Source organism: Aulonocara stuartgranti (genome assembly GCF_965226115.1).
Source record: "Aulonocara stuartgranti genome assembly, chromosome: 17".
Taxonomy (NCBI): domain Eukaryota; kingdom Metazoa; phylum Chordata; class Actinopteri; order Cichliformes; family Cichlidae; genus Aulonocara; species Aulonocara stuartgranti.
This window is the reverse complement of record NC_138953.1, coordinates 39,203,503-39,272,500: the sequence shown is the minus strand read 5'-3', so window position 1 is coordinate 39,272,500 and position 68,998 is coordinate 39,203,503. Positions and strand designations below refer to the sequence as shown.

The 68,998-nt window shown below is 41.2% G+C and overlaps 3 protein-coding genes across 3 annotated transcripts; 1 reads left to right on the top strand and 2 right to left on the bottom strand.

Moving 5' to 3' along the window:
• Window positions 1-5,604: 5,604 nt before the first annotated feature.
• pdcb (phosducin b) lies at window positions 5,605-9,964 on the bottom strand. Its single transcript, XM_082510171.1, has 5 exons — window positions 9,690-9,964; window positions 8,726-8,798; window positions 8,506-8,567; window positions 7,162-7,310; window positions 5,605-6,978 (listed from the first exon to the last, which is right to left on the bottom strand). The coding sequence occupies exons 3-5, from the start codon at window positions 8,549-8,551 to the stop codon at window positions 6,463-6,465; spliced, it is 711 nt and encodes a 236-aa protein (XP_082366297.1). The 5' UTR covers window positions 8,552-8,567; window positions 8,726-8,798; window positions 9,690-9,964; the 3' UTR covers window positions 5,605-6,462.
• A 28,324-nt stretch (window positions 9,965-38,288) lies between these two features.
• ptgs2b (prostaglandin-endoperoxide synthase 2b) lies at window positions 38,289-42,778 on the bottom strand. Its single transcript, XM_082510648.1, has 10 exons — window positions 42,620-42,778; window positions 42,304-42,420; window positions 42,068-42,211; window positions 41,786-41,929; window positions 41,333-41,514; window positions 41,163-41,246; window positions 40,821-41,067; window positions 40,193-40,479; window positions 39,943-40,090; window positions 38,289-39,360 (listed from the first exon to the last, which is right to left on the bottom strand). The coding sequence occupies exons 1-10, from the start codon at window positions 42,714-42,716 to the stop codon at window positions 38,948-38,950; spliced, it is 1,863 nt and encodes a 620-aa protein (XP_082366774.1). The 5' UTR covers window positions 42,717-42,778; the 3' UTR covers window positions 38,289-38,947.
• Window positions 42,779-43,907: 1,129 nt separating this feature from the next.
• pla2g4ab (phospholipase A2, group IVAb (cytosolic, calcium-dependent)) lies at window positions 43,908-66,027 on the top strand. Its single transcript, XM_082511075.1, has 19 exons — window positions 43,908-44,087; window positions 45,964-46,077; window positions 47,253-47,334; window positions 47,513-47,661; window positions 48,199-48,312; window positions 49,172-49,209; window positions 49,712-49,844; window positions 53,344-53,480; window positions 53,840-54,062; window positions 54,333-54,447; window positions 56,491-56,628; window positions 56,860-56,949; window positions 58,774-58,836; window positions 59,981-60,111; window positions 60,235-60,343; window positions 60,743-60,927; window positions 61,000-61,189; window positions 61,732-61,889; window positions 63,271-66,027. The coding sequence occupies exons 2-19, from the start codon at window positions 46,054-46,056 to the stop codon at window positions 63,427-63,429; spliced, it is 2,238 nt and encodes a 745-aa protein (XP_082367201.1). The 5' UTR covers window positions 43,908-44,087; window positions 45,964-46,053; the 3' UTR covers window positions 63,430-66,027.
• Window positions 66,028-68,998: the final 2,971 nt, after the last annotated feature.

Below are 68,998 nucleotides of genomic sequence, written 5' to 3'. Positions count from 1 at the left end.
TGAAACATATGAAATCATAGGTTTATTTATTCAAATAATTAATCATTAAGGATGTTGTGTTAGGTGGAAACTGAATGTGTACAGATTATATTTGAATAGATTAAATTTAAAGTCATTTCACTCATATAACAAAATTACATTGAAATTGTACATGTGATGTGTGTATCTGTCGATCTAGCTAGCTGCCTATTATGATGCACATGCAAGTTTTGCTTTGTGTCCTTATGGATTTACAGTAATAACTTGAATATCTTTATAAATGTGATTCCTCTGCTCCGTACAGGAGCAACAGAGCTAATCTTATCTTTGAGCTACACCCTTCATAACTTCATGCTCCGTATTACACAGCACATTTAATTACTTGTAGAAGGTTGAAGTGTGAATGTTTTCTTTTTATGTGTGCAGCTGTGTGTGTTTTTTCCTTTCTTTTGTTACACAGCCACTTGCACTTTCACTTGGTGCTCTTGGGTGGAATTTCTTCAGAAGTCTCAGTTTCAGACATTTTACTGTGTCCCTTTGTGACATAAACCTTGTTGGTATTCAGAAACTGTTGAGACTAGTTGGACAAATACCTCAGTGGCTTGTTGGTTCATAATGAAAATGAGACTTCCATGAGACAAAAGCGTGAACACGAGAGGTTTTAAGGCAAACATTTGCTGCAGGCAGCGGAGCTATTTTCTGACAGTCTGCCGTCACGCCTGGATACCAACGTGTACAGTAAGCTGCAGCAACATTACAGTGAAAACCTCTTAATCTGAGTCAACCATACCAACAGTTGTCAGGACTTGTCATCAGCATTAAAGGCAGGAGCATGGACACTCCAGCCTGTGGTGTTTGAATTTAAACAGATGTGATTCATGGTTATGGGGACATTTACTTAAATCCAGCAAAGATGAGAGTACTTCAAAAGAACTTTGCAGGAAGTTAATCCTTTGGAAATCTAGCCACTCATCTCTTACACCATCCTTGACATTTTTTCAAGTTTCGGTCCTTTCATTCAGTAAAGTGAGCCTAGCGTGTGAAACATCAATAGGACCAACCCAAAAGTAGGAGGTGGGAGCCTGCTGTGCACCATAATTTATTTTTCTGCAGCCGTTCCAGCTGTGTTACTCATTCTCATCCTCCACTGAGTCCTCCATCCTCTATCTTCCCCATTTCTTTGAAAAGTTTGCTCCCCCCACCTTTGTTTTGGTAACAACAATCACGTTCTGTGAGGCCGTGTTGCTGTGGCGGTTGCATTGCGTTGGACTTTATTCCACGCGTTCAAAAAGTTGCCCCTTGTTTGTACTGAAAGCTCACCAGGCCCAACACTCACATCATCACTTCATCGCTGACCTTCATGAGTCACGAGGATCTTAACAACATATATAAACAACTTTACTTAAAATAGGTTTTCTTACAGGCAGTTAAGTCATCTCCCAAACATCCGGTGTCCATATTTGGTCTAGCGTGCTTCCAACCGGGTGTCCTGCTGTGTCATGACATCACCTCAGTTAAACTGTTTTTTATGTGGGTGAACTAGAGCGTGACAGATGGGCTTTCCAAGACTCCAAACATAAAAAAAGCACAAAAAAGTGTTCCAATTAGCGAAGGAGTATAAACAAAAGGGGGACCAAAATGTCAGGATGGGGGTGGAATCAGGTGGTCGGAGCATGGGTAAACAGTGAGATAAACATTTGTTTGAGTGGAGCAGTGAGTCAGGTCATGTATGGGGTCTTTTCCAAGAGGAAAGACTTACTGTATCTGTGTAAATGTTTTTCTGGACTTCACTCTGCAGTTATTCAGGAAACTCGGCTCATGTGAGGCCGACCCTTCAGATAAGCATCGAGGTAAAATATACCCTCATTTCTTTTTTTTTCTTTTTTTTTTATTTTTATATTCTTTATTTCTACAATATTACCTCATAAAGATGATTACAGGCATTAATTAACACAGTTTACAAGAGAAAAACGAAACAAAACGAGAAGAAAGAAAGACAGATAGAAAGAAAGAGAAAGAAAAAAAAGGAAAAAAAATTATATATATATAAAATAAAAGGAGAAAGCTCTGTCGGGAGTAAATAATTAACTAAATTGGTGGTTTCAAGCTTTAAAGAGAAAATTCGGTTTATAGGTATTAACGTATTGGACCCACTTATCCCAGCACAGATGGAACCAGGCCATCCTGTCATTAACATGAGCTGTTACTTCCTCCATCCTATATATCTCTAACGTAATTTCCCACCATAATGACAAAGTCGGTATGTCTTGCGAGGACCATTTCTTTGTTATACATTTCTTACTTGCAACCAATAAAGCTCTTAACAGACATATGTCATTTTTGGACCAGTTCTGCGGTATACAGCCAAAAAAAATTGTCTTCATATCCTGAGGGAATGTACAGTTAAAAATGCCTTGTAATATACCATGAATGTCTTTCCAGTAAGTCCGTAGCACAGGACAGTCCCACATAATATGGGTGTGATGGGCTCCTTGGTATCCACAGTTTCGCCAGCACACGGGAGGATTCCCATCATAGTGAGCCTTTTGACATGGAGTGATAAAGAACCTTATCAGAGTTTTCCATCCGAACTCCCTCCAGCTTTTGGAGGAAGTACTCCTCCATTGCCATTCCCACATCTGAGTCCATTCTTCCCTAGAAATACACATCCCTCCCTCCTTTTCCCATAGCATCTTCACATAATCAGTTGAGTGTGGAAGCTTATTCATAAAAAAATTGTACCAAAAAAAAATGAGTCTTGTGTCAACATCCCCACTGTACGCCTGTCTAAATAAAGTTACCAATTCCACGTTAGTATTTGACATCTGACCGATTGTTGTCTTTATATAGTGTCTTATTTGCAAGTATCGAAAAAAATCCTGTTTTTCTAGATTGTGTCTCTGTTTCAGCGTGTCAAAACTAACCCTCATTTCTTAATGGCGTTAAAAAGATCTTTCCTCAGCTCTTCCAAGATGACTCACTGTGTCTTCTGCCTCACTCACTTGTGGCCAAAAGCCAGGAATAGATGGTTGTAGATTGACTAAAGTGTGACTTAAACATTGCACCATATTATTAGGAAGTCGATGGCTGTCCTGTTTGCAAACAGTGCTGTAGTAGTCGAGACTTGACGTGTTTGGGCACCCTGAACCACTTTCTGCTCCGATGGCTTCTGTGGAAAGTATCCAAAAGATTTTGATAGAGACGCTATGGTGTAAAAATGATGCAATAAAAGCTAGAGGCTATGCAAGTCATGCGAGATGCGCTACTGTGGAATGGCAAACACACGTAGATCCTTAGAGGAATATTTATAAGAGTGTAACAGTTTGGCAGCTCTGGCTTCAATATTCATTAGAAATCCTTCTTACAGGCAATTACTGTATATAAGAGACTAATGTAATTTCCCCCCCAAGGAAGCCACAACCCCCCCTCACCTGAGAAAGTTTGAAATAAGCTTGGACGTTCTTTTCCAAATTTCTAAATCACTAAAGCTACAAAACCTACAACAAATAAAGTGACCCCCTATTAGTCAAATTTAACCCTTTTCTTTGCCTTACAGCAGGGCTGGGCAACTCCAGGCCTCGAGGGCCGGTGTCCTGCAGCTTTTAGATGTCCTTGAACCAACACAGCTGATTTAAACGGCTAAATTACCTCATCAACACGTCTTGAAGTTGCAATCATGTCATTCAGGTGTGTCGACCCAGGATGAGATCTAAAACTTGCAGGACACCGGCCCACGAGGCCTGGAGGTGCCCAGCCCTGCCTTACAGCATGAAACCTGCCAGTTCAATTAACCTGATACGTCCATGATACGTTAGGTTGTGGGACCATCTTTACCAGCAAGAAGTCTGGAGTCTGAAATGGTCATCACTGCTGTGCTCGTGGTCATTTGTCCTGTCACGTGATCCAGTTTCAGCTAAATTTTGTATCTGAAATTGGACATGAAATTGGATTTCATACATGATTCAGTGACTCCAAGGAGCCCAAGTCCTGTGGCTGTAAATCAAACCCAACTCATCACCCCTGCGCCGCCATGCTTCACAGTCAGCAGGAAGTGTTTTTGCAGATATGCTGTGTCTATTTTGTTTGTTAGATGTCACACATCTATTCACACAGAATAAAAGGTGTTTGCTGTTAAACCATTTTAGTGTTTGAGTTCATTCACGACAATTTGGTGCGATACTCCAGTAACTGGGACCGGTGGTGGCACTTGGTGAGCATATTAGAGCTTCATAGTCCAAAGGTAAACTGTGCCTCTGAGTCAGTGCACAACTCTGACGACCTGGGTAAGTCCTCCAGGGGACCTCTTCAACTTTTTCTCAAACTGTTATGGAGTCGAAGCATCGCATTAAATGAGAACACACGGATGAACTTTCCCGGAAACACATAAAACTGCAGCCTTTTCAGATACACGCGTGCCCGTCACTGAGCAATAATGTCCGACACTCCTGCTTTTCAGTCAAGCTGAAGATTGTCGAATCATTGGTGGACAGAAGATTAAAAAACAAGTCTGATAAATGAAAACGATAAATGTAGTAAGAAAAGCAGTAAACTAAGGACGGCCTTTTGAGAAGAAGGAAGCATGAACGGTAAATGTGTCTTATTTCTATAAAGCTTCTCTATTTTCTCAAGTGTTGTTCCCAAAATGTGGTTTTAATGATTTGATTATAAGTTAAACAAAGTAAGTATGATAATATAGTTCTGATAAATTTACGACGAGATGGGGGAAACCTGTCTGGAGGCTGTCTGAGCTTTAAGAGGCGAACTGCGTCTCGAAAATACACACATAATAACACAAAAACACTTACCTTCCATAAGAATTTATATGATCCTATTATCTACTTCATGACAAACCTTGTTTCCTACAGGCTGTTTGATTTAGCTCACTGCAAATTAAATTGTGGGTTATTGCAAGTCATCACTGAAAAGGAAAACAAAAAATTAAGTTGTGGTTTCAGCATGCCAGGAGTTCAGGGGGTCACGGGTGAGTCAAGTCTGTGCTTCGATACAGATGAAGTTATCATACACGCGACAGCATCCGTCTGCACACTATTTTTCTTCCGTAACCTTATGCAAACTTTTGAAAACTTTCTTTTTCTGATCCCTTTTTGAAAATTTTACTTCATTTCAAGATGAGTTACTAAACTCGAGAGTATTTACACCAGGCCTTTTAATCTACGCAAAGTACACACACTTAAACTAAAGGGTTTAAGTGTGTGGAGTGTAGACAGAGGTGGTGGGAGTGAAGGAAAAAGTCGTCAGATGACAGAGTAAAATTCTTGGCTTCATCTCCTGGCAAATTCTGAAGTGATCCTCTGCTGTGTGAAATTTCACTGTATTTTAGTTTTACTAAGTATGAATGGAAAATGGAGAAAAGCCTCGCTCTGTCCGAAGGCTTAAACACATTTGAAATCCTAATTTTACTTCCTCTTTGAGCCGCAAATGAAACGTGCAATTTCTACAATTCGAAAAAGCCCAAACTCACTACTTTATAACCACCTGAACAGGAACTACTAATGCAAGATGTTGTGGACTCCATCAGCGACTTCCTGGCCACAGTGGTGAGCATTCTCACCCTGCCTTTAAAACCCCCAAATCTATATCGTGTATGAATGAAATGCAATGGCAAACATTCGATTTTTTATTATTATTGTTATTATGACTGACAGGAGTATGTTTACTTAAATACTAATACAAAGGTTAAAGGGAAACCTGGCGTGAGCAACTTTAAATGCAATGATGTTGACACTGTGCTGAGTCATGACTTGTGGGGTAAGATTACACACAGGAACCCCAACATTAACCATTTCCTTTTTTGTGACTTCCTCCATTTGTTTCCAATTCCCAGTATGACCTGTGCAGACATGAATGAACCCGTCTATGATCACAGTGATGAAAATGAAGCTGCGAAACGTTGATCTTTTTCTTACTTCCTCTGTTTTTAAATGCTGTCAGAGCACCCGGGATACATCAAACATACACGTGTAACACATTTGGGGATGTCTGTTTGTACAAACCCTGATTTTTTACAAGCAGCCTGTGTAAATCTCAATTGAATCGAATATAAAAACTACAAAAAAACCCTGTTAATCATTATTTTTACAAGTAGATACAGCGTTGGAGTCAGTGTTACAGTTTTGGCTTGTATCGGGGTAGTGGTGAGGGGAGTTGTGCTCTCTCTCTCTTGCTCTCTCTCTCTAAATATATATATTTATATATATTGTATTAATAGAAGCTGCTCTCCTCACATTACTGTAACTGTCTCGCCCATATTCTGAAGCACCCATATCTGGGTCACTGATGTTTCGTCATCAACTGGATGTCAATCTTTTCCTTTAGACAACAATCCCAAAACACTAGAGCGCTGGTGGAGATGTTACGCTTGCCTATTTATTGAAACCCAGCTCAATATTTTCATATTTTAATGTAACTGTCTTTCTTAGATCTTTCTTCCTTTGGTTCTTCATCAGCAGCCAAACTCTTCATTTACTCTATGTTGTTCTCTTCATCGTCTTCCATCTGAGGCTGCTCTTTCTCTGGCAACAGGCCGTAGCTGTTGAGGAAACCCTCCACGTCAGTAGCAAAGAATTCCTCATTTAGATGCTGTGTGCAGGACAGGAAGTTTCCCAGTAGCTCTCCAGCTTTGTACACGAGCAGCGTGGGTAAATATTCATCCGAGAAGCGCTCGGCGGCACCGGAGGCGACGGCGTCAATCTTGCAGAACTTTACGGTGGGATACTCAGTGGCCAGGCAGTCAAGGCAGCTGTTGAGTGCCTCGCAGCCTTTAATCCCATTCTTGTAGATGTGCACAACCACAACCGTGCTGTGATGCTCCTTTTCAATAACTTCTAGGAAAGCCTCTCCACTGTCCAGGTCATACACGCCTTCAAACCTTGGCCCAAAGCTGAGCTTGTCATGCATCTCTTGCATGCACCGCTTTCTGTAGCTCTTTAGACATCCTTCATCCTCCTCCTTAAGCAGTTCATACTCTTGGACACTCATCTGAAGGAAGTGTATTAAAACAGTAGTTACATTTTTGGGTTGATATTTATGTGCAGCATTTGGAATGGCAAACATTTGCTGCTCGAGGCCAAAGTTTTCTAAATTAACTGAGAATTTCTACAATTTCCTGCACATTGGAGTTAAGAACTGGTTTAGCGCTGTGGGAACTGGGTTGTGTCATACCTTGCGGTTAAGGTTTCCTCTGGAGGTATCTTTTGCTTTGCTGGGGGATGACATTTGTCTCAGCAGTTCCCTTTTTGCAGGATTCAAGTTTTCTTGCTCCATGCTTTCCAACTTAAACCTCCTCCAGTCATTGATCACCCCTTTGGGGCCTACGGAGAAAGCAGATAGTTGTTTGTGTTCAGGGAAATTACTAATGTCTGTGCTAAACTATTTATGAACGCAGAGTGGCGAGAACGAAACAGGAGTGGGAAGGCAGATGCTTCAAGAGACAGGATTTAATTCATGTCTGTCAGTCCTGCGTGTGGGAGCTGTGCTTTTATAAAGCAGCAGTCATACAAGTCTTGGTTTTAACAGTGATGTCGTATATATTTATGTTTGAAACCACTGGTCACGCTTATGGATAAGGAAGTGTACCAGTTACCTCCGTGTTGCATAATAAAAAGAAGATTAGCATCTGTTAACGTCTTACAATCCTCCAGGTCACTGATGTACGGTGGCTCTGAGAGGCCAAACGGTCTGCAACTTAAGAAAACACCAGCAATAAAAAAAAATGCTGCAAAAGCACACAAAACACAACGGAAACAGGAAAAAAGAAAACAGAAATAGAAAAAACAAAAACGGAAATAGGAAAAAACAGATTTCCAAAAGCACAAGGGAAGTGTTTGTGGGGAGACAATAACTCGACGGACCAGTTGCAGTTTTTTCCTATTTTTGTTTTCTTTTTTCCTAAATCCGTTGTGTTTTGTGTGCTTTTGCAGCGTTTTTCTTATTGCTGGTGTGTTCTTAAGTTCCAGTCCGTTTGGCCTCTCAGGGCCACCGTACTGATGGCTTGTTTAAAGCTTTGATTTTCAAACAATAAAAAACATCCACAGAGAATTTTATTTAAAAAGATGTGCAAGAGTGTCAGCAAACTCTTCTTCTATTTCTACACTTCAGTTTAACACACACGGCCCAGTTTTATAGAATCGTCCGTGTGGTAGATTGGAAATGTTTATGACCGGAGAACTGTGATGCCAAAATTCATGCTTGAGATTTAATTTGAACAGTAGCTTGTCCTAATTTCTTAAGATATGCTTGTTTACCATGTGACTCAGACACATCCTAACCCATGTCAGGTTGCGTTAGGTTGTGTTTGAGCCACAGCCTGGCCCTAATCTTTGTCAGGTTGCTGATGAAGTGGTGGACGTGAGGTTGAAGTGCCCAGACTCTGCAGATTTACACTTCGCTCTGCTTTTTTACTCTAAAAACGATTTTCTTGATGAACAATCTCATAGTGTTTGTGAAAACACCATAAACACAAAGTGTCAGTTCCTGTGTGAGGTTTTAAACGCCATGTCGCCTCACCTGTTTGGGTCGCGGTCTCTTCCAAGTCAATCAGTCGCTCAGACATTTTCCTGGTTGGTTAGCTGGAGGACGAAAATCGAGAAAATGCCGACATGGCGCCATTAATGATTTAGATAATGTTTGGGTTGTCACTGCAACAGATTTAGAGTCACTGCTACTGGATATCCGGTGACTTCCACGATTTTTAATTAAATTAATGCAGTCTAAGAGGATTACTGACCTGCGGCAGACTTGCGTGCTTGCTGTAAGTCCTTAAAGCTACTGCTTGAAGAATGAGCTGATGAATGTGGTCACTAAAATCATGAAACGCAATCATAAACACAAGATTACAAAATCACAGTGATGCTGCAAATTTAGTGATTAAAACAGATGTGTGAATGCAACAGAAACTACACATTTAGATGCATTAGCATATTCTTATTGCAAATATATTCTTAGTGCAAATACTGGTAAAATTACCATCTTGCTAAACTTTTGACCTTCGCACTGCTTCCTAATGTCTCTGTGATGCTGCTGTTTGCACAGGTAGGTTGGCCTACATCCACCTCTATGCTGTAGCCAATATCTGATTGCATTAAATGATCTGTCCCCAGGGTTCCAGGTACTGCAGTCCTGCTTCCTGTATGCAGTCACAATGCTCATCTGGGGTAATGATCTTTATGACGGCAGGTCTAAGTTCCTCTAAGGTCACAGTTTGCAAGATGTAATTTTCTGTGATTAGCTCTAGCATTAGCAAATGGAGCTAGGTAAACAGCCTATACTTGTTATTATTATTACTATTATTATTGTTATTATTATTATTATTGTAGGTCTGTTTCTCTGTGTGTTGGTGAGAAATTGACGTCTCGTAACCATCTGACTTCCAATTAGTCACAGACCCGTGACTAAACTCAGCACTGTCAGAATGAACTCTTTGTTTGTGTTCTGCGCAGAAGCTTTTACTTTAAGTCATCAAAGAAACGAAATGAGAATAAACAAAAACAGCCCCTTGGATACATAACGTGGCAACATAATGTAAATTATACACATGAAACATAAAAAAGGCCCCAAAGTCTGTGTATGTAAGCAAAACACACTGACCAAATAACTCGTATACTTTAAATGATTTCGTTCAAAACTCAACTTCACATTTCTAAACCCGCCTGTGTGACTTTTTACTGCATTATTAACAAAGGTTGTCTTACCTCCCACGGTCACAGTGAGGTCCTCCCTTTGTAGCAGCAGATAACCTTGCACTGATCTCCACTCAGTCACTTCACTGAGCTATCTGTTGCTGGACGGTGTGTGTTTTTGCGTGCTTGTGTGTGTCTATTCCAGCCAATGAAATTGGTCTAATGGAGATTTCAAAAGCAACCCGGTACGCCGAACAGAAATAGAGCGCAGATCCTAAGAGGATTTCACTTCAGCAATTAGAAGACTCGACTTGATAAAGGCCTGACTACACTCGACGAAGAAAGAGAGAGAATGACAAAAAACTGAAAGAAAAACGTTTCTTTTTTAAAAAGCTTCTTTTCTTTTTTCTCCCATATCGCACATTTAATGCATCACTTGATCAGGCAGCTGATAAAAGCCATCCCTATTCAAGAGCAGTACACAAGAGCCACTGTGTTGCATTTTTTATGAGCAGCGCATTAAGAGTTAACTCGAGGAAAAGCACCATATCCCCAAGATGAACTTTCAAATAAAGTGATCCTGTCTGGAATTCAAAGTTCTTCCAGGCATAGAGCTTCACACGAAACACATGACGGGAATCTTTCAAAACACAAAACACCGCTAGCTAAGGGTGGGGAATATCTAGTGATATGCTTTGTCATGTGCTTCCCGACTGTTTTCCACACAAAAATCCCACTCATTCATTTCTAAAACCTAGATTTCCCTCACAGGTAGATTGGTCGTTACGTTTCAGAATTATGTAAAATTTTATTTTGAGGTTAAAAAAAAACAAACAAAAACAAAACAATGTCAACATGTGATCCTGTTTTATTCACTGGTTATAACCAAGTAAGAAATACTGAGAATATTAAGAAACACAAGTAGTAAGAACAAAGCAGAGACAACTGTGAAAGTTGTGTGTGGTTAGGTAATTAAGTTCTTCAAGTTAGGACAGAGTTCAGCACGAGCTTATAAAACCTAAATTCTTGTTATAGTTTTGTCATGTAATGCGTGTTGTCTCCTTGCATGTCTCCACAGCTCAAGAATTTCCGCTTTTAAGCGACAAAAGAGGAAGACGTGATTTCCTTTGGTTTAAGAATGTATGCATCTGTTCCTCAATATTAAAATATAACTAACTAATATTACTAATCAGGAGGACGTTTATATGGATAACAAAGCAAATTTTATCCCTTCCTGTTTTTATATTTTCCCAAATACGAGTGCTTGTTACTGATCCTTAAACAACAACATTACGCAGTAAACTGGTGGCACACAGTGACGTAAAAATGGTAAACACTTTAAGTGGAAAAAGTATTTTAGTAAACACATTTACTTTCCATTGCAGTTGAACTTTGCTCATCTGCCCAAAGCATCTGAATATCATTATCTTCACAGCAGGTATTTGTTTCCCTTCAGAGCAACATAAATGCAGGAACTGCACCTTTCAAGTTTTACAATTTCGTAAGTTTACGTGCGAGAAGGAATCCCCTCTTTGCACTCGTTGCCTTCATGCATCACTGCAAGCTTTCCGTTCCCTGAGTGCTGAATCACTGCAGCGCATTTAGGAAGGGCAAATGCTCGCCACACCCACACGATATTTTCTGCTACCGTGTTTGGCTTTTGCCCTTCATCTCTGCGTCTGTGTCCTGTCTTTATTGGCTTAAGGGATTACTGGACTTTTTTATTTAGGCACACAGAGCATGCATGTCAGGTGGGGTTCCATTATTCTCAGTCACTCGTAAAGCCCGGGTTGCTTACAGTGGAATTCGGCTGAATATTTTGCACCTTTTGTGCTAAAACTGTCTGTCAGCAGCAGCTATCTATCTGTCTGAAGGTTCTAAAAAAAGAGCAGCGACTATTATTAACGTCAACAACTGTTTTTAATGTGTTGTTTTAGTAACTTTTGTGAGAAAATGTGCTTTCAGTTGAATTCTTGTAATGAGCACAAGGTCAAACAGCCCACTGCAAACCTTATATGTATTAGTGTTTTTTCTCATTTTAATAATGAAAAATACAAGTGACCCAAATGGATCTTCTCATTGTGTAATGGCTAACATAATAGCATACTGCCAGTGTACTGCTAGCTCTGCGTCCAAGCCTGGATAATTGTGGAGGGTTTTGTCATCTGGTGGAAAATCTTTGCCAACTACGACATGGAAGATTAGGATTTCCATACTGGATCGGCTGGGGAAGAGTTAACAATGACTGCATCTGATGTTGTTGGCCCACATTAGAAGGTGTAAACTGTGTTACTGTTGGCCGAAGACAAAATAAGAGTAATGGAAGAAGATTCAGAGACAGAGAGGGAAAGAAAAGCGGGAGTGTGGAGGTTAGACTAGAGGCTTTAAATGTAGGGACTATGAGTGGTAAAGGAGAGCGTTGGCTGATATGATGGAGAAATGGAAGGTAGATAAGGTGTGTGTGCAGGAGACCAGGTGGAAGAGGAGCAAGGGTGCGAGCTCTGGAGGTGGAGTCAACTTGTTCATCATGGCATAGATGAAGAATTGGAGTAGGGGTAACGTTAAAGGAACGGTACATGAATAAAGTCGTGTAACTGAAGAGTGTTGGGCTGGATCATGGTTGACTGGTAGATTGGATCAGAAGATGAATGTGTAGGTGAAGGGAACAGGGGTGATTAGGGGCTGTTGGGTATGTATGGTGCTGGGGAGAGAAATGGTGGTCGTGGATTTTGTGAAAACCAAAGCAATAGCTGAGATCGGGTGACAGAGGAGTGTCGGGAGGTGCACACCGGGGGGACTACAACTTAGGCAGAAGGTGCAAACTGAAAGCGACAGGAGAGAGCAGGTTGCCTTCCTCGGTCAGGTTTAGGGATTAGAGATGTGATCAAGCTTATCATATTAAAATTTGGGACACATCGTCAGTAGTGGACCTTGGATTCATCGGATGTTTCGGCCATTATCACCTGACACCCTCATCCAAGGAGGCCCTGCCAGGGTTGGTCAGGCCCCACAGTGTGTCACTGGTTTGTGTTAAAATTGTTATTTCTCTTCTTCTTTCTTCTGTTTAGTTTTCTAAAGTTTATTTTCTTCTATCTATTCACTGCAGCTGAGAAGTAATACTTACCTCTTTAATATTTATGGAGCCTCACTTCTTCAAAGGGATAGAAAAGGAAGTAGATACGATCACTGAGCAGGAAGCTATGATGTATTCTTTCATCGTGCTTGTACCACTGAAATCTCCTCCACTGTCATCAGATCCCTTAATTGGGATCTGAAGTCATGGTCTAAATATGAAATTAAAATATGAAATACTGAAATACTAATAAAAAAAATTCACTTATCAAATGGGAGGTTAAAAGAGCAGGCGATTGAACACTACCAGGGATGTAACTGTGCACGTGGCTCTGTTATATCATCGGTAATTCGATCGCTTCCCTTGGCTGTAAAAGGTCAAGACAAGTCGAGACAGCCCTTGAACACTAGAGGTCAGCCTTCATCCTAATTCATTTGACTTTCAAAGCCTGTAAGGATGGAGACAGTTTCTCTCATTAGCTTTTTCTCCAGCTGAATTCCTCACAGCATTTCTTACTTACGACCAACAGAAAGAGTATTTCTGTTTCTGTCGATATTTGAAATGTGTATTTAACACACAGGCAAATCATTAAGCACAGCTGGTTCCCCTTCACCATGTAGTCTTAGAAGAGTAAATAACGAGAACTAAAAATAAGGTTTTAGATTCCATAGGTTGCATATACAGCTGCACATAAAGTTGCATATGCACCCACTTACTTAACAAAGATTTTCTTTGCCTAGTACCCTTACATTTCTTTTGCATTTAATGCAGAATAACATTTTATCGACTTATTTTTGCCCAGTCCTCTCGCATTTTGTATTTTGTGATATTGCGGTTTGGTAAAATAACAATGAAAATGTTGAAAAATTTAACAAAAAACCCAACTGTCACGGTCCTGGGTCTTATGACACATGAACACATACAGTCTGCCCCAGCCAGACTGTGACACCAACCTCTTCACAGTTCAACTCCAGAAACATCCTGGCTCCTTATTTCTTGATGACGCGCCAAAGCCGCCATGCTTTTGTTTGGTTTATAAATACGCATTTACATCTACCAGCATGCCAGGCGCCGGGTCATTTAAAAGGTACATCAAATTGATGTTTTTAGGTTTCAGTGGCAGGTGGGGAAATAATAAAATAGAGACCAGGAGTAAACAAAACGATCGTATGCGTCATCTTGCCTCTCCCACCGCAGTATGGTTTCAGCTAATGCTTTACATACCTCTGTGCTGCGGTTTCCCAGTAACGTGGTCTTTACGTATCACTGAGGCATGAAGAGCAACATGAAGGTGTGGAGTGTTGCTGGTTTTATGTAATAGATGAAAGAGATCTCTCTTGTGTCCGGTGCTGTGGGATAAAGGAGTCCCTCTACCTGCATATTACTCAGGTTACTCAGTCATGTTTGCATTCCTGCGATAGGAAGGAAGCAACGGCTTTTCCCGAGGCTACCGGCCATTTATATGTTAAAAGCAAAAATGATGTTTTCATCAGCTGGAGAGGCGACAATGACAGATTTGTTCTTGAAAGAGAAGTTTGCTTTACTCTGCTGTTTTTAGCTCTTGACATAAGTGTAAGTCAAGTGCCAAGTGCCTGCTGCCATTTCTAACAACTTTCATAACCTAAAACATTTTAGCTCATGACAAATGTTTATATTATGTTGGGTGGCTGTGAGCAGAGCAGGTCAGCCACTAATCAGAAGGTCGGTAGTTTGATCCCAGGCTACATGCCAAATATCCTTGGGCAAGATACTAACCCCATGTTTGCCTACTGGTGGTGGTCAGAGGGCCTGGTGGTGCCTGGTGGCGCCAGTGTCCAGCAGCCTCGCCTCTGTCAGTGCGCCCCAGGGCAGCTGTGGCTACAATGTAGCTGCCATTGCCAGTGTGTGAATGACTGAGTAAAGCGCTATACAAATGCAGGCCATTTACCATGAATTAAAAGTAATCTATTAAAAAGTATATATTTTACTGAGCTCCACTATAGCAAACCTTTGGGTGTTTTATTGCTCGGTCTTTTGGTCTGTAAAAACAGGAAAACATTTGTGGTTCTGTAAGTTTCCCCTGACCGCGATTAGACCTAGTTTGTGTTCTTGGTGTGAAGCGGTCATTCCTAGCAGTGTTCCAATATTATGACAACTGTGGGCTATTACGTGCTTAGGAGAAAGTCTGAAAGTCCAGCCTTGCTTTACTCGAGGCACAAAAAAAATCCAAACCGCTGACTCAGGAACTTTCATTTCCAGTTGAAGAGTTATCACAAACTGGCTGTTACCGGCTGTCTCATCCGGCTCCATGATGGTGAGTAAAAAAAACAAAAAAGATGAGACACTGAACATGCGTCAGGCGATTCTAAACTAGGTGTTGTTTGCTCATAGTCTAGAGGTTTTTCCCCCATTTTCCAAACCGAGGTCAGACGCTTAGCTTTGCTGTGAATGATGATCTGCTTTTCACAAACTGCTCCGACCTAATTTCCCAAAGTGGAGTCCAGCCTTGTGCAGCCTCTTGGTATGCAGGTGTGAAAATAAACAGAGATCCACACTTTTTCCCTTATTTCCACGTTGGTCTGCTCATTTCTCTGTTAAATATTTTTCTTCGCTTCATTCTCTTCTTCACTGCAGGCTTTGACAAATAAATAGCTTCTTTGATTAAATCCAATAAATATTTGTATTAAATATTTTTTTTATTTGTAAAGAACTAATGCTGCTTTCTGCCTGTCTAATTAGTTGAACCTTACAGGACATATAGTTGTAACTATGTATAGCTATACATCCATCCATCTTATTCAGCTTATCTGGGGCCGGGTTGCGGGGGCAGCAGCCTAGGCAGAGAAGAAGCCCAGACCTCCCTCTCCCCAGGCCCCTCCTCCAGCTTGTCTGGGGGAACACCAAGGTGTTCCCAGGCCAGCTGAGAGATGTAATGTCCTGGGTCCGCCCCGGGCCTCCTTCCAGTGGGACTGTTATGGCCCTGGGCCTTGGAGGGAGTGAGACTGCCCTTTTGTGTTCATGCAAATCCATGTGTGCCATGACTTGTGGGTGATTGGTTACTGGGAGACCCGTGCCAGCCCACTTTTATGCAGAATGAAGTGTGCCAGACCACACGGACGATTGGCTGCCCGGGGATCCCGTGATGCTCCAAGAGGCAATCAGTGGCTGATCGTGCCCACCTGTGGCTACAAAAGGCTGGAGGTCCTTCACTCAGTGGCGGCTGCTTAGGACTGAACGTGAAGTTTGCCCTTCGTGCCTCCCTCTTCGATCTTTGTTGAACTTGTTTGTAATGCTGAACTTTGTCAAACCTTGGTGCATGCTTGAACTTAGCCTGAGTTTTGAGCTGCTAGCTTGCTTTAGTTATCCCTTAGCTTTTACGTTTACTTGTGTTTTGCTTTACGTGTGTTAGTTGGTTTCCCGGTGGCCTGCTGAACAGCCCTGCCGGTTTTCTGTTTAAAGTTTGAAATAAAACCTTTTATTTTACTCAGTTTTTGTGTGGGGGCTTGTGTATGTTACTCCTCCCCTGTCGCCTAGCAGAGGGGGTCGTAACAGGCACATGCCCAGAACACGTCACCCAGGAGGCATCCTTGTCAGATGCCCAAACCACTTCAATTGGCTCCTTTCGGTGCAGAGGAATAGCAGCTCTACTCTGAGCCCCTCCCAGATGGGTGAACTCCTCACCCTATCTCTAAGGGAGAGGCCAGCCACCCTTCAGAGGAAACCCCTTTCCTGCCGCTTGTATCCGCGATCTCGTTCTTTCGGTCACTACTCACAGGCGAGGCGAGGTGAGGTAGGGACCGGTAAATTTAGAGCTCTCACACTCAGCTTCACCACGACGGCCCGGTACAGCGTCCACATCCCTGCAGCCGCAGCACCAATCCGTCTGTCGATCTGCCTTCTACTGTCACTACTGAACAAGACCCCGAGATAACTCCTCCACTTGGGTCAGGAACTCGTGCCATTATATAGTTAAATAAGACTCTCTCCTACCCCATAAACCAAAGTAATATAAAAAACTCCAAATCATTTACTGTAACAAACATAAGGAATCTTACATCCAAATGAATTTGGGCGTAGTTTTGATTCAAAGACCTGCTGAATTGCAAAACCTTGACAAGAGTAACTGATCAATAAATTATAAACTGAGGGAGGCTGTTATAATAAAATAAAATATCTGACAAACATTATATCAGTTCGTCAGTGAAGATTATCCAAGGTAACTACAATACAAATCCATTCATCCTCTTCTCCTTATCCTCGCCAGGGTCACGGGAAGATGGAGCCTATCCCAGCTCCATAGGGCAAAAGACAGGATACAGCCTAGACAGGTTGTTAGTCTGTCGAATGGTAAACACATAGAGACAGCCAACCATTCGCACTCACATTCACACTGATGGGCAGTTTAGAATCTGCAATTAACTGTGGGAGGAAGCTGGAGTAGAAGCCACACAAACACAGGGAGAGCAAACTCCACACACAAAGGCCTCTGATGGCTCACAGAGTCAAATCAGGACCTTGCTGTGAGGCAACAGTGCTAACCACCACGCCACTGCGCTGCCTCTGGTAAACTGACTCCTTACACTTAAAAAAAATATATATATAATTTGACTGAGCACACATGGTATTGCTATCAGCTCAGTTGCACAGAGATGCTGGGAAATAGCTCTGAAAATTAGAGTTATTATGTCTCCTCCCTACGGGGGAAAATAGAAAATCTGCTTTGAACGAACCCCTTAAAGCTCGAATGAACTGGATGAACCCGACGTCTTCTTACCACACTTGTTTCCACTGCTCTCACTTACAGTAAGTTACACCAAATTATTACTTAATACACCGAGTCTACGTTAAAGAGGGACGGAAAGTCTGATCAAGTCCAGAAAGACTTTGGTTAGAAGGTTATGCCTGAATGAGTCCCCCACAGTCTGCATGTGAGCGCAGGGAATCTCACTGGGAATGTGGGAGTCAGTCGGTTGATCTTACGGAGAAAGTTTGAAAATAAGCTTAGTTGAGTCAGTGATTCATTGTGAGCAAAATGTTTTTCTGTGTGTGAAATTTAAGAATGATCATGGCACACATGACAAAACAACCACAACACAAATGTCTATTCAAAAAAATGAAACTGCTGCTCGGTGTCCTGGGCACGCTGGCTTTCAGTGTGCGAGCACAGTCTCAGTCACTTTGTTTTATTTGAGGATTTTTACTGTATTTTTACTGTTAGTTTGTTAGTTAGCGTATATTTTGTATAGCCTGTGCAGAGCTTTGGTCACTAAGGTTATTCAAATCGTGCTGTAGAAATAAACTTTTCCTTGGCTTGAAACCAAAGAGGACATATTTCCTTTTTTCTTTTAAAAATGCACTGGGTCTTTTACATCAACAATTAATTTAACCAAAAATGTTCATTCAAATTGTTTGTTTGTGTCAAATATAAACAGTATTTATATAAAATGATTTGATCTCACCTGTGGTCATGAGCTGTGAGTAGTGACCGAAAGAACGAGATCGCGGATACAAGCGGCAGAAATGGGTTTCCTCCGAAGGTTGGCTGGGCTCTCCCTTAGAGATAGGGTGAGGAGTTCGGCCATCTGGGAGGGGCTCGGAGTAGAGCTGCTATTCCTCTGGATCGAAAGGAGCCAGCTGAGTTGAAGCGGTTTGAGCATCTGACAAGGATGCCTCCTGGGTGAGGTGTTCTGGGCATGTCCCACCAGGAGGAGGTCGCGGTATTCGATGGCAGATCGTAGAGTTGCAGAAAAAGGAGGACAAAAAGTGAAGAACTCTAATGATGAAGGACAGTGGATTTATTTACAGTGAACAAAGAAGTACAGTGCAAGTGTCCGTGAATGTGAAAAAGTCACAACTCCAGAAACACGCTCTGCTCACAGATTCCTGGCAACACACACACAGCAGGATCATCCACAATAGCGAGGGTTTCTTCATACAAAGTCCACAGCTGTACTAACGAGTGAGACTCAAGGATCCAGCGCTGACCAGAGCGGCAGGTGTGGCTGCCTCCAGCGCAGGATCCCGAGTTTGTAAGTAAAAATTAGTTCACAAAGCTTTCCAGACTCTTGTGTGTAATTTTTTCATAGACAAATAAATTAATAATGTTGACAATGATGCACCAAGCGGGAGTTTTCTAGTCTATTCTATTCTATTCTATTCTATTCTATTCTAATGAATAATAAAGATAATAATGTGCTGTCATAACCACCAGGTGAATACAGTGTCGCTGGAGAATCAAAAGCCTTGTTTGTTTCAGACCATTCAACGCCCTTAAACAAATCCATATGATGTCAGATATGATCTCTGCGTAGCTTTGACACTTTCTAGCCAACTCAGCTTTTCAAGGGTGAGTGAGTACTCGGGTGAAACCTTTCTCTGTAACATGAAATCCAGGGTAAGAAACCTTCACACCCGATCCTGAGAGTGGAAATTGGCTTTGCAGGAGCCAATGTTTGCCTTTGTGTTAATCTAAGCTCAGACTGTGGAAGTGGACAGTATTTTCCCACATTTTAGTTTTTATATTCACTTTCATTGTCAGTGTTATACCTGAAAAAAGGGCAAAGTATTATAGCACACGAAGCTTTGTTTTTAATCTGCTGGATTGACTGAAGCCCCCTGATTCACGTGCATGCAGAGTGTGTGTTGAAGTATTGTGAAATCGTTTGCGTAAGAGAGGAAGAAAGGGAGTGACTCTTGTGTCTATCGCTGTTGCTACTACTACATTCATAACTACTACACACCTACTCATCACAAAGCTATGCTGTTTTCATCCGATTAGCTGCGCTTCGCTTGTTCGACTTCAGTGGGAAAAAGTGACACACATTTTAAAACCACTGAGCAGCGTTAAGTGTGTTTTAACCTGCTGCCGGGAGGAGCTCACAGAGCACACGGAAAAGAAAGACTTGAAATGCCAGTGTTGGCCAGTTTTTTTTAATTTATCTTTGAAATGGCCAAAATTTACCATAATGATGCAGGCATCATATATATATATATATATATATATATATATATATATATATATATATATATATATATATATATATATATATGATGCAGGCATCATATATCTGCATAGGCCTGAACCCCCTCAGTGAGATCATTAACAAGACTGGCTACGGATACCGACTACAGAACGGAGCAGTTGTCAGCCACCTCCTGTACATGGATGACATCAAGCTGTATGCCAAGAGTGAACGAGACATCGATTCACTGATCCACACTACCAGGCTATACAGCAATGACATTGGAATGTCGTTCGGACTGGAGAAGTGTAGTCGGATGGTAACAAAGAGAGGGAAGGTAGTCAGAACTGAGGGGATTGAACTACCAGAAGGCAACATTGCAGACATAGAGGACAGTTACAAGTACCTGGGGATCCCGCAGGCAAATGGGAACCATGAAGAGGCCGCTAGAAAGGCTGCAACCACCAAGTACCTGCAGAGGGTCAGGCAAGTCCTGAGGAGTCAGCTGAATGGTAAGAACAAGATCCGGGCCATCAACACGTACGCCCTGCCCGTGATCAGGTACCCTGCTGGGGTAATAGGCTGGCCAAAGGAGGAGATAGAAGCCACTGACATAAAGACAAGAAAGCTCCTTACCATGCATGGAGGGTTTCACCCCAAATCCAGCACCCTGAGGCTGTACGCTAAGCGGAAGGAAGGGGGCCGGGGACTGGTGAGTGTCAGCACCACAGTCCAGGATGAGACAACGAACATCCAAGAATACATTGGGAAGATGGCCCCAACTGACCGAGTGCTCAGTGAATACCTCAGGCAGCAGAAACCCAAGAAAGAGGAGGGAGACGAGGAACCATCATGGAAGGACAGGCCCCTGCACGGTATGTACCACCGGCAGATAGAGGAGGTGGCTGATATCCAGAAATCCTACCAGTGGCTGGACAAAGCTGGACTGAAAGACAGCACAGAGGCACTAATCATGGCAGCACAAGAACAAGCTCTGAGCACAAGATCCATAGAGGCTGGGGTCTATCACACCAGGCAAGACCCCAGGTGCAGGCTGTGTAAAGATGCCCCAGAGACAATCCAGCACATAACAGCAGGGTGCAAGATGCTAGCAGGCAAGGCATACATGGAACGCCATAACCAAGTGGCCGGCATAGTGTACAGGAACATCTGTGCCGAGTATAACCTGGAAGTCCCGAGGTCAAAATGGGAGATGCCCCCAAGGGTGGTGGAGAATGACCGAGCTAAGATCCTGTGGGACTTCCAGATACAGACGGACAAAATGGTGGTGGCTAACCAACCGGACATAGTGGTGGTAGACAAACAGAAGAAGACGGCCGTAGTGATCGATGTAGCGGTTCCGAATGACAGCAATATCAGGAAGAAGGAACACGAGAAGCTAGAGAAATACCAAGGGCTCAGAGAAGAGCTCGAGAGGATGTGGAGGGTGAAGGTAACGGTGGTCCCCGTGGTAATCGGAGCACTAGGTGCGGTGACTCCCAAGCTAGGCGAGTGGCTCCAGCAGATCCCGGGAATAACATCGGAGATCTCTGTCCAGAAGAGCGCAGTCCTGGGAACAGCTAAGATACTGCGCAGGACCCTCAAGCTCCCAGGCCTCTGGTAGAGGACCCGAGCTTGAAGGATAAACTGCCCACAGGGGCGTGCTGGGTGGTTTTTTTTTTGTATATAAATATATTAGGGGTGCAATGATACACAAAATTCGCGGTTCGGTTCGATACTTTGGTGTCACGGTTCGATATTTTTTCGATACAAAAAAAATTTTCATGCCTTTTTAATTTGTCATTTATTAAAATTATAAATATATATTTTAACTCAAAAGTACAGTTTTTAAATTTAATGTTGCTGAAACAACAAAATACAAGAAAAAAATAAATCTGATTGAGGAATCCCTCATCTTTGGAAAAGAGAGTTTATTACAGAGAAATGTCTCTTTCCAAAATAAAAGCTCTACTATACACTTCTTCTGGGCTATATTCTCAGCAGCATATTAAACATATCAGGTCCCCATAAGGAGAATCATGTGCTAACGGCTGTCTAAATGACTCGGGTAAAGTTTGTAGCATGCGTGCTTGTTGTTTTTGTCTGCTTCCACTTGTCTTTGCACTAGGATGATGTCGGAGTAAATGTGCAACCCGTTCTCACTCCCAAAGCGTAACATTTTACGCTAGGTGACAAATCGTCACCATATTACGTTTTCGGCTACCCACCACGTTCCTAAATGACGACCTCGGAAAAAGAGGAAATATGAGAACCGTCTGGACTGAACCTACACATGTTCGCTCTTTTTCTTCAAATCGCTTAGAAACACGCTATTTAACATCATTAAAGTCCTGGTTAAGGTCAGGAATAAGGTTATGGTCAGGGCTAGGGATAAGGTTAGGTTTAGGGCTGGAATACAGGGCTGGAACGTCTACTACCGCGGGAGCGTCATTGCACTGGATTCCAGCAATAACCCGCCGCGTACCATAAGAACGCCGAAGGTCTCCTTTCGCGTTCCTCAGGAACGCCGCGGGACGTGACAAAACGTCGACATGTTACGCCTCGGGAGTGAGAACGCTCTGAAATGTGCAGTCATATTCGTTGTGTTCCCACTAGTGCTGTCAGTGTTAATCTCGTTAAAATGACATTAACGCCATAACGTGGCAAATCTCCGTTAACAAGTTACCGCGGGATCATCCCGTGCGTGGGGCTGGACGGCGTCAACACGTTAACAAGCTAACTGCGCTAACGCACTAGTTCCCACAAATTGAGCATTGCGTGGCACATTCAACATACTGTTTTACTTTTGTCCATGAAGCGCTTACCTTCAGGGTCATACGTCACATGAAAACCAAAATAGTTCCAAAGGCCAGATCTGAATGAGGGTGGGGGAGGTTCAATTTGCCATGTTACAAAGAGCTTAACTTCTGTCTTGCTAGCTTGCGCTGCGCTCAGTGGATCTGCGCTCGACAGTGCAGCCTAGGTGGAGTAGTCGAACGCAGATCCACTGAGCGCTCAACACAGTCAGAAGAAAAGGTGATAAAATAAATAAAAAATGTTGTATTGTTCGATACATATGCGTACCGAACCGAAAGCACTGTATGAACGGTTCAATATCGATACGAGTATCGTTGCACCCATAATATATATATATATGTATGTGTGTATATATATATGTTGGATAAAACGAAATAACCATACAGGGTCAGAACCAATTTAAAAAAATTTGTCATTGAATTACAGACTTACTGGCTGTAATCAGCCAATCACAAGACATCAGCTCAGTTCATTTCATTTCAGCAGGTAAACACCGCCAAGGCAATCTGCTAAAGTTCAAACGTTTTTTTTGAAGATGACAATAAGTTTACACCTTTGAGATACAGTGACACAGGAATATTCTTGTCATGGATGTACAGCTGCAGCAATTATGCGATGTTATCATATGACTATGGACCAGAACCTCTGAGGAATGGAGATCCAGCCCAGTACTAGCAAGTGTCCAGCAAGTATACGGCACATCCACAGAAGTGTTTAAATTTTTATAGAGGCTACTTGGTGAAGATGGGATAAGTATAAGCATATTCTTGTCTGACTTTGGAAGCGAAAAGTTGGATGAAATTCAGTCCTGAAAGGAAAAGCTGAACGATATTTAACCTGCATAGCATTAGCATGAAAGCAAAAGTAATTTGATTTCCATAATTAGATAAAAACAAGAACAAAAAACATAAAAAAGCAAATGTCAATACTTGAAACAATGGCATGTGCTATGATGAAGGCAATGTGTTACAATGGATAAACAAATACATGTTAGAGTATTAGCTCTAAGTGCGTTCATGGTTTTGAAACGTGCCAATCACAGACAACAAAGGCCGCTCCTCAGCCACAACCCTTTTGTGTGACGCACAACTCCAATAATAAGAATCTCAGAAACCACTGCAAAAAATTCCCAGAGTAGATTATCTGCATACAATCTCTATACCATTATTAGCCACATACAAGAGAGAAGTTTGCTTAGACGCTCGGTTTTAAAGCTTAATAAAAGCTTTAAATTTAGCTGAATTCTTCATAACCCTCACTCGTCTTCTCTGTTCTTTCTCAGCTTTTCCTAGTTTTGATTTGATTCTTAAATGGAATTGCTGAAAGTTGTCATGATACAGGAAGACATATAATAAAGATACGTAAAGCAAACGGAGGCAAATGACCAGGAACGGTCGTTTTCGATTTGAGCAACGTTTGTTTATATATGCAGCAAGGAAACAACAACAGACTGTGGACGTTTGCTGAGGAGTACAAGCCTCCTCTTTCACTGTTTACGAGAAAGAAGGTTAACCGTGAGTCTGATTTAGAATCTGTGCCAATAAAAGAACAGGAGCGACAGGATATCCCAGCACTATTTATAACTGTAGTATAGTATTGCACTTTTCTTTTTGTAACTGCAGATCTCTGTGTTACAAGAGAGTCGTTATCCCCAGGAGACAATTAAAGTCTGGCACAAGAGGCATTTACTGTCAGTAAAACATGCAGGAAAAGACAGGTATTAAATCAGAAAATGATGAATACTATTCAAATTAATTCATTAATTAATCCATTCATAATCATGCATTTGCTCAAGTGCTTTGGAAAATTTGTATCTGGAAATGATTCAGCATGTGACAACTTGCACGGTGAAATCATGAAACTTAAAACTTCAACTGAAAGATTTCTACTTAAAAGTGATGATTTATAAACCTTCAAATGTCATTTGAGCCAAAGAATGAAAAAAGCTAATATAGTGAATATTTATATAGTAATATTGCAGTTTGTAGGTAATAAGTCAGTAGTTTCCTGGAATAAAGGCTTTTGTTATTTTCCAGGTACATCTCCCAGGTAGATTTCGTGCACGCGCACACATCGATATCTCCACCCTTCCTGTTGTCTCATGCTTCTTCGGTAGTATTTACGTGTAATCTCTGACCGACAGTGATTCATCCACTATAAATACACAAATTACCTGCTCTAGGTTGCTTTCGTAAGCACATACACCAAAACTGCCGTGGTCCTGTAACTGTATACCCAAGCCCACATAATTAGGGTTGCAGGGATCAGCTGAAAGTTGTAAAGGTGAAGTTTTAAATTACTGGCGCTACAATGTTGTTTTTTTTTGTTTACTCAACAGGAGTTTGTGTGTTTTTTGAAGGTAGAGGTACATGTAACTGAAGCTAGAATGGCATCATTAACCTCACATGTGTATTTTAATTAGATAAACATGAACATTTGAATTGTGAAAACTGCAGACAAAAGCTGAGAAAACTCAAAAAGCTACTGAGTCAGTTGCCTCGATTAAAAAAAAACATATTAATAGTAATATTATTTTGGACTTTAATAACACTATTTAAGAGCTGCACCCACCCTATGACACCATCTGGGATAGGCTCCAGCCCCACCACAACCCTGAATTGGATAAGTGGAAGAAAATTGATGGATAGATGAATGGATGGAGTTAATGAATTGACAAAGCCTATGACACCATCTGGGATAGGCCACAGCACAATCCTGAGATGAATGAGTGGAAACAGAACTTTCACAGTTTAATAAGCTCATTATGTTATAATTAGTTTTTGTATGAAGGGTGATCAAATTCACAGTGGAAAAATAAATAAATAATCTTATTTTACCTACTGTCAACAAATTACATGAAGGAAACAAACCAATAATGAACAAATAATCATTTAGCCTAGTTAAGAAAAATCACTGCACAGTCCACAAATATTTCATTAGGAAATCCTTCACGTGAATGTTAAATGAACCTGGAATGCTGGCGTACTGGAGTCAACGCAACCCTTATTGGCAGTGTGACTGAAAAGTCAGACTTCATTAAAGACCTAATATGTGATGATGAAAGAAACAGAAGCTTTAGGATGATAACCTGATGTGGTTCAGGCTCAGGTGGGCTCAGAGTTGAAATTGAAATGATTCAATTCAACTCAATTCAAGTTTTATTGATGTAGTGCTACAATAATAGATCAAAACCCCAACAATCATATGACCCCCTATGAGCAAGTACTTTGGTGACAGTGGGAAGGAAAAACTCCCTTTTAACAGGAAAAAACCTCCAGCAGAACCAGGCTCAGGGAGGGGCGGGGCCATCTGCTGTGATTGGTTGGGTGTGAGGGAATGAAGACAGGACAAAGGCACGCTGTGGAAGAGAGACAGAGATGAATAATAACTAATGATTAAGTGGAGTAAAACAAACAGGGAATGAGCAGAGATGAAATGCTGAGTGCATGATGGGAAATGTGGTTATTATTCCTCCGGTGTCACTACACTCTGCCCAATTGTCATGGCTGTGTGCAGGCAGGCAGAGAGGAAGGACCCAAAATGCAGGACTCGCGGAAGCGAAAGTGAGTTCAGAATAAACAGCTTTATTGCAGGGGTGACTGAACAGAAAACTAACTATACTGGAAAATAACTAAACTGGCAAACAGAACACACAGGGAGGTATGGGTGAACAGACGTTAGCGACGCTACACTGACACAAAGACACACTGGGCTTAAATACACTGAGGGAGGACTGAGAAACAGGAGGGAGACACAGCTGAGAGGGTTTGGGCTAACGAGACGCGCGGCGCAAAGCTAGACACACTGACATGAGGCACAACCTTTCACAATAAAACAGGAAACAAGAAACAGACACAGACTTGACACTGAACTGAACCTATACTAAACACGAGACACAACCCAAGAACTAACCCCCCACAAAGAACATAGAATAACACTAATAAACAAAAGGAATGTAAGAACTGAAAATGCTGGGTCAAAATGACCCGGGACCGTGACACCAATCTTGATCTTTAGCGAAAGCTGGCTGAGAGGTCAACCGTGGGCCAAAAAGAAAACCTATGTTTGATGTTGAAAGGCACTGTTTCCTTTGAAAGTGGCCTCAGCAAAGTTTGACGCATTCCCTCCATTTAACACTTGTGACTCTGAGAAAATAATGACTGTTTTTTGTTTGCTTCCTTCCACTGTGTGCTACATTCAAAATGTCAAAAAATTGTATGATATTACATCTTCTTTGTACTGCAAACCAAAACCACTGTTCTCTTTTTGAAGTAATGACCTGCTTTGAGCAGAGCGTTCTCTACTTTGTTACCTGTCAACTAACGTGTTGTGACAACAGTACAGATTACATGTCATGGAAACTTCTAGAAGACCTTTTGTTTGTATGCACCTATTGTTTCCGAAATCGGCGGCAGGGTTGCTGTGACTGCCACAATCCATTTTTTTTGCAGTAAGTTGCTTTTACCTGCTGTGATACGGTGTTTAAAAAACCCTCTCCTGACCAGAAGTCCTTCGAGAATATTTCAAACTAGTTGTGTGAACATTTCCACTGAAAGTATCTGAGGACGCAACACCTTCATCCATGACTAGTGTTGGTCAAGTCACTGGAAAATAGTAATTAGTTCCTAATTACTGATTACTTGTCCAAGAAAGTAATCCAGTTACTTTACTGATGACATATTTTTGAAAGTAATTAGTTACTTTATTACTTAGTTACTTTAAAAAAACGTGATACACAACCTGAATAGGTAATAAAACAATAGAACTTTCAGCCCAATTCTATTTTTCTGCATATTTTATAATGTAGAATTGAATCAAATGAAAAAAATGTCTCTTTTTAAAACTTTTTATTAGTTTTAATTTTTTTTTAAACTTTATGCGTCAAGCAAAAATGTAATTATATGCAACAGTCTCTGACTGGAAGAAATGTGTTTAACATTTAAACCTATTTTCTCCATATTCCAGCATATATATATGTGTAAAACACAGTAAAAATGAATAAAATCACAGATTCAGCAGCACTGAGTCCTGTCGCTCTTAAGTCTATTGTCACCTGTGTAGCAGGAGTGGGGCAGGTGGAGGTTTGTCCACAGCGGTCATGTCAGTGGGAGGATCCAGGGTTTCTCTGTGAATGTCACATTCCCGTGGCAGCGTGCTCGCTGTTCGCTCAGAGCTTAAGTTTAATTTTTCGCTGTAGAAAGAAGTTTTCTTCCCACGCAGAGTGAACAGTGGACGCTAATGTTTTTGTCACTTTTTACAGAATCAGACTCAGAGTAATGTGAGTACTGCCAAGCTTTAAACGCTGCATCACGCCATATTATCCATTGTTGATCCGAGCACGTCTGTTGCTGCCACGGACGTCGCACGTGGTTACGTCACTGTCACAAGACGCTCTCAAAAAGAATCATGGTTTAGTAACACAGTAATGCAGCGTGCTTACAGGAAAGTAACAGTAATCTAATTACTTTTTTGCAACAATTATCCCTCACTTTACTTGTTACTTGAAAAAAGTAATCGTATTACAGTAACTTTTAACGTGTTACTGCGAATCTCTGGTTATGACTAGACTGCTTTTGAGCAATATCTTAGAAGGGCACCATGTAAATTCTGAATTTCTCAGCAGACACACACTTGAAATCTGTCTGTAATGTCCTGTACAACTAACTCAAGATTTAATTTAAATTCTCATTCATTTTTTTGTTGCCTTTTTATCAGAGCAGAAACACCAGAAAGCAGGTAGTTGAAGGAAATACAGCAGAAATACAACAAGCAGAGCAATTATTTACAATAATTAGATTATTAAAAGCTTCTGGAATTTTCCTGAACTCACTTTTAGTTTGATGTAGAGGTGGCATCTTAATTAACACACACACACACACACACACACACACACACACACACACACACACACACACACACACACACACACACACACACACACATTCATCTGAGTTGGAATCTGGACACTAATTAGGGATTGAGTTGCTGAATATGCTTCCAAATAAACTCTGGGTGTTCTGCAAATGTCCTGCCAAATCTTGAATCCCTGTGACGTCTTTTCATTGAGCTTTCCAACAAAGACAAAAAGATAATTTCATTTAGACGACCAGAGCGAGATTAAATGAGATACTTTGCATTTGTTAATGTGAAAATGTACTGATTGGCCTTCTAACCAGAGAAAATCTTGCGGTTTTCTTATTTCTATAACTTAATGCTTCCTCATTTGGTTCATTGTCGTCATTTTTGTCAGCTGCCATCTCACTTAAAGTTTATTTAGTGTAACAGCTTTTTTTCTTTGCTTGAAATTAGAGTAATGTTTACATAAGCAAATTACTATATCCTGTATAGATGGAAGAGTCCATGAAAGGGCAGAACACGTAGATGTGACAGATTCAAGGCGTGTCACCGACTTCCAGACGTCAATTACTAACATGGAAAACACAGCATGTCACATAACTGACATTCTACAACTTTAGACCCTTAGTCATTACAGATGATGTCTGAGAAAGAGACTGAGAACAGGTGACGGTGACAAAACAGCGAATGACACAGTGCGGCAGCAGTAATTCCTTTTGTAGTTGAACATGGGAAAAGCATAATGATGGCATCATCTTCATATTTCATACAGAAACACCTTTAAGGGTTCAAGGTTCTTTATTTGTCACATGCATAGTTATACAAGTATAACACACAGTGAAATGTAACCAAATTATTATTTTTTTTATACTATAAAACTAGAGGATTTTGGAACGTAAACCAGAGCAAAAAATAAGTAAAAAAGGAGAAAAGTGGATAGTCGGAGCGGTCAGGAATTCTATTGCACAATACTGTGTCACTTTCTATAGAAAGTGACACAGTATTGTGTCAGTATTGTGTCACTTAACTATCAGTCACTTAACTATCAGTCACTTAACTGATAGTCACTTAACTGATAGTCACTTAACTATCAGTGCAGGCGATTCTATAGAATCGCCTGCACTGATAGTTAAGTTATTTATTCACCAGGATATAGTTATATATATTACTTCGTTAGAGTTATCCGATACTATGTCTTGCACTATCCTACTGTATATTACTGTACACTACTATTCTTATTGTATATATTGTATATCGTATATCTTATTCATCTGTTCCTCTGTCTCTCCTGCTGCTTTGAGCATGTACATGACAAAAGAATTTCCCTCGGGATAAATAAAGTTATTCTTATTCTTTTTTTATTGAACAGCTTTCCTAGCTCAAAATGTTCACCACCATAAAAAAGCATTGCCAACAAACCTACATGTTACACAACCAACATGTGTAACATGATTTCCTTTTAAGAGTCTGAGGTGGTTCCTCGTTTTCTAGCCTTTATTCTATATCTTGAGGTTTCCTGCCTCCCAACGACATTCTTCCGAGCCACAATTACTCATGTACTACATATAGAAGTGTACAAGTCATACATTATGTCACAATTCCCTGTTAGCTGTTATGTTTAAATGTTGTGTTAGTCCATACCTGCCTCCTTCCTGAGATAACTTCATGTTAACTTAGTTAAGCGTATTTGCTAAATAGTTACATTTTAGTGAAGTGCAAAAACAAAGTGTTACCGCTTCAAATACAGGCCACAATCTACAGTCAAAATGGTAACAAATAGACTCCCTACCAGCCATCACTTCCTCATTGTTCACAGGGTCAAACATTAGCTAAACATTTTGAGAAATATAGCATTATACTTCCTTGCTCGAAGTTATGAGAAGATGATAGATAGAAGAAAAACGAAGCAAATAAGCTATTTGCTGGTTAAAAAGTAACTACATTTGCTCATTTTAAATGAAGCCATTTCACCAGAATATTTATTAAAAGCAACAAGGAAGTAAAAGTAGGAAGCTTCTTTGTAGCACGATCAGGGTCGGGGGGGTGACTGGCTGATCAACAGAGAATGTAGTGCTACTATTTAAAGCTCACCAAACATAAGAACCTTACCTTCATGTCTGTGTAGGTGTCTCTAACATGCCCTTTATATAAAAGATGAATGAGGCTTCTGGGTCTAGAACATGTAGCAGTTGCAAAAGTGACTCTCACACCAATGGCCTCATTTTTGTGAATAAACAGACAAACTGAAACAAAAGAATGACAAATAAACCAATGGGTGATGTCACTGTGGTTATCTTTTATATACAGGCTGTGGAGCACTAGCCCTGCTGTTTGCCACAGTATACATCGCTATTTAGTTATACTTCAGTGCCATGTTATACATAATATAAGTGTTATTTTTATGTATTTTGCCAGTTTTGTACTGAGGAAGCCAATTTTGACACCGATGTCTAAAAGACGTAAAATGATTCTGTTGTGTTGTGGAACAAATAATGGCCGCTGATTGACCCATATCCTTTTTACATACAAGGCCAACCTGCAGTGTTTTAATGCACATCAATAAGATTACGTTAGTGTCTGTGTCTGAGTGCGTATCCTCTCAGAAAACCATGCCCAGGCTTGCATAAACATACCTGAAATTCTTGTGTTTCGGGTTTCACAGAGTGATTCTTATCAGTGCAAAATCTGTTAGTGGAACTTTATAAACAGCGATCATCTCCTGGGGGTGATGTCATGCACTGCATTTCCTCAGATGATTTTACATACAAGCAATGAATGTCTCATAGATGAGTAAGGAAGGTGAAACCAGTGAGTATGCACTGATGACATGATATGACTGCACATCTGTGTGATATAAAGTGTACTAACAGCTGTTTTGTGTTTTATTTTGGTGTTTTCTCCTCCTGTAGCATACTGTCGTGTTGTCGATGAGAAGCCTTAAAAGGCTGTTATACGCAGTGGGGAGTTTCTGTGTAAGAGACACTCCTGTAACGTACACATCCACTGATACTCTAAGTTTGATCGGAAATGGAAACAGTCAGATACCGTGCATTCCTCCACGCTGAGAGTCACTGCGACAAACAGAGCATTTGCCAGCAGGGAAACAACAGCAAACACAAATATTAAAGTAATCCAGTGGCCTCTTTCTCATTAAGAGTAGCAGCAGCGGAGCGGCATGGATGGCCTCTGTGTAAACAGTGACAGCTTTAAGCTTAATTATTAAGGTGTATTTTCATGATTTACCACAGTTGAAATAACCTTTATCTTATCTCTCAGGAACGTCACAGTGAGTAATCCAGATGCAAATTGGTATACACACACATACAGTCAACTGATGAAGATGAGTCATCAGGGCTGTCCTTCCTGTCTGCCTCTTACCTGCATCATCTTTCATTATATGCAGATTTGGGTGAAACCTCATATTGTCCTTCCTTCCTTTTAATCCTGTACAGTTATAGGTTGACCCTGCACTACCACAGGGTCTCACAATCTGTCCAAGGATTTCATCCCAATACCTAATGGCAGATAGGGTGCCGTTGCCTAGTCTCTAGAGTTCTGCATATCAAATCAGCCCATCGCTGACCGACCACCAATCCACTCATGCTAAACGATGTTACAGGAAGCAGAATGTTCTCCACGGCTTCTCCAGACCCTTTCAAATCTCTTAATGTGCTCAGGGTGAACCTGCTCTCATCTGTGAAAAGCACAGTGTAATAGTGGTGGACCTGCCAATTCAGGTATTCTTTGGCAAATGGCAATCACGTTACACAGCGCTAGGTAGTGAGCACAGGACCCACTAGAGGACACTGGGCCCGCAGGCCACCCTCATCCAGTCTGTTTCTGATTGTTTGGTCAGAGACATTCACACCATTGGCCTACTGGAGGTTATTTTGCAAGGCAAGGCAAGGCAAGTTTATTTGTATAGCACAATTCAACAACAAGGTGATTCAAAGTGCTTTACAGAGACATTAGAAACAAGAACAAATAAAAAGCATGATTTAAAATTGATTAAAACAAGCAAATAAACTAACTAACTAATTAACAAACAAACAAACAAACAACAGTATATAAAATCAAAACAGATAAAATCAGAACAGTAGATAAAATCAGTAGTTAAATGTAAGTTTTGAAATTTAAGCTTAAAGTGTGGATTTGGTGCTTTATTCAAATGCAGCTGAGAACAGGTGAGTCTTCAACCTGGATTTAAATAAACTGAGTGTTTCAGCTGATCTGAGGCTTTCTGGGAGTTTGTTCCAGATATAAGGAGCATAAAAGCTGAATGCAGCTTCTCCGTGTCTGGTTCTGACTCTGGGAACTGATAAAAGACCAGATCCAGATGACCTGAGGGATCTGGATGGTTCATACTGGGTCAGGAGGTCATTGATGTATTTTGGTCCTAAACCATTCAGAGCTTTATAGGCCAGCATCAGAACTTTAAAGTCTATCCTCTGACGGACAGGCAGCCAGTGTAAGGACCTCAGAGCTGGACTGATGTGGTCCACTTTTTTGGTCTTAGTGAGGACTCGAGCAGCAGAGTTCTGAATGAGCTGTAGTTGTCTGACTGATTTTTTAGGTAGACCTGTAAAGATGCTGTTACAGTAATCAAGCCTACTAAAGATGAATGCATGGACTAGTTTTTCCAGGTCCTGTTGAGACATCAGATCTTTGATCCTTGATATATTCTTGAGGTGATAGTAAGCTGACTTTGTTATTGTCTTAATGTGTTTTTCTAAGTTTAGGTCTGCATCCATCACTACACCCAAATTTCTCGCCTGGTTTGTGGTTTTTAGATGTATAGATTGAAGTTCTCTGGTGACCTGTAATCGTTTTTCTTTGGCGCCAAAGACTATTACCTCAGTTTGTTTTTGTTTAGCTGGAGAAAATTGTGGCACAACCAGTCATTGATTTCCTCAATGCATTTACCAAGAGCCTGTACAGGGCCTCGGTCTCCTGGTGACATTGTGATATATATTTGTGTGTCATCTGAATAGCTGTGATAGTTTATTTTGTTGTTGTTTATAATCTGTGCCAGTGGGAGCATGTAGATGTTAAACAGAAGGGGTCCCAAGATGGAACCTTGGGGAACTCCACATGTGATGCTTGTCTGTTCAGATGTGAAGTTACCTATTGATACAAAGTATTTCCTGTTTTCTACGTATGTTTTGAACCAGTTTAGTACAGTTCCTGAAAGACCTGTCCAGTTCTCCAGTCGTTTGAGTAATATGTTGTGGTCAACTGTATCAAATGCTGCACAGAGATCCAGTAAAACTAGGACTGACATTTTTCCACTGTCTGTGTTCAGACATATGTCATTAAACACTTTGGTCAGAGCGGTTTCAGTGCTGTGGTTCTGTCTAAAACCTGACTGGAAGGCATCGTAGCAATTATTCTGTTTTAAGAAGTAACTGAGCTGTTGAGAAACTGCTTTTTCAATGATCTTACTTAAAAACGGGAGATTTGAGATCGGCCTGTAGTTGTTCATTTGTGTCTTGTCAAGATTGTCCTTTTTCAGTATAGGTTTGATTACAGCAGTTTTTAGTGATTCTGGAAACACACCTGATAATAAAGAAAAGTTGACGATCTGTAACAGGTCTGACTCTAAAGTCTTTGAGACCTTTTTGAAAAAACTTGTTGGCAGGACATCTAAACAGCAGGAGGAGGAGTTCAGTTGACCTAAGATGTCCTCCAGGTCTTTGCTGTTAATAGGTTGAAACTGTTTCATGGTGTTTAAACAGTTTTTTGGTGGACACAGTACATATCCTGGATCTGCTGTTGATGTACCAATTGCTTGTCTAATTTTTTGGATTTTTTCAGTGAAGAATTTGGCAAAGTCATTGCAGGCCATGGTCGAATGAAGTTCAGCTGCCACTGACACAGGAGGGTTTGTTAGCCTGTCAACTGTAGAAAATAAGACCCGAGCATTATGGCTGTTTTTAGTGATGATGTCAGAGAAGTAGGACCTCCTTGCATTCCTCAGTTGTAAATTATAATTGTGAAGTTTCTCTTTATAAATGTCATAATGAACCTGGAGGTTTGTTTTTCTCCTCTTTGTTTTTTTTTTTCAAAATTGTAGCAGTAATTGGTCAATCCTAATAAACCAAACAAAGCATTCTCAATGTGAATGTGATGAGGTATCGTGCGTTAGCAGCCTATCACAGGTCGGTTCATACGAAAGTGTGTCGCAACCAGAGATGGGCAGTAACGCGTTACTGTAATCTGATTACTTTTTTCAAGTAACGAGTAAAGTAAGGGATTACTATCGCAAAAACGGTAATTAGATTACTGTAACTTTCCCGTAGGAACGCTGCGTTACTGCGTTACTAAAACCGTGATTTTTTTGCGAGAATGTCTCACGACAGTGACGTAAGCGAGTGCACCATTTGTGACAACAGCTGTGTGCAGATCAACAATGGATCATATATCGAGTGCTGGAGAGAGTGTGAGTGTGCAGCATTTAAAGCGTGGAAGTACTGACCTTACTTTGAGTTTGATTCCATACAAAGTGACAAAAACATTAGCGTCCATCATGCGTGGGAAGAAAAAACCCCTAAACTTCCGAGCAAACACCGAGTGTGCAACGACGTAATGGGAAACTCACAGAGAAACTCGTGGATTCTTCCACTGACCGCGGCACACCTGCACCAGGGTAAACCTCCGCCTACCCCACTCCTGCTTTACAGGTGAAAATAGAGCAACAGGACCGCTGAGTCGTTGACTTTATTTATTTTCTGCTGTGTTTTACTTGCATCTATTTGAAAGACTGAGTGTAAACACACAAAATATTTTATTTTATGTGCTGGAATGTGCAGAAAATAGGTTTAAATGTTAAACTAATTTATTCAAGTCAGAGAATGTTGCATATAATTAAATTTTTTGCTTGATGCATAAAGTTAAAAGATTAAAACTAATAAAACAAGTTTTAAAAAGAGACTTTTCCATTTGATTACATTTTGTATGATGGATTATGCAGAAAAAGTAGAATTGGGCTGAAAGATCTATCGCTTTATCACCTATTCAGGTTGTAAATCGTGTTTTTAAAAAGTAACTAAGTAATTAATTACTTTTGAAAATAAGTAATCAGTAAAGTAACAGGATTACTTTTTTGGGGCAGTAATCAGTAATTAGTTACTGATTACTTTTTTCAAGTAACTTGACCAACACTGGTCGCAACTGCAGTTTGTTCATTAAAGTGTGAGGTGGTGCACATTGTCAGATGAAAAGATAACCATTTAAAAAGAATGATAGTGACAAATCTTCCTTGTGACAGCAAAGTTGCCTTAACAACAAGAAAAGATTTGTGTTTGTCATCGTGGAGACTCAGCATTAGATGCAAGGAAATAACTTCCTCGTACCAGCATCCACGTGAGCCGGGTTAGGCAAAGCTTCAGCTGCAGTCACATAGACTGTGATTAATAGTTTTGCTTCATTTGTTTTCCTCACACACCGTTCTCAGGTCATTAAGAACAATTGCCACATTGTTTTAGACTTTGTTGTAGTAACACACTTTTTTCTTACAACACATTATCGCTCAGTTGAAACAGTTGGCAGTGAAAACTATAAAATGGATTGACTGATAAAGAATATAAACCATTAGATAATCTGATCAGGGATTAATCATTTCAGTCAAGTCATTTGGTTTCAGTGCCAGTGCCTCACGGGCCGAGGCGGCCTGCGCCAGCTCCCATTTGACCCCAGTCACTGCCACCTGCAGAGCATCACGTAACTCGGGTCCTGGTCACAGTCTCCACACAGGGTCCGACTCCAGAGAGGTCCAGAATCGGTCAGAGAGAAAGCACTCTCCTAATCTTCTCCCGAATCAGGGCCCACGGCCCGCTCGTTCTCATTAAACTCACACAAAGCAAGATGCGTTCCCCTGCTCGATGTCGCAGATCGAGACCTGACCATGCCACACATTGTTGCACAATAGAGTGATAAAACTCCCCCTGACAATATGGGGGAAACAACTAATATGCACACACAATCATGTCATTTTCATGCAGTGATGCTCCAAGTCCCTCTGACAGGGGACTCCTACGCCTCTCGCTTTGAAGTGCGGGACAAAGACTGTGCGATGGAGGACTAACTGCTCATGACATTCAGTTAAGGTGACAGCTGATGCACAAGAAGTTTTTGTTTTTTAAAACTTTAATCACCCGGTGTGAGGGGAGAGAGCAAATGTGATTTCGTTGTCATTTGTGCGAAATACGTGAATGGATGAGAAAGTTTAGCTTGTCATTGTCTGTGTTTAGAAAGGATGCTGCCTGGCGGTCTGACTCACCGCTCCATGCTGCCAGTCACGTCAACATTCCTTCCACTATGTTTGTTTTGGACTGGATAACCTAAAAAAACCCTTTTGTTCCACTGTAATACTGCCAGTCTGTACGACTGTGGCTAGGTTTACTGTATGCTTTTGAACTGAGTGCTAGTCCACGCACCACATACAGTAAAACTACTTTTTTTCTCCTGGCATGTGTGTAACAACCATTGGAAAGTTTTAGGGATATGCATAATGCCTCAGCATACAGTCATCTCCTCACTTTCTTTTTACTACTAGTCATGCAGTCTGTGGAGTTCTAGCTTAAAATAATACAAAAACTGAGACAGCACATAGAAACTGTCACCTGGAAAAGATTTGTGTTACCCAAAGACACCCTTACATGCACTGGTGAAACTGTATTCTTTTAATGCAAAACGGATCGTTTACGTTCTAAAGCGATCTCACACGAAGCACGAGATCTTGCCAGGCTCCCTCACGGCACGCAAACTTCTTTAAGCTTAACAAGTATAGACTTGTTTTATTCTACAAAAGTGAAAACTCTTCAGCTACAAAGTGCACTCGAGAGAATAGCAGTCGCGCAGGGAATCTTGATTGAAGCTCAGACTTTATGACATCAGTAGTATGTGAAATGTAATGTTGCTACGTTGCGCTTTCAGACCTGCAGATAAGAGTGTTTACACACACAGCGAGAGAATGGGACTGCTGCTGTCAAGTTTGAATGTGAAGTTGATACTTAACTCAAGGTCACGCTCTCGCTCTCTTTGTTCAAAGAACACCCCAACTGGTAGCAGATGGCCCCGCCCCTCCCTGAGCCTGGTTCTGCCGGAGGTTTCTTCCTGTTAAAAGGGAGTTTTTCCTTCCCACTGTCGCCAAAGTGCTGCTCACACAGGGTCATATGATTGTTGGGTTTTCTCTATATGTATTATTGTAGGGTCTACCTTACAATATAAAGCACCTTGAGGCGACTATTATGTGATTTCGTGCTGTATAAATTAAATTAAATTGTATAGAAAAGGCTTGATGTGAGATTTGGTTTGCTAATTAGACTGAGACGTTATATACCTAAACTTTATCCTTTCTAGTTTATTCACAGACGGGGATCTTTTTACCTCTGAGTCCAGCTGATTTACAGGAATGTATCCTGTAAATCAGTTTCTTACATTGTAACTATTATTATAACGGACAGTTTCAGTAATTACATTACGCTGTGGTCTCTGCTTCTTGGTTGTTTTTGTGAGTTCATTATCTCAGAGTTTTGTTATTTGTTTATATATTTGTGTGATTTATCAGTCATCCGGTCTCAGTCCAGCAGAGAACCTGTCCTCTATCAACAGTTCGGACTAATGGTGGCAGCACAATGATGTGGGGGATGTTTTCTTGACACACTTTGGCCCCGTTAACACCAACAGAACATCATTTAAATGTCAATAGGTCTCCAGCCATTTGAACACATTTGTTAGTTTTGTATCTTGTAGGAAGGAAGTTCCAACCCAGCCCTAGCAAAGCCTACTTAGAAAAAGCGGCCGCTGAGTGTGTCGAAAGAAACAACTTCTCAGAGTTACAGCCATTTGCATTTCAGTCGGAGCATGTGAACTGATATGTGTGCGCTCTATGTTCAGATAACAGTGTCTTATCCTGCTGTCACAGCCAGTTCAGAGTTTATACAAGAACACAAAGTGACGTCATGAAAACAGCAACACGGACAGTTGATTTCTGAAGTATGACTTCCATCATTTATTCAGTTTAATACTCTGAAGACCGTAGGCACACACTATTTTAAGCCTGTACAATCAGAATATTTGTTTGTTCCTTGAAAATACAAATAAAAAAAATAAAAAAACGAAAAACAAAAACGAAACAAAAACAAAAAAAAAAAACAGTGCGGATTCAACATACACTTGTCATTTCATATTATTCTGACTAATACGAAAACTGGTCAAAATGAAATCACTAAAACAACGTGAACTGCAGATAGTCACAATCAGTCTGCACCGGAGCACTGCCCTTTAAAACTCTCATCACTGTTTATTACTGGGATACAACTATGGGAACATAAATGGAGAGGCAACAGGTAATCCAGGGAAACATTTAACAGTAACTTACTGTTTTAATGAAACTGTAAACTGACCTTCAAGTATTAAGTTGCAGTGCCTGAGGTTATCAGTATAAGAAGACAGTGTACAAAATAAATACAAATTACTTACTCTAATTTCAATCACAAATATAAAAATTTGTTCCACTTGTTCTGGTTTTATTTTACAGTATAAATATATAAAATAAATATACCAATAAATAAATAAATAAAACTGTGTTTTTTTAAAAACAACAACAACAACAACAACAACAACAACACGCTTAAATAAAATTAGAGCTCAGTAGTCCTTTCTTTCAAAATAATGGTGGGGTTGATGTCGCTGCCCTGCGACTGCGACGTGCTTGAGTTGATGATCATGGACCCGGTCTCTTTAACATCGGGCACATGAAAGGACGCCACGGGGCAGGGACCCCGCACATTATTGCACACCAGCTTCTGGAGCGAGGCGGTGTTGACCACGTCGAAGCCGACTGTGCCTCCGAAGGTGCTGGGCTTCCAGTACTCCGGGGAGCAGATGGGATTTCCCATTAGGCCCTTGAGGGAGAAAGGAGCCCCCATCTCCACCATTGTTTCCCCAAAGATGCCGTTATGTCTGGGCTTCTCCACCAGCAGGCCCGGGTAGAGCTCCACAGCATCGACGTGCCCGTACAGCTCCTCCAGCACCGCAGCCATTTCTTTCTCCCCTGAATAACACAAACAAGGAAATGGTTTTGGTCAGTAACACAATCTGGCGTCCTTCCCACTGGCTCGGTCACTGCGATTTGACAGATTTCATATGTCTTTACTTCCTGATTTTTATCTTTCCACTAGCATGCACGCCATTTTTTCCTTCACTTATACAGCAAGTCAAAGTTAGTTTTTAATCGACATTAAACCTCTTGAAAAGTTTAAATCTTCCTCTTTAAAGTAGAGGGACTCCCCGTGTCTGTTTATATCTCGCCTGCAGTCATGACAGTCTGCTTACTCTACCTTAAGATGAAATGGCCATCTGGTTCTCAGAGTCATGGAAATAAATACCTAACCTTCAAAACTGCCAGCAGCTGCTTAGGGACTCTGAGGCATTTCCTCAATATCAGGTAAACTATTGCATAAACCGTATTGTGCAGCCTGCAGGTTTTTCAGTCACACTTTGTGAAAATAAGAATCAGCGCATTGCAAAGATATTAATCTATCAATAGCTGGGCCTGAGACAGCAATTACAAGAACCTGTTTTTGTCACATTTTCAGCATACAGGTATTTTCAAGAAGTGCTGAATCTGTCTCACCTGTCAGGTCTTCGAAAGACGTGTAGGGCTTCATGGAGAATCGTTTCCTGTAGGCGTTGAGGGACTGGTAACGCATTTGTCTGCTGTTCTCTATGGATTTAATGGCCACATACAAGATGGGTCCGGGGACATTTCGACCACCAGCAACCTAAATTACAAAAAAAAGAAATTTCAATTCTGCATCCTTAGAGCAACACTGGTCTTGTATGTTTCAGTCTAACTGCTGCTGCGGAGCTTAAAGAGTTCGTACCCGTCCGGCAATCTGATTGGTGAACGACTCCACCAGGTTGCTGATGCCGTGCTCGGTCACGACAGAATTGTTGAAGACAAACTGCTTGTAGCTATAATCTGTCTCCTCAATGTGGAAACTATCGGGCATCAGAGGGTGCCAGTGGTAAAGGGTGTTGAACTCAGATGCAATGCGGTTCTGGTACTGGAAGCGCTGGTTAAAGAGCAGCTCGGGGTCAAACTTGAGTTTGAAGTGATAGCCGCTCAGATGCTGCACGTAGTCCTCAATCACGATTTTGATGGTCTCACCTGCCAGATGAGAAATGTGACGGTTTATATAATGAAGACACTCTAGATGCTAAAAGCCACTCTGCTTTAGAATAAATCGTGCTTATTGATGCTTCATTTGCATGTCTGTAGTGTGGGTAAGCACAAAGTGGAGTCCTGAGAGTAAAACACATTTCCTCTTTCTGATGTTTACAAGAAATTCTCAAGTCTTTCAGTAAATCAGGTTCCTGAAATGAAATGCTCCACTGTGCACAACATCATTGGGAGGTGAATAAGAAGTCCTGCTAACAATATGATTATTAGCTTTTTAATAAAAAATCCCAACTACGTCACAGCTGGTATCTGGACTTCTTTTGTCTTACCGATTAGGATGAGCCGTGCGGTCTGGAAGAGTCTTTCGTCATCCCAGTATGGGTGGACCTCTTTCAGCACATCGCACACACGGTTGTGTTCGCGGAGCCAGATGGTGGCGTACATCATCAGACCAGGGACCAGGCCAAATGCCTCGTGGCCGACAGCGAAGCGGTGAGAATCTGGGACGTGAGGGGGGTAATGCATCGTGACACCCACTTCCTTAACTGTAGGGGGGTACATCTCTCCATCGAGCATCTGCGGAGTTACGCAAAAGAGGAAACTGCTGTGAGAAACGCACATGAGCTGGTCTCTTTGACTGCCTCGAGTACAGCTACCTTTCCCCCCCATACCTGATATTTCAGCTTGCCATCCTTGAAGAGTCTCAGCTTGTGCTGCTTTTCCAGGTTGTCACCGTAGATGTGGTTGAGGTCCACCTGACAGCACAAGACACGCCAATTAAAACTGGGTCACATTAAAATGAGTTTGCTTTTCAAAAACCGGGATCTTCAGCTCCACTTACCCCATGACCCTTAGCAACAGTGAAAGCAGGCCCTCTCTTCATGTCAGATTTGAAGAACTGGTGGGTGAAGTGCTGTGCGAAGAAGGCAAACATCAAACTGGTGCCCTGCGGGTCTGGTATAAACTGTCTCCTCATTAAGAGCTTCTCAGCCAGAACTTTAACATCAGGTAGCTCCTTTTTGCCTGGAAGAATAAGAAGACTTCAATGAGCACATAACAGTATGATAGGAAAATCACAGCTCTTTGGGTCGGTTTCATATTTCTGATAACTTGATCTCTTTGGTTTGGGCTTGTAGGGGGAGGTTTTTCCATGTTGCCTCAGACACTTTATAATTGATCTAAGAGGAAAGCTAATTCCAATGTGCGCGCTTCCTATGATGTAATTCGACAAAGACGGTTTTGTATCTTAAGAATCTAAGAAAACTGGTTCTCCAAAGGTAGAGAGTGTACTCACCTACTACTCCCATAGGGGTTGGGCAATCCTGCGGCACAGGGGGGAGGGAGCGCGTATAGTAGGAAAGGTTGGAGTAGGCTTCCCAGCTCTTATAGCCGTAATCAGCATTATAAGTTGGAGGACTGTCAATCATGTGGGATCGGGCTAGAGAAAGGAAAACCCATATTAGTCCTTCATTTAGTATAAACACTACAACAAGTTCCTGCGCAAACTGTTTAATGTACTGTGAAAAACTTTCCAATCCACTTTTTCATTTTTGCCTTCGAGCAGAGAGAGACTTACATGTCAGCACATATCTCATGATGGCATCCCTGAGGAATGAGATGCTGTTGACGATGTTCCAGAAACCCTTGAAGTGGGTCAGGATGTAGTGGACTGTGTTGGGTGTTGGCTTCAGAGACACTTTGATCCAGGTGAAGAACTCAGCTGTAAGAGACCAAGAGAGCACGTGAATCAAGCCATCAAGTCACCACCAGAGATGCACCTTGTTTCACTCCAAGCGCGATGTTCACACTTACCTGTTGTGCAGTTTTGCCCATAGTACCCCGTGCGTGTGCAGTCACACTCGTATTTTTCTGAGGCCAGTGGTGTGCAGACGCCCCTGTTCTGGCATGGCTCTGAGCAACATGGGTTAACTGTAACAGATACGGTTGGACACTTACTGTCTGTTTAATAAAAAATAATCAGTTCTCAAGAAGACATCTTATTAGGCATCATCATCATAATAATAATAGAAAGAAATCACGACTTCTAAACTGTTGCTGTGATTTGGGCTGTAGCAATAAAATAAAATGGAAAAACTGTAAGAAATAATCTCCAGTTTCCGCAGCTTACCAGTTTCACCGGCGAGAAAGCACAGGGCCAACAGGAAAAGCGGCAAGGTGAGTTTGTTCATGCTCCGGAGACTCTGTGAGATCCACGTTTGTTTCATGTCTGCAACTCCCTCTCGCGCACGACGACGACGCTGAAATTAAGAACGTCCACAGCGAGGTTGAGCTTTATTTGTATGGGGGGGGCGGTGCTACCTCCTTCCTTCCTTCCCCTCCTATCACCCTCACTACTCACCCATCCACCCTGTGACAAAGAGGGATTTTAGTGAGCAGAGTTTATGAATCACCTGCTTTGCGAGTGTCTTTATGACTCTGGGTAACTCTACCTACATTATGATCGTTTCAGTCCTTTTTGGCCACTTAAAATATCTTTATAAAACCAATATGTTATACGCGTTGTAATTTCTGATGCACCCTTGGCTACATCACTCTTTAAAAAACATTTCTAATGTCAATGAGACTGTTTAGCCGGATCAAACACGGACATATAAAAACCACTTTGCTAAAAAGTGATTGCAGAAAACATTCTTTTTGTCAAAATAACTTTATATCTTTCATGAGTTAAGTTTCACAGATTATAGGACAACAAGTAACAAGTAGACAACCTTTTTCCTTCTTTCTTTCTGCCAGAAATCATTTTTGGGAGAAACAAGCTTTCTTATCCACAGAATATTTATTTTCTATTCTCACTCCTTCAGTGCTACAGCCTTAAATTAACTAATTGTATGCGTTTTTGTTTGTTTTTTGTCCCCATAAAAACCGGAAGCTGTGATTTTAATTAATGTCTAATAATATTTACTGGTTTACACAACGTATTACCACGACAGGGGGGATTTAATATCTATAGCCTCTATAAAACCTATGAACAAACATGGAGAAATGATAAGTACAAATACTCGAGTACTCTTTGATTGATAAAAAATTAAAAGTTTGTGAATCACCTCCAGAGAGATTCACAAACTTGTACTTTAAAAAAAAAAAGTGAACATATAAAACTCTTTTTTTCCTTGAATTGAATTTCACTGGATTAAATGAATCACCACCTAAATCAGTAAATAGTCACATGGCTCAAAGCACATCTTCGGAAAAATGTAAAAGACAGAAAAAATGAAGTTGGTCTCTTTCACAAACTTTCTTGAGCTTCAGCCACAGATGCCACCTTGCGGTTGCTCATCGTGCACATTTGGAGAGCTCTAGCTCAAGTCTCAAAATCTGAGTCACAGACAGTCTGACTGCTACTCGGAAATTTCCTATTAAAAGAATCCTGACCATCACTCTTTAAATCCAGCGGTCATTTGAACCCCGCTGTATTTTTATTGTCTTCCGGTAGTTTTTTGTCTCTCTCGACGCGAACGTAACAAGCTACGACAGCGCTCACTGCCGGGTACGGTAGCACCTCCTCTCCACCTCCTGAGCTTTTGGCGTTACAGTATGAGACATTTACTGTGAGCTGATAGCATGCGCCTGCTGAGGTACGTGGATATTTCCTTTCCTTTTTTAGACACATTGTTGTGTTTTAACAAACAGGTGTGGGCGCAGTTTAAAGGAGGAGGTCTGAGCCTTTGCTCCGAATGGGTTAAACAGCAAAGGCTTACATTTTACGCAACGCCGTAAGACAAGGAAACTCACAGGCCAGTTTAAATAGGACCGATCACTGCAGGGATACACAAGTAAAACTGAATAAAACTGAACTTAATAATGATTATTATCATGTTTATTATGAACTACCTTCATAGATATTTTATATCATGTGTCATGTTTATATAAGTGCAAATTCATAGTATCCACCACATCTTTACTGCCTTAGTAGGACTAACATTACTCAGCATCGCATGTAGCGCACTCATAACATCATCGATCCTTGTTTGATCTGCCCTTAATCTGCCGGGCTAATAAGAATAATGTAAAGCCTCTTAGCAGTGCCTAATGATAAGTTTTGCGTGAAGCCTCTAAGCCGTATAAGAATTAAATTGCAGTGACTCCTCGACGTAATCTTTCTCTGGAGACACGCACAGTGATTCACTGAAGTGAGTCTTCGACCTGCTCCTTGTGTGGCTCAGGTGAGCACACTCCCTCAGGAGGATCCTGACTGTGCTCCGCTGAAAGCCACAGTTGCGGCAGCTGTTTTGCATTATAGTCCGTTGCTGCAAGTCTCTCTTACGTTCTGCATCCTCATATGAAAATGTGCTGCCACGCGGCGCTTTGCTGAAGCTGGCACACTTGCAGAGCTCTGCATGCGCCTATTGTATGCAGCAGCGGAACAAGGGCAGCGTGAACTGGCACCGTCAGAAGTTGGACCACCGATGCAAAGTACGTGACCGCTTCTGTGAACACACAGACGCTCTACGTGCTCTCAGTCCTCTCAGTAATTACACACTTTGGTGAGCAGCAGAGAAAAGGCTGGTGACCTTCATATGCTATCAGTTGTACACTCGCACACATAGACATGCACATATCTATGCAAATTTCTTATCAAGATATGGTTTTCAGACATCACAGAGAAAGAGTTGGGGTTGCTAAAAATAGCCACCGTGCCACCTATTCTGCAAATGCGCACTAAGCTTTACATTTTGTCGTCCAGCATGTTGAACGAACCGCATTTATTCAGGGAAGACCCTCCTCCCTTTACCGTCATATTTTCTCGTTCTCTTAACATACGCTTGTGGTGAACACACACACACACACACACACACACACACACACACACACACACACACACACACCATTTCTATTGGCCCGGTCCTCTTATCGGGATTTTGTGGCTCAGCACACTTCCCTTTACCCCTGCCAAGATGTAAAAGAAAAGACTTCACTGGTATTTGCGAAGCTACTTGTTTTTAAAAAATTCCAGTGCACTATAAAAAAAAGTGTTTTGTTTAGGAAAGGCACCCTTTTAAGAGATACTGTCATATTATGGCGTTATTTTTGTGTCACTATTCTGAGCGCACGTAAAAAGAATTTGCAGGTGCAAGTGTTGCATTTTGAGGAGAAATTTATTTTGACCGAAGAAAAGCTGAATTTGAGTGAACAAAATTCATTACTGCGTGCAAAAAATGTATTTCAGTGCTTGCTATTATCCACACACACACGCACACACACACACACACACACACACACACACACACACACACACACACACACAAAATGCAACACTTGCACCTGCAAACTTTTTACGTGGCACAAAAATAACGCCATATAATATGTCCATTTGTTGCATCTCTGGCTAAAAGTAAAGCTGTAATTATGCCAGTATTTTGTTGTCGTTTGCATCACAGTTTAAATATGATGTTTTTTTCCGCCTGTTCAAACTCTAACCCTTTGTTTGCACTTCTTTGTTTCATATTTCAGGCTGTCTGTGCTGCAGTTTGTGACAGATATGTTCCCTTGACCTAAAGTTCACATCTTGACGAAGGCTTTCCTGCGAGTTGCTCACCTCACATGACAATGGCTTCCAATATAATTGTGAGTGTCGACACAGTGCGTGTTTACATAACTGTAAATAAGAGTGAGGCCAAAACAAAAGTGGACAGATTCCTTTGGCATCAACTGTGACACAAATAATTCTGTGGAAGTTCTTAGTTCACTGGTATTAAAAAATTTCCCTCTTATCGCAAGCCACAGCCTTGGGTCTATAGTATAACAATAAGTATAACAATGAGCGTGTCAACGTCAAGGCCATTTTCATTTCTATTTTGGTGGAAGACAAGTTTGAAAGGGTTGGTTTAAAGGAAAAATATGCATAATATTTGATCAGTGTGACGTCTGAGTTTTTATCACGTAATTCCAGGTAAATTTCATTTATTTAGCACCATAATCATAAAATAATTAAGCTCACAGTGTTGTAGAGGAAAAACTGAACAAGCAGCCCTTTCAACAAGAAGGGGTGAGAGGGGAGCTATTTTAAAGCCGCAAAAAAGTCTCACAGCACTTCCTGTTTTAGAGATTTGCAAATGTCGTTGAAAACTATTTGTCTTTTTGGGTTTTTAAAAATAATTTTAAAGTGTGTAAAAGGCTGCCAGAAACAGGAAATCTTAAATAGTCACAATATCAAACTGCACTGCAACACACAGAAATTCAAAACAAAATCTATTCTGTGAGATTGGAGATATCTGATATCTAGAAATGACAAAGAACACTGTTGGGACCTTCAAGTAGTCGTATTGAACAGAATCCAATACTTTAACTTTCATTTCAGTGTGCGACCAAACTTTCAGGGATACGACAATGTAGCAAAAGGGAAGCTGAGGTGAAAGGGTTGCTGTAAAATATATAAATGGTTTACAGTACGGGCCCATTAAATGCTCATCAGTATGTATTAGAGTCACAGTATTTGGGAAAGGGCTACAAATTTAGCAGTACTGTCAAAATATAAGGAGAAAGCTGTCGTAGCACAGTGTGAACACAGCTGGGAAGTGCATCCTTAACTGGAGAGTTCTAAAAAATCCAGATGTTCTCAATGATGCTCTCACTTGGGGCACGCCAGACTTCACTGAACCAGTGTACGTCATGCTGCAGTGCAGCCAACTGCTTGGCTGTGTCATCTGGATGTGTTCATTTTTCATTCTCAGCATGGCTGATGTGATTTTTTTCTCATGAAGCAATGAAGTGAGACTGAACTCTGAATGTCCAAATTGCAGGTGGAGCAGCAGTTTTCTCACAAATTCACAGTGACTGTAGTTCGAGCTCAGAACGTCACCAAGGGAGCGCTGGGCGACCTGCGTAAGTGCTCATATCATTTTTGCCTTACAGTCACATATTACCATGCTTTCCTTCATATCGTTGGAATCTAATCCATGTACATTTACAGCAAAAGAAATACAAAAGCACTTGATGATGGTTATTTTGAGGTTGGTTTTCGGCTGTGTAGTAACCCTGTGGAACTTGTTTGTGCACCCAGTGGACACTCCAGACCCGTATGTGGAGATTTTCATCCCGACGGCTCCTGAAAGCAGAAGGAGGACCAAGCACATAGACAACGACATCAATCCAAAATGGAACGAGACCTTTCATTTCATATTAGACCCCAACCAGCACAACGTTCTGGAGGTTAGACCTGCATTTACTGTAACAGAGCGCAGCACAGGATGACAAGAAGTGATGTCATGGAGCGCAATCCCACATAAACACAGCCTAACACTTGTAGCTCGCCATGAGGTGATATGTTAATGTTATCCTAACATCTAGCCTTTGACTGACTCAAGTGTTAGTTTGGGGTAAGCTACTCAAGCTGCCTACATATTTACATCCATGACTAATGGAAAATCATGTCATGAGGTGACTTTTAAAGTCGACTGCTAAGGTCGGTGACTTTATGCGGTCTGCCACATCAAGGCTGAGTTTCCATAGTTTCTAAATGTTTCTACTTTCTAATAACACCGTTTACAGTTGGCACAATTTGGTCCGACGCTGTTACAGCACTACGCTCAAAGTCGGTGAGGTCCTTCCATGTTTGTGAAGGCAATCGGCATATAACGTCTAAGTCATAATCAGTTTAACTAATCGACAAAACTAGCCAGTTGGAAGACGTGAACACCGGCCACAATTTCTATTTGAGTATAAACTGCTGTTGTTTATGCCCAACAGTTAACACTAATGGATGCCAACTACGTGATGGATGAGACGCTTGGGACAGCATCCTTTGAAATCTCCAAACTCAATGTGGGCCAGACAAAGACGGAGGTGTTCCTCATTGGCAAAGTAAGAAAGTTAATTTGTCCGACTTTCATTATTTATCGTCATTATGTTATAAGCAATCATGTAAGAGGTTCGTCTAAAAACATAAAAAACTCAATCTGAATTAGGGTCATCTTCTTGTGCGCCTCTAGATCTTTTTCAGCACGGCTGCTATGTCTACATTACTTTATAGAAGTCTTGTTCTGACCACATGGAAGTGGATGAAGTGGCAAGTAGAGCAAAAAACATAGTCTGGCTCAATTTTCTGCTCCTCATGCCTCAGAAGTTTGCACTAAAAGCTTTCATTGTTACACTAATCTAATTTAATTGTGCGCACAGCTAAAGACAAGTGTCTTCTGTGCACCTCGAAAAAGTTGGATTCTTTGAGCTTAAACTGCTTGAAAACAAAAAGTTTGATGCAGGACTTCACGTTCGCTTACGGGTCAACTTTGAACTCTATGTTCTTCACATGAATATAGACATAGCTAAATTTCCATAGAGTAATTTACAAGCAGCGTGAGTGTTGGAAGTGGTCCAGAGATCCACAGAAAGACTGCCTTGAAGAGCATATCAGCCCTTTAACTGAAAAAAAGCTGCTGGAAGAAGATAAGGACCTAATATTTTAATTTGATATTTTGTTAATGTCCTAAAAGAAGTGTCAGTGTATGGCCACAGAGGCAGATTTCGCATTAAACGAGTATGGAGGCTACAAAGTATCAGCAAAGTAACCTTGTAAGGTTTTTTTGTTACAAATCACAATAGAAAAGTACAATATGTATTTCCAAGAGACTTTAAAGGGATCAGTTGTGTTTCTGTGTTTATTTCTTGCCCTCAACCACAATTAAATAATGTATAATAACCACATATTTAATTATTTTGACAGGCAACCAAAGTGCACTTAGAGATGTCACTGGAGATCTGGTATGTAATACCTTCAAAATCAAATAGTTTTATTTTGTTTCACAGCAACATTTACTGTTTAACCTAAAATCAAACTAAGCTCTTCAGAATTATTGCAGGTTTGAAACTGCAGAAACTCCCCTGAAGCATACCATAGGTTAAAACTAGAAAGTAGGTGCAGCACGATTCAGCAAATGTGAGCTGAGTCATTCTAACAATAAGATTAATGAGAATTTTGATTGCACAATTGTGGGAGGATTTCAAAGAAAAAATTGAATGTTTGAGAGGAAATTCAGTGAAAAAAGAGTGTGTAATGAATTCCTTGAGGCCATGACTATTTGTGGTTGTGTTCTCCATCAGATATCCCCCAAATCACATCACCATCAGTTTCAGCATTATCAGTAGTGTTATTAAGAGATCACAGCCTATCTCGGCCTCTAAATACAAACTGAAACACGTGTTTCCGGTGCTGCTTCCCTGGGACTGCTTTGGTGATCTTCCCTCTTGTTGCTTTTATCTGCAGTACAAACCTGGACCTGCGGTTCAGCCACACCCTTTGTGACAAGGAGAAGCAATTTAGAGAAGCCCGTCGAGAAAAGGTGATGCTCGGCATCAAGAAGCTGCTACGCACTGAGGATCCTTGTCACCCAGAAGAGGTGTGGATCAAAGTCCTTTTAACACACATTTTACATGCAAACTTTGCTAAAAGTAAAACAGTGTCGGTGCTGAACTGTGGAATAACCTGATGTTTAGTCTTGATCATTTGTGTGCAAAAAAACCTTTTGGAATGAAGTGAAGCTGTTATATAGTTACTTTGATCATATTTTTCATTATGGCAGCGAATTGTTTGGAGCTTAATGATGCTTCAAAATCTGCACCCACCACAGTCTCAGTGTCAGTCTGAATGCTCTGGTTTACTTTCAGCACTGTGTACACGCTATACTGAGTCCCAAAAGGTGATCCTGTTCATCTGGACGTTTTCAGTGGGAGAAATGTTTGGTTACTCATCCAGGTGACTTCTTCAGTCTCAGCTGACTGCAGGTTTCCTCAACCTTATAAACAGTACATTTGCATAATGACTGAAACCACCCACTGAAGGAACAATGGGCTGGGAGGTCAATTTCTTGATCATTAATATGCAAATTGTCATCACCATTGATCAACAACCACCGATCAATGGCCTTGAGTACCATTCACAGAGAGTTGAGAAATGGCTGCAATCACAGCACTGTACAATGGTGAAATGTACCCTTAGGCCCCCCTCCTCGATTCAGAGATGGTCTTTCCCTTTTCACCTAAATGGCCTCCTTGGTTTCCTCGATGTATAAATCATGCCTGGTACTTAACAGCGTACACTGCATTACTCTGTTTGTGTCAGGGGAACCAATCCTTGGGGTGGACCAATTTTTGGTGCAGTGTGTTTTGCGGTTTAAAAGCCACAGAGACACAGTGTTTAGAAATGTGTCTCAAATGTTTCGATACTCCTGTCACATACAGGATCACAAGCGTTTTCGCTTCTGAGACACTCGGATGACAAAACGTTTCTCCCACTGAAAACGCTACGTCCAGATGAACAGAATCAACCTTTTGGGATTTACTTACCTGGATGATCGAGCTGCATAAAGACATTGCTATACTGAGTGTCTTATGGGGAGGGGCAAGCTCAAAACATAAATGGAAATTATTAACATTATAATGCCTCTAAGTCCGTTTTACTCTCATTGAAACTCAAAAAGTTCAGAGCCATCCAAGCTTTGACATCTTCGAGGCAGTTCAAAAGGATTTGGATGGAGCCTGGGCCATTTGGTGCTAAAGACAAATCAATTTGGCAGTCGTCTGCGTAGCAGTGAAAGGATATTTCGTGTTTTCTAAAAATAGACCCCAAAGGGAGCAGGTATAATGGAGAAAGAAGAGGGCCAAGGATTGAGCCCTGGGGCACCCCACAATTTTGATAATCCCATTTGAATTGTAGCTTCAGTTTTCGGTTCTTATCTGACAGAAGTGGCACTCAGTGTGGTCTTCTGCTGTTATACCCCATCTGCTTCAAGATTTCACGTGTTGTCTATACGCAGATGCTCTTCTGCACATACTGGTTGTAACGACTGGTTATTGAGTTACTGTTGGCTTCCCATCAACTCAAAGCAATCCGACCAGTCATTTTGGCTCAGAGAACTGCCGTTCAAGGGATCTCTACAGTAGGGCTGTTCGATATAATGATATATATCGGATGGCGATATAAAAACGTCTATGTTTCATTTTACGCTATCGTTTGTTTCGTGGTGTCGCAAAATAAACTGTTTACGGCAATATTTGTTCATCGTTTTGATGCTCACTGTAGTGGCTATATTAATTTCTTAAAGTTCTCTCTTTCTCTTATATTTAATATAACCACACTACAGACGAACAAGCGACTGTTTTTATGCGTTGTCGTTAGCAACAACGACGGTAAAACCATCGCGTGTCCGCTTGTGTATGTTCCACATAAACCTTTCACAATAAAGCTCAAGATCCTGTTGAGACTTTTCAAAATAAATGGAATCACGTGAAAGAGTATGCAGATTATTTACGGATGAGAATTAAAAAAGAGCCGCCAGGTGCTAAAAAACAGACCTTAGACGTTAGAACAGGCTTTTCCCCGCAGCACGCCGTGTAATAAACACTCACAAAGAAAACGGCGGCTGTTACAACTTATGTCTAAAAATGTATAGTTTCATGCATCGGTTAAAACACTCGACTCCAGCTACATGACGCGCAGCTGGAAACACTTCATGCAAGTCGAGCTGCCCGAGATTCACAGAACTTACAGAAAATGTTACATTTTTGTGATTTATATCGTTACCGGGACGATAGAATTCTTATATCGGGATATGAGATTTTGGTCATATCGCACAGCCCTACTCTACAGTGTTCTGCTGTAAGATGACATTTTCTCCCTGCAGCCGTTAGACTGTACAATCAAAACTGCTCCCAACAAACATAGATGTTTACATCAGTGCTGTAACAAGTTCTACTGTCATAACTTGCACATTACTTTTCTCAGTTCATATATACACTAACTTATTGGAAGTTACATGTCTACTTTTTAATGCACAGGTACAACGCACAATCTGCACATTTCCAGTTATTCTAAATATTCTTAACTATTTAAACATCTTTCAGTATCCTGCTCTGTTTGCACACTACAACCTGGGTTTGCCACTTATCTGTACTCTAATTTTAATAACTGTACAGTACTCTGCTTTGGTAACTATTATCCATTATGTAAATATGTAAAAAATGTGTTTCTGTTCTGTGTCCTGTTCTGTTTATATGTGTGTGTTTTTTCTGCTGACACAACCAAATTTCCCCTTGTGGGACAGTTAAAGAATTATTCTATTCTATTCTATTCTATTCTATTTCCAATTATATATTTTTGGCTGATAGGAATGATGGATGTGAAATCTGGACTCATTGTGCAATTGTTACCTCCCTTGAGGTCGGTTTCATTAGTACCAAATAGCACAAAGCGTGGTGAGTGTGCTGACTTTAGGGAGGGTATTCGTGCTTGGTGCTGACTTTCAGATCTGCTGGCTTTCTAAATTCATGACCGTGGTGCAGCTTTTGACACGCTGCATTCTCAAATTTAAAATAACACCTCAACAATTCTCACACCAGGAAGTAAAAGACAAGCCTCATACAGCTCCAATACTCTGAGCTGCACTAGCTTTCCCAGTGGTGTGGTTTTGGCTCGATGCCTTAGGGCCACGTCTGTTCATGTTTCTAACATGTGACGGAAGCTCCAGAGGAATGAGATATCCAGTTCCATGCCTTCCACCGTGCCACAACAATTCCTCCACAGTGACTTTGTAATTCAGAAATGACCATGCAGACTGGAAAAAGAAGCAATGTTGCACAATTGCAGTTTTGAAAAGCTGCAAATCTACCAGTCAGAAAACGCTGCAAAGCCATGATGCAATCAGCAAGCTGCTGCCCATAGAGACGGCAAAAGGAAATTACTCAAGATGAAAGAATGAAGTTGAGACTCATAGCTGCTGTCATTTACTCTGTAACAAAGGTGTGAGTAAGCATGGCCCTGTCTTCTTCCTTTTATGACTGTTACTGTGTGTGTGTGTGTGTGTGTGTGTGTGTGTGTGTGTGTGTGTGTGTATTTTACAGGTGCCAGTGATAGCAATAGCCGGGTCAGGAGGCGGTTTCCGCGCCATGGTGGGGTTTTCGGGCGTTATGAAGGCCCTGTTTGAGTCCGGGGTCCTCGACTGTACCACATATATTGCTGGCCTCTCTGGATCCACATGGTCTGTTTTTATTTCACCTCCTCTTTGTTTCCTTTGCACCCTGCCTCTGTCTGACCTATTTCTAAAGACACCTTTTCATTTTTACACATTTTTTGCCACTGCTACGTTTCTCTCTCGTTTTATTTCCTAATTCTTCCTCGGTGTTGCTCCTCCCTGCTCTGGCAAACTTTCCACCCTTCCCCTGCTGGTATGAAGTCTTCAAGCAGGCACCTCTGGCTTATTTCTGTCTCCACGACTTAGTGGATTTAACTTCCTTACAAGTAAAGTACCTGCATAAACCTCATAAAGAGGTATATTGTTAAAACATGCATTAACTGACATGGCATCTGTGTTAACTTCCTCCCTCTTTACTCCTGCAGGTACATGTCAACTCTCTACTCCAACCCTGACTTTCCAAATAAGGGCCCGAAGGACATCAACAGTGAGTTGATGAAGAGAGTTAGCAGTAACCCACTTAGGCTGTTGATGCCCCAGCACATCACCCACTATATCCAGGCCCTGTGGACCAAAAAGGCTTCAGGACAGCCGGTTACTTTTGCAGATATCTTTGGTATGCTCATAGGAGAGACACTTATACCCTCGGTAAGAACCTCGTATGTGCTCTTTGTTTTAATGCTGACAACACTCCATATTCCCATGTCTGATTTTTTTTTACCAGTAAGTTAGTCAGTTCCTTCCCTTTAAATCCATCTGCCACTTCTTCTCTTTTCTTCGAACTGCCATCCGAGTTTATCGTTCTTCTTTTAGTGTCACATAACTGTGCAGTCATATTGAGATAGAAATCTGAATCTTATGACTGACGTGTAAAACTTGGTGTTCAGATGATTAACACTGAGTGTTCTCTCCTACAAGAGAATGGGCATCAAGCTAAGCGACATCCAGGAGAAAATAAACCAAGCCCAGTGTCCGCTTCCTCTTTTCACATGTCTGCATGTCAAACCGGATGTTTCTGAGCTCATGTTTGCAGGTAAATATGTCTCTTCTGTTTGACACCTGCAGGTGTCATACGTTACATTATGTATCCTAAATCCTTCAAAACAATATTTTGCATATCCATATATCATGAGTACATGATACGATGACTGAAGCCACATGCAAAATAAGTGAGCGGTACATTTCCATATAATCCCTGTCTGCTACCATAAAGAACATGTGGCAAGATGTGGTTGGCTGTCATCTAATGAAAGCCCTGTGGTCAGTGACGTGGGAGTTTGTACAGTACAAAATGTTGTACAGTACTTCCTAAATTCTAATATAGCTCCCACGCAATCTTGGACTCATCTCTGAATATACACTCTCTACTAGTATTACAGAAAACTTCCTGAAACACTGAAATTCTTCTAAATAAAACTGTGAAAATAAATATTCTGATCATGTTTCGCTTTCAAGTTTAGACTTTTCTGATGCTTAGCAAGAACAAACTCTTCCTATCCGCGTTCACCGAATTCCATCACGCCGTCAAACTGTTTATCGAGGAAATGTTTGTGCTTCTCTTCACAAATCTAAATTGTCGTGGGCGGCTGAGTTTTGGATTACAAACTGCCTTTCGGCTATTTTAACAATAAATACATTCAGCGGTCCACACAGGCAGGAAACAATGACATACACAGACAGCCTTCTTCACGGCATCTCAGTGTGTGAGTGTGTAGGAAACCGACTACATCCACGTCGTTTGTTACAGCAGGTTTATAACAAATGAATATATTGTTCAGTGGCACTTTGATACGCATAAGGGCAAGGCCAAACCTGCTGCCAGTCTAGATTTACGTGTTTTCCATCATCAGTCGTTTATCAGATCTTTAAAAGTAAGATTGAAAGTAAGATAAAACTTGTTTTTCTCTTTTATCTGCTCATCTAAAATCTCCAATGACAATTTCAGTAGAAAATTCCTGGCTGCCAACTGAAGCGAGATGTGAAATAAGCTGCGATTGTTGAGGTTTCCGAGGTCTGAGTAGTGTCACCGTGAGAGTATGCGTCCATTTGTATGTCTGTGTTCCCTTCAGTGGCTATTTATGGGCGAATACGTGTCTGTAAAAGCAGTTACCAATATGTCATAACGACATGTTACATCAGGTTGGTGTATAAACACGCCATGAAGAGTCTCTCCTCTCCCGAGTCTGTTTCAAAGCGGGGTTTGTGGGCCCCGGGGCACAAAATTAGTTTTGGTTTTGGCTCCAAAAAGCAATAGGAAAACAACACCCATCCAGTAAATGCAGATAGAAGCATCCTGTTGATGAGCGAGTTCAGAGCAGAATGCCCAGACAGGTTCAAGCTCAGAGAAAGATTATTGTAATACCGAGAATCACTCCACAGACATTCTCAAGAAACTCTTGGAGTATTCATCCATGCACATCCCTTTACGGCCAGAACGTACCCATGTTCAGGCATCTTTGAGTAGAAAAGGAGAACGGTGGCATCATTTCTGTAAAACCTTGGAAATCATCTCTTGCAGTCTCACCAACATGGACCAGATTCTGACAGGAATGTTCCAATATAATGTGAAGTCAGTGATATAATAAACTGAGAGTGTTTTGACAGGAAAGGGAAGTTGTGCCTACTGTTGATGACCAGTAGCTCAAAATGAGAACTGTGTGTTAATCTTTGACGACGTCTTTTTGTGAGAGAGATGGTGTGTGGGCGAGCGTGCGACTTTGACATGTGCAGACATGCAAAGCGAACATGTTTTTTTCCCTGTTGACGTTGGGAAGTGTTATCCCTGAGCGGTGACTTAAAGATGGCCATCTCTTAAAGGGCAGCAAACTGTGTAAACTGTGTCAAATTCCCATCGGATGTGTTGGCAGCGTGACGCAGGGACAGTATTAATTGTTTGGCAGCTGGTTCTGTTAATTGTAAGCAAGGCATTGTCAAGTATATGTAAGGTTTATTTCCATGCATGACATTTTTATCCAACAATGTAGCCTGTGTCAGAGTGCACAATGCAATTATGCAATGCAGTATTACTATTGTGTGTTCCTTATTGTGACCATAACACTGGGATTTCAACCTGCAGACTGGGTGGAGTTTAGCCCGTATGAAATTGGGATGGCAAAGTATGGCACCTTCATGACCCCTGACCTATTTGGAAGCAAGTTCTTCATGGGAACTGTTGTGAAGAAGTACGAGGAAAACCCTCTTCATTTTCTGATGGGTGAGAAACATGTTTTCATCTGCAGTCATACAAAAAAGACAGGGTTTCCACAGGACTTACAAGCTTCCCTTATTGCTTCCCGAGGAAATAAAAGGGTCAACGAATGTGAGCACATCTATAAAAGCAGACATTTCAGAGGTTTTCTGATCTGAAGCGTTCAGGAGCAACAGGTACAAGTAGATACAATAGATACAAGATTCAAACCTGACATGTTTTTTATGTTTTTTTTAGGTGTGTGGGGAAGTGCCTTCTCAATTCTGTTCAACAGAGTGCTAGGGGTCAAGGACAGAGCTGGTGGCAGCACCATGGAGGAGGAGTTAGGTAATATTTTTCATTCTGTTTGTTTGGACTGAACAATACAAGTGCTAAAAAACCCAGAAAGTGACCCGATAATTTTGCCGCAAGGCAGATTCATCTGCCGATCAGAGGGCGTCAAATAAATGGGTTTAGTCAGCAGACAAAATTTTAATTGTAGATGTGCACATTCCAAGCACTTATTTTAAATCAAGTATTATAAAAGAAGTAAAAATTGGAGTACTCGAGAAACAATAAGAATCGAAATGTTATTTCTTATTTTAAAAGCATAAGCTTCCATGTAGAAATGAAATACAAATCGTCCACACAGTATATGTGACGTATTTTTCGGACCAGAAGGCGCATTAATCAAAACAAAACAGTCCGATAAGTCAAACTTTACTCAGCTCATTCTTCTTGCTTCCTCCACTTCCGTACCTTTGATTCATTAATGTTGAATTCTCTGCAGCTGCTCTATTCCCATGTTGTTGCACTATATTAATGACTAACCTCGTATTGTGGATGGATTATCTCAGTTGTTCTCCTGACTGATGTTTGGTCCGTTTACAGCATCCTGCCATGCGATTGCATTTGTCCCTAACCATCAGGAACCCTCATGTTAACTTTAATCGAGTGGAAAAAAGTTAGCGTTCAACCTCCAGCTTCACTGTGTTTATGCTATGCTAACATAGCTGTGTCGCTAGCGATCACGTAGCACATCATTATATAGCAGCTAGCCAAACTTCAGTAACCCTACAAACGTCACTGCTGTTTAGTTTTCTGTCTTCATTTATGTTGGAAGTGATAACAGAGCTGTACGTTTGAAGTTTTCAGAAATCTCTCAGTCAGAACATGCTATATCATGTTTAGGTGGAAGCTAGCGAGCTAACTTCCTGCTAACTTCTAACTCTGTTAAATGTAATAAATTCTGTTTTCATGGATGCCTGGATGTTAAACTTAATTATTACACCTGGTAGAGCAGCAACGCTGATCATTTTATTAAAGATGAAAGAATTTAGACAGTTTTTAACTCTCAGTGATGCTGCAGTGTTCGATTGACTTTGGGACCTGAAGCAGAGTTTAGGACCCAGATTCCTCCGCGAGGCTCCTGACTACGGCAGCCGTAATGCTCCGACAATCCGTCAAGTGGTGCAGCTTCATAGCGGATTATAAGCACTGTCGATTTTTGAGAAAATTAAAGGATTTTAAGTGAGCCTAAAAGTGAGGAAAACACGCTACTTATTTTATACAGATTTACTGAACGTAATCTGAAATTGGTGCTTTTAGTCATGGTTAGCTGGCTACTTTGCATTAGTTTATGTTTTCATTTTTTAGATAATCTCTTTGTTTTGGTATGAGCATCTGCTGCTGAAATAACTTCCACAGCGCAGTCTCCCACTGACACAGGCGTTCAGTCATGTCTGAGAGCCTATTGTCACAGTCATGTGTCACACTTGAATTTGTTTTGTTTAGAATTATTTTCTCACACCTAGCAGGTATTCCCAACCTCATTTTTTTCTCACTATTTATCATGGGATTCTTTGAGTGTTTATGTAATGTTAACGCAACAGCGGAAAGGCATCAGGTTCTTTTGCCTGGTGAGATGACTCGGTTTGCTTGAATGCACATGTTAGGGTGACCTTTTACATTGAGACGCACTCTCACAATGTGTTGGTTGTGCAAAAGCGTCTCCACCTTACTAAAGAATGCATTAGTAACAGGTGCTCGCTTGTGTCAGGTCTTTCTTTGTTTGACTTAAGTTCTGTAAAGTTGCATGATTAAACAAAAGTTTAGATGCAGTTTTGCCGTGTATATGAATCAAATTAACAAATGTTGCCTCGTGTCCTACAGAGCAGATCAAACCACAGCACATCGTTGGAGAAGACACCCTGGACGACGACGAGCCACGCAAAGGTGAACTCGGCGTTCCTTTTGATGGAGAAAAAATTAGGTTCAGCACACTGGTTGACACATTGAAATGTTTGAGCAAAAGTTGAACCCCTTGAGACGTTGTGAAAGTTTGTGGTAATGGTGCAAATTTTGTCGGTGTTTTGCAACTGCATGGGAGCAGCTGCCGAGGTCAGATCGCGATAAAGTGCTGATCGGCGTGCTTTTCTGCCGCTATCCAACAGCCAGAGTTTGCATTGTTTTTATTTATTTTGTTTTTATTCAGGGTCTGACTTTGATGATTGAAGCCAAACATTTATGTAAATATTCACGTAATTGCCTTTTCTTCCTTCTTGAAGAAGTGTTTGCACTACGCCCTGAGTGAATTTTTAGAAACAGCTATATATAGACAAAGAGGAAGAGGCGGAGAGAGAATGGGTGGGTGGATTATAAGGGTACAAACAAAACCAACAACAGTGTTTGTTTCAAGTGACACTGAAGATGAAATAAAACTAGATAAGAAAGATGTTGTGATAGTTTTTTTTAAATTGCCTACAAGCATCTTAAGTGTCCATATTCCTTTACATATTTCAGCTTATTGAATATTTGCTGCTCTGACACATTAATGACGGATTTTTCTACTGGGTTTCATTTTCTTTTGAATGGTGGAAAGAATGCTTGTCATGCTGTCAGTCTTGGGTTTAACAATACAAAAGTGCAAAACAAAAGAAAAACAGGTCTGAAATCTTTCCCGCTGCCCCTCTCTGAGCACGTCAGAACCAAGCTCAGGGAGCAGCTTCTGTAAAATGGAGTTCTTCCTTCCCACTGTCGCCAAGCGGACAGTGCTGATTGTTGGTGTTCTCTCTAAAATTGTAGGGTCTTTATGTTACAGTGAAAAGCACCTTGATTGGCACTGCATCAATAAATTTCAATTGATGTCGTGCGTACAAGAACATTTAAAACAATTCCAGATTTGGAATGAATCAATACCCATAAAAAAAATGTTTTTGTACTTTTCGTGCAACATGTTAACACAGTTTTAGCACATTTATGCAACAATGCAAAATCATGTATTTTGTTGAAATGTATCTGTTTTTAATTACTTTTGTGGACATTATGCATTAGATTAACCACCTTTGCATATTCCACCTGGGGTTACTTTGGTTTTTAGGTGGGACAGAAAACCAGGAGGCAGAGGAGGAGTTTCATCGCACCGCTCAGGCCAGCTGGGTTCAGCGTATGTTCACGTCAGTCTTGGGCGACTCTGCTTTGTTCAACACAAGGGAGGGTCGTGCTGGAAAGGTACACGAATATATTCAATACATTATGCATACAGGTATGCGTGAGTCAAGTCTTCCTGCGTTAGTAGTTACAACAGCCTTGCATCGCTCGCTGTCCTAATCCTTCCTTGTCATCATTTTCCAGGTGCATAACTTCATGTTGGGCCTGAACCTGAACACCAACATGCCATTCTCTCCATTACTTGAGATAACACACGCTATGACACCTGAAGAGGAGGTGGATGCTGTCACAGGCAAGAATAATACATTGATCACAGTTTAATAAATGTGTATGTTAATGCAGTGAGGGCTGTAATCAAACATAACCTTAGTATACTTTCTCTACTGACTCAACTTCACCCAATCTCCATCATAACTTTTGGAAAACTATTTTGGAAAACTGCACAAATATCTTTGGTTGCTGAAAATATCACACATCTCTGTCTATAGAAATAAATTTAATGAAAGCTTCACAGTTCACAGCTGAGGGAAGTCGTGGCTTAAACGGTCACTTTAAGTTGTTTAATTCAAATAATATTTGTATTTGTAAATGTATGAAAACAAATATGCGGTCCTACTTCCAGTAAAGGACAAGTACCAAACGAAACAATTTGCTCGGTGAGTCAGGAAGAATAAAATTTATCATTGCTCAGATCCCGATGAGTTCGATCGAATCTACGAGCCTCTGGATGTGAAGAGCAAGAAGATCCACGTAGTAGACAGCGGCCTGACCTACAACCTTCCCTACCCCCTTATCCTGCGCTCGCAGCGCGGCGTCGACCTCATCATCTCCTTTGACTTTTCAGCTCGACCGAGTGACTCAAGCCCTCCGTTCAAGGTAAAACGGGACTTTTTGTGGTCATAAATGATTCATGTAAACAGCAAGTCTAACAGGATTTGCATCTCACAGGAGCTTCTCCTCGCTGAGAAATGGGCTAGAATGAACAAGCTGCCATTCCCCAAGATCGACCCCAAAGTCTTTGACCGTGAAGGTCTGAAGGAATGCTACGTCTTCAAACCAAAGAGCGGTGAAAAGAACTGCCCGACGGTCATCCACTTTGTCCTCGTCAACATCAACTTCAGGAAATTCAAAGCGCCTGGTAAGTATGACTGTATGTGGAGGTTATGTGGGGGTAAAATTTCACTGTTGTGGCACATGAGGCATCTCTTCGTCAAAGCTGGACTGGGGGAAATTGACCATATTCAGTCAGCAGCCAGATGTTAGGCACCTCCTCTGAGTGACCCCAATAGAAACCATCTTCCCATCCTCCCTTTGAGTATGTGTGTGCTTACAGTAAACTACGAATTCCGTCTTTTTTGTGACCCAAGTGAAATATGGTTCCTGGGGGAGTCAGGTGCTAGAAGGAAATCTCTCGCCTCAGTAGGCGGACCATATGTATAAACAGGTCATATATCAGAAGCCATGCAAACAAACACTATCACCTCATCTCCACTGCACGTCCTTTACATTAAATAGGTCATCCATTCAGATAAACAGAGTCTGTTTATGGTTTTGCACTCAAACGGAGAAGAATCGCAGTATACCATAACTATTACATCCGGTATCAGTTCAGCAATGAACAGTATTACATACATGGTTGAACTGAAAAGTGCCCCAACTCTTGTTGTTGTTAAATATCAGGCGTTGCCAGGGAGACTGAGAAGGAGAAGGAGCTGGCCGATTTTGACATTTTTGACGACACCGAGACACCATACTCCACCTTCAACTTCCAATACTCCAACGAAGCTTTCATCCAGCTTCATGACCTGATGGAGTTCAACACTCTCAACAACCTGGAGGTCAGTTTAGCGCTGCTGCAAAACTGGTGTAGCACAGTGTTACCTGTTGAGCCTATCACTGTGGATGTTTTCATAAGGCTTACAGGCATCGGTAGATTAAGTGATTCATGAACAGGTTTGTTATTGGCCAACTGCTGTTCCTTCATTTCCTCAGCTGTTCATTCTTAGTGTTGTCAGAGGGGAAATTTTGGATTGAGTCTACTCACATTTTGATTGTGCAACATTAGAAATTTCATCGCAGTCAAAACCGGATGGTACAGGCCTAAACTAATTCTCTAAAGGTGTGTCATTTATGTGACGTCAGGCTGACTTTCACTTGCTAACTTCTGAGTAACTATGTTGAGTAAGGGTTCAGCCTCTTTGATTTCACTGGGTGGTCAGGTGATGCAGACAGACTTACGCTGCCACTCAAGATATGTTCCGATGCTAGGCTCCAGCATTTTGAGCCCAGTTAGCCAGCAGCGCTAATATTTGGAAACGTACTGATAAAACCTCTGTCATTCATGGTTAATATAAAACAAATCTGCCCACCGACACTGATTCATATGAAAGTGCAAGACAGAAATTTCCTGGACTTACTCGTTTTTACATCGTTAAAGTGTCACCAGCTGAGCTCTGGGGATGTGTAGTGAGAACCTCATACAGGTTTACACAGTTGGGGGGATGAAATGATTAGTGAACATAAATCGGTAATAAACCTAAGCCTATGTAATCCACTAACTTTGGATCATTTATTAATTGACAAATATTAACTAATTACTAAATGATGATGTTTCCCAAATAATTGGGTTAAATACTAACTCTACACTTGTCAGGGGCGTATCCAGAAGGTGGGCATGGGGTGGCACCAGCCCCCCAAAATATGATTCCCCCACTGCTATAGAACTTTGCTGAATTTTAATGTACTTTTACATCTTTCAAGTATTTACGTGTCATGCTGCTTTTACTCTACTATATTTTGTACTCCTTACTGGCTCATCAGACATTACTCCCTCTGCTATTTGGGTTTTATTCTTTTTATGTGGCTCACATATCTTCATGTTGTACCTTCCATGTCACTTGGTTGCAGTGTGGCGCTGACGTTAAATGTTTTACGAGATCTTACTCGACCATTTAAATAATGACCCTTTAATTCAAAGTGCTGCTGTGTTGAAGAGCAGCTTTTTTTCTGAATGACTCAACGTGTATTAGATTTCAGGACAGTATGGTAGCCATACAAATATATGGAAATCTACCTTCCAGCATGATGTTATTCAAAATTCATCCAACATTATATTTATCTGAACTTTTTAACCTTTTTTAAATATCGCTCTTTGAATTTAATGTAGCAGCATTTGTTCCATATGAGATTACAATATGGACTTTGTCCCCCTCCCTGCAGGTTATTAAAGAAGCCATCAAGGACTGCATCGCGTCTCGTAAGGACAATCCCTCGAGCGTCTCTCGTCCTTTCAACCTCAGTGAGATCCCAAAAAAGAAGATTCTCAAACGAGATCATCAAGGAAAGCCTGTGAATCACCTTGGGAATAATAGCCAGTAGCTTCGGTCTAAGACTTCAGGGCTTTTGGGGGATTATGTTTTCACCTTAGAACGAAGCATTTTCTTTTTGGAAAATGCTCTCATGCTGATCTTTTCTTTGTGTAATAGAGATGCTTTTGATTTGCTCTGGGTTTGATATGATTTCTGATAAAGGGCTACTGCAAGGAAGCTGGATGTTACATGATATGATATTATTTCATTCATATACAGCTTTCACCTGGGCTTACGTGCACTATAGTGACTGCTGGCCACAAACAGCTGATAGGTGCTTTCCCTGCAGGCTGTGAGAGACAGACTAGAAAATGAACCAAACAGTGCAATGTGAGTGAATTGGTTCCATATCCACTGAGCAACCCAAACTACAATTTTGTTTATTGTGCCTGTTTTAAACTCACATGCTCATTCACTTCACTTCACTTACATTTTCTTGCAACATTCCCAAATGTCGGTGAGGAGACTGCATTTGGATCTCACAGCCGTGTGTGGACGTTTCTAAACACTGAGCTGTGTGAACGGACACATTGCAGGAAGCCGTTCCTGCACTGCGTCTTTTTGTGAGCTGAGCTCTTTCCACACTGAACGTGTGACAACAGAGCATGCAAATCACCTCTTTTTTTTTTTTTTTAATTACCGGATGGCTTGTCTAAACATGCAAGCTTGTTTGAAAACATGGATGGGGATATTATCGGTAACCATTGGTTTTGTTTGATGGCAACTTCTAAACACTCCAAGTGCACCCCCCTCTGGATACCTCAAACATCCCAGTGATGTTTACCCACCTACAGCGTAGGAGCACTCCCTGCTCCCCTCTAGGGAGTGCCTCATATTAAAGCCATTTTGGAAAAACAAAACTGGATGCCATGGAAACGGCCCTGCTCCTTCTCTCATCCGGTTCTGTGTCCTGACTCCATGGTTTCAGGTTGCTTTTTCTTTTTAAACACAGTGTTTGTCCCCCCGCCTCCCAACAAACCCAGCTTGCTGCCGGATCTTTTCAACAGTGAGGTGCAGCTTAGGTCAAAGTGAGGGCGCGATCACGAGACCTGCCCACAGCTGAAAGGTGTTCCCTAGTGGCAGCACCCAGTGGAATTTTACACACTACACCTTCACCTGCAGCAGTGGAGGCCTGAAATCAGACACACTACACCTACACCTGCAGGGGCCCAGAGGCTGCACGCGGAGCAGGGGAATTTTACACCGGACACTTCCGGCCCTCACGCTCTTACGTTTCAGCCGAGGTTGTTGGAAAGAAACCGAGAAAACAAAACAGTCGTTTGCAGTTTTGCTGCAAGATGAAACCACGAAACTTTTGCAACATGCTTTTTTTTTATTTTTAGCTGATTTCTATCAGGTGTTTTTTTCCTGTTTGTTTGTGTAGTTGCATTTTTTTAATAGCTGTAAGCATTTCCTCATTTCTGTTGTTCTTTTAGAAAAAATGGTTTTGGATAGCAGCAGTTTTTTACTTCCTCTTGTTGAATCAGATGAGAAGATTGACAGCGTTATATTTATGTACTGTAAAGGCTTATAAGTGAATAATTAGCAGTCAGGTACAACACAGCACAAAGACAGAAATGGGCTAAAAAGTTACTTAACTGTTGAGCTTTTAGTAATTGCTGGATGGCTTTTCTTGCCTCAGCACAGAGTCCATTGACCTGGCAGTGCGTCACATCAAGGCTAAATCTGGTTCTGGTGATCCCTACTGTAGGAGAAACTATTGCAAAGTGTGTGTCTGTCTGTGGACACTTTGTCATTGTGTTACCTTCACAGCTATGATTTAGTCCCAACACTTGAATGAAAATGAAGGCCAACTTCTAAAAGTGGGTTTGGTCTAACTCATTTAAATCATTTCAGTTGTTCAGTAGTCCAGAAATAACTACTGAACTGCTGAGCCAGGGGACTGTGGATACTACCACCATCATTGTTGTGTCTCTACCAACTCCTGGGAGACATTTCTGGCTGCTAAATGTTCTCTGCGTGTGTTAAAAAGCCTGTTCCTCTTGGCGCTTATCACTCTGCTGTTCCTGTTTTTAATGGGTGCTTATCTCTTGTTGTTGTTGCTAAAAAAGAGCTACTTGGTAAGAGCAGAGATGATTGCAAAGTGAGCTGTGAGAGTGAGCCACAAGATAAGAGTTGTTTGTTCGAAAGCCTTACATAAAACTTGTTTAGAGGTTTGGGGTTTTTTTGCAGATTAATGTCAAATTAATTTAAGCGAAGCTAACCTGCTGCTGGCTATAACCATAGGGTGAATGCGGTGTCATTGTATCAGGGCTACTTAAGAAAGTGAGTGATTGTGTTTCCCCATAAATGTTAAAATAGCAAAAAAAAAAAAAAAAAATAGCATCGACTATCTTATGAAGACATCCTGTCGAGTTCTGCCATTAACCTTTTCATATTTTACATATTGTTTTACTTTAACTTTGATTATTTCTACTATATATTCGGCCACCTATGACCATGTTTACATGTTACAAGATCCAAAATGGTCAGCTGTAGTGTATAAAACATTTCTGTGATTAATAACTGTATTATGACTGGCAAAACATAACATACATAATGTTTATGTGCATTGTTAAATGAGATTAATAAAAGAGAATTTATCTCATGTGTAATCTTTTCTGTTTAAATAGTTGAGACTCTTTCCTCATCCGTGAGCCCCCTCCTGAAAAAACACAGCAGCTGAGGTCAAAGTTCAAGGTTCGGGTTCAACCATGACCTGCTTTAGTTTGGCTTGTATTTAAAAAGAACTGCGTCAGAGTATTAATGTGTGTGGATGTCGGAGTGTGTAAAAGTCTTGAGTCACCTCTCATTTCTTTATTTGTTGTCAGGCAAATTGAAAATGGGTTCAGCAGTTTATTAAATTGAAATACAGTATTTGATATGACCGCCTTATTCTTCAACACAGACGGAATTCTCTGAGGTAGATGACTTGTCATTTCTTTGAGTAGTCTTCAGGAATATTTGAAGGATGTTCAGAGCTCTTCTTTGGATGTTGGCTGTCTTTTTTCCTCTGTCAACATGATCCCACACAGCGTCATTAACTTCGGCTTCGGATACAACGTGTTCTCACCCCCAAAGCATCGATATATTACGCTTCCGGGCACCCAACACGTCACTAGATTACGAGATTGAAAAAATGAGGAAACATGACAACCGTTTGAAATGAATCTATACATGTACATTCATTTTACTTAAATCGCTTGGAAAACACTATGTAACGTCATTAAAGTGCTGGTTCAGGTTAGGGATAAGGTGAGGGTTAGGGCTGGAATACATGGCTGGAATCTGTGTTACCGCGGGAGCATCATCCTACTGGATTTCATCCATAACCCGGCGCGTAGCATAAGAATGGGGACGGTCACCTTTTGTGTTCCTCGGGAACGCCAGATCGTCATTATATTACGCCTCGGGAATGAGAACGGGCTGCGCTCCTCTGAAAGTGGTCATATACAAAGAGTGTAATGAAAATGTGTAGCTATTATACCACCATATTGATTTCAAGGAATTTACAAAATTTTGCCTTCGGGTATGTAAATACCTGAAAAATCAGCTTGTATTGACTGGCATCACAAGAAACCCCAAATCCTAACGAAACAGACCGTTTTCAGCAGTATAGAGCATTTTAACTGTGACATGTTAAACAAACCAAAAGGAATGCATTTGTATTATTTTCCATATAAAGAAGTAACTGGAGGGTGTGCTTCAACTATTGGGCGATTGCACCATGCCAGTTCATTGTCCATCCACTAGCCAGACTTTGGATGTAGGACCAACATTGTGGATTTTGTCCTGGTCGTGGAACAGTGGACCTGCTCTTTGTCCTCTAAAGGATATTTGTTAGTGTGTGTGGGTTCGCCCATCCAGTCGGTTCTTCAACCTCATGATCGATGCAATTATGCGCAGGACCTTCAACGGCCGCCGCCGTGGAATCGAGTTCGCCGATGACCAATCTTCAACTGACTTGATGTTCACGCATTACAAGGCTACAGACATCCTATGCAACGTTGTCCAATATGCTCAACCATATGGCCTCAAGTTCAGTGCTGAGAAGACAGAAGTCCTTACTACTGGTGGATCGCCAGCCACCGTGTATCTTGAAGGCATGTAAATCTAACAATTCAAATACCTTGGCTCTCTGGTGCAGGAAAAGAAAGTGGATTCAACAGCTGTCAATCGGTGTCAGCATTCGCCTACCTCCATTGGTGCATCTGGAAGAAGACAAACGTCACCCTCATCATCAAAATCCACCTGTCCCACACACTAGTATTGCCCATTCTTCTCTATGGATCTTTGACCCGGGTCATCCTCAAACATGACCTCAACAAGCTCGAGGTCTTCCAAATGCACTGTTTGCATCAGATTTTCCCAGTGTCCCTTCGTGACCATCTCGGCAACAGCGCGAAACGTGGTCAGTGTAATCAGCAGGCCTCGATGGAAGAGCTTATCCAGAAGCGACGACTGCAATGGTTTGGCTGAGTGTAAAAGTGAAGCTGTTGATTTATCGTCAATCTGCATTCCTATCTTCACCTGTGGTCAAGAGCTCTGATTAGTGAGTTTCCTGCAAAAGGGTGACTGGGCTGTCCATTAGAGATTGGGAGAGCTTGGTCATTAGAGACGGATTCCTAGTAGAACCGCTGCAATTGGCATGAGCAGTTACTGATGTCAAATGCTGATTGGGATGCATCCTGAGAGGTTACATGTCTCAGCTGGCTTGGGAACAACTTGGTTTCTCCTTCAGAGAAGCTGCAAGAGGTTTCCGGGGTGAGGGAAGTCTGGTCTCCTCTGCTCAGACTGCTGCCCAACAACCCGAACTCACATAAGTGACAGAAAACAAATGGATGGATAAAGATCAGTTAGTGCTCACACACCCTTTGAAAAACTGGAGCCAGCGTTCTAACTTCTGAGAACAGATAATACAATCTGTGTTATTTCTACAAGCCCAAATCAGATAGGATTGTCTTGATTTGGGCTTGGAGATTACACATCTGAAATTAAAAAAAAAGGTACAAAAAAGGCTCGTGAATTTTAAAAACTGCAGATGCTTACGTAGTCTCTTACATCACAGAAAACAATGTCCCTCTTTTTAAATCAGTTTTTTGTAATAATTTATCTGTAAGAACCATTTTTGAATCATTGGTAAGTACTGTAGTTTATAAAATGCAATGACATCTCTACATCTCTGCTTTGTTAATAGTTACCTAACAGTATGTGAGATTAATCATTTTCGGTGGAGGTAAATAGACCAGTGGCCAGTCCCAGACTTCCTTGATTGCTCACGACTTCCTTTTACTAAAGAAATTGTCTATGTGAAAGAATTACCTAATGCAATGGGAATATTTGGTTCCAGGAAGAGGGGAATACACACCGATGCAGCGATTTCCTTTAAATCTCAGTTTTTCAGTCAGAGAGGACTGTTTTGATTTGAAAATGTGATTTGAGGACCCGTACCAAATATCGAATGATGTTAACCAATAAATGTCAAAGTAGTGATGTTACAAAACGTGACAAAACGATTCCCTTTGACCTGCATGATAAAGAAAACCACACAGAGCCTCTAAAACTTGGAGACCTGCTCC

Excerpts from the sequence above, each read along its gene's own strand:
- ptgs2b (XM_082510648.1), bottom strand. The coding sequence starts at position 42,716 with ATGAAACAAACGTGGATCTCACAGAGTCTCCGGAGCATGAACAAACTC. Across the intron at positions 40,091-40,192 it reads CCAATCAGATTGCCGGACGG|GTTGCTGGTGGTCGAAATGT; the intron begins GTACGAACTCTT and ends TTTGTAATTTAG. Across the intron at positions 39,361-39,942 it reads GTCTTTCGAAGACCTGACAG|GGGAGAAAGAAATGGCTGCG; the intron begins GTGAGACAGATT and ends TGTGTTATTCAG.
- pdcb (XM_082510171.1), bottom strand. The coding sequence starts at position 8,551 with ATGTCTGAGCGACTGATTGACTTGGAAGAGACCGCGACCCAAACAG. Across the intron at positions 7,311-8,505 it reads AGAGACCGCGACCCAAACAG|GCCCCAAAGGGGTGATCAAT; the intron begins GTGAGGCGACAT and ends CTTTCTCCGTAG. Across the intron at positions 6,979-7,161 it reads GAGGAAACCTTAACCGCAAG|ATGAGTGTCCAAGAGTATGA; the intron begins GTATGACACAAC and ends CACTTCCTTCAG.
- pla2g4ab (XM_082511075.1), top strand. The coding sequence starts at position 46,054 with ATGACAATGGCTTCCAATATAATT. Across the intron at positions 48,313-49,171 it reads AGGTGTTCCTCATTGGCAAA|GCAACCAAAGTGCACTTAGA; the intron begins GTAAGAAAGTTA and ends TTATTTTGACAG. Across the intron at positions 60,344-60,742 it reads GGAGGTGGATGCTGTCACAG|ATCCCGATGAGTTCGATCGA; the intron begins GCAAGAATAATA and ends ATCATTGCTCAG.